The sequence below is a fragment of the Falco punctatus genome (genome assembly GCF_963210335.1).
Source record: "Falco punctatus genome assembly, contig: scaffold_67, whole genome shotgun sequence".
Classification (NCBI taxonomy): domain Eukaryota; kingdom Metazoa; phylum Chordata; class Aves; order Falconiformes; family Falconidae; genus Falco; species Falco punctatus.
In genome coordinates, this window is record NW_027660125.1 from 287,090 (window position 1) to 357,116 (window position 70,027).

Sequence of the window (70,027 nt, forward strand, 5' to 3'; positions counted from 1 at the left end):
GCAAAGCCACCCCCGATTTGTATCCACCTCAGCTGTACAAACACGGTGTAAACAGACGCGCAGCGGCTCTTTACCTCCAGCACTGTATGTCCCTTTCCTTCCCATGTCACCACCACCTGCAAAAGCGCCCATGGAAATGAGCAAACCCCACCCGCCAGAAGGAGGCAGGGCTTTCAAAGGAAAGGAGGGTATTCAATGGAAGCTGCAGATGTGCCCTGCCTGAAGAAGGCACCACTGGCAACCCCTCCTCTGTGAGAGCTGGGGAGATGCAGAGGGGGAGGAAGGCAGGTGTCGGGGAGTAACTAGAAGCCCTGGTTTGCTACTGCTGCAGTAGCCCTGGCTGTGGGGACAATAAAGCTCTCCATGAAATGACGATCAACCAAAACATTTCAGAGGGGCACAGCAGGGAGCACAAGCTGCTGGGCGTCAGCAAAGGGCTGTGCTCAGCTTTTCTGTGGCACGTTGTCATAGGCAAGGTGAACACGAAGCACAGGGAGGATCTGCAGTTCTACCTGCCTGGCAGGGGTTTGGCCTGAGCTCCCCCTTTGCAAACCAACTCACCCTCCCACCACACCGCACAACCTCTGCTTAATGTACGTCCCAGCAACTGGGGTACCACATGCAGAGAAATCTGAGAGGTCCCCCCTGGTCACAGCTCTAGTCATCAGTGGTTCCAACAACTTCTGATGCTCAGGGTGTCCCCTGAGCCAGTGGTCCTCCCTCCAGGCGCCCCTCCTCCTCTCCATTTGCCCTGGAGTAGACAACTCAACATCACACCCATTCTGGGAGATTTAAGCCCCAAAGAGCTCAGAACTGGCTGAAGCCGGCACAAAAGCCGATCTTCTCCCTGAGAGTTGCAGTGTCCTTACACCCTCCCTGTCCTTCCCGCCTAGATCAGGAACCCAACAGGGGAAGCGGTGCACGCAGATACACAGAGAACACTGAATGGGACACACTGGCTCCTCTTCCAACTCCTTTATTGTCTCAAAGGTGTTTTCATTCTGTTGGAGGAAAAAGAGAGAAATATGTAGAGTCCCCAGGTTTACCCCTGGTAAGCACTTTCACATGTTCATTTAGTAAAGCACATTAGATTGATTCCTCAGATATATATATTGGGGGGGGGGGGGGGATTATAATGAACCCATTCAGTTTTTAAATCAGGCTTAGGAGCCATGACTCACTGGCTACGAATACATGTACACACATGTGTGTACAGGACAGCACAGAATACTCTATTTACTCATATGGGTCTAAAAAAGACATATTTTTTTTCCTATCATTTTTTGTTCTGTCTGTGCGTCATTTATGGCTGGACTGCATGGACAAGATGGTTTTCTTAATTCTGTGAAAACACTTGCATCTATTGATGCCTGCACCTCTAAACATAGTGATATGGTCATACAGCCAAATTTGCAAAGCGGATTACTGTTCTTACACCATTCTGGGCATAGCAGACATACCCATAGAAACACCCCTAATGGCCTAATGGTCATGCCTATTTACACATTTATTTCTGCTATTCCTCGACCTGTCTCAGAACAAATCTGAATACTTAAGGAATTAAAACAGATGAGTCCGCCAAAGGAAAATTTAAACATACTTACTTTAACAATGCCAAGGTGTTATTACTAAAATGCAAGCACTTTGACAGCAGGTATCTTATGAGTGCTGTGCAAAGTGACACAGAAAAGCCTCAAGAAACATCTACTAGAGTTTGGGTTAATACACTAAATCCCAGCACAATGGTTCAAGGGTAAGGGCACTTTAAAACAGAGTGTGTCCTGAATCACGTTAGGAAGAAGACAAAGAACATATCCTGCTGGGAAGATCATTAATGATTAGGAAAACTCCATCAGGCTACTATAAATTGGTCCCGGGTTAGAAAAGGCCAAGAATCTTTCAAAGGACACTACAAAAAAATAACATTTAAGACAAAAGGCAGTGTAGGAGCAAATGGAATTAAAAGGAGTCCTAGAAAGTAAATCTTTCAGTAATAAGCAAGCAAGGCTAATAACAATCTAGGGCATAGAAAAGATTAGCTCAGCACCAGGATGCACAACAGATAGGAGAGCAAATTAGTTCTGTCTTACCAAAATGTAAATGGGGGGGGGGGGGGGGAATTCAGTACTTAGTGTTTCTCTTTATTTTTCCTGCATCTAATTTTTAACTGTTAAGAGAAATAACACAAAAGCTTTATTTTTGCTAATGCCAGGCAACCAGAATCTGGAACTTAAATTAATCCTTTACACACTGCCATCAGGGGATCATTTCTACCAGATCCAACAAGGATACAAGGGATAGGACAAGAGGGAATGGCCTCAGGAAAAAATTCTTCACTGAAAGGGTTGTCAAGGACTGGAACCAGCTGCCCAGGGTAGTTTCAGGGTGGCCTCACCATCCCTGGAGGCATTTCAAAGATGTGTAGATGTGGTGCTCAGGGACACAGTTTAGTGATGGACTTGGCAGTGTTAGGTTAATGGCTGGACTCAATGATCTTAAAGGACTTTTTCAACCTAAATGATTCTGATTCTATGCTGTTCAAAACGACCTACAGTCTTCCTCCAAAAAAGAGGGGGTATACTGCTGTTTCAATTGTACTGGTTATCGGGTAATCCAGCCTCATAGCACTCTTTAAATTAAATTTTACAAGCACCGAGATATTCCCCAGTGACTGCACTTTAGCTAGTTTGATATTAAGCTATACATTTTTCTTAACGTGATTAGCAGCATATCTCAAGCTATGTTTGAACGTATTCTTAGGTGAATGGGAGATACTATCAGCTTTTCATTAGACAGAACATATGAATATTTTAAAAAGCCAAACTAACAGAATACACAGCACAAGCATGTGTTTCTGCCAAGATATTTTCTATTAAGCAAATCAAAGGCATATGTTCGTTCTCTCCCTCTTCTGTCCATACTTAAAATCCAGGCAAATTTGCAGAACAGCGCAAAGAGCAAGGTGTTAGAACTTACAGAGAAGTCCCACAACCGCTCTCGCACACGCAAAGCTACGTGCTTACCTTTGCACTCCCATTTGTTACACAACACACTTTGGTGCCTGGGAATTTGACTGATTTAGATTTGCCCTGACAGAAGGAAACCTTTTTTTTTTAACCGTTTGACCTTGTTTCACTTCTAACTGGAAGATCAGTCCTGCCAGGAAGGAGAGGTGAAACCTCATGACAGCTAGAGGGTGAATAATCTCTCTTCAAACTTTAAAACTCTGCGTATGAAGTTTCCTTTACAATTTGTACTCCACCGGGCTATTAAAGATGTACGAAAAGCACAGCAAGAAATCAAGCCGCCCGTCAGTACAGAAGGTGCCAGCAGCTCCTCCTCGTTTCGCGAAAATCCAGCCCTCACACTGAGGCTGCGGGACCAAATCCTGTGCAGCTGGAAGCGGCAGCGAGCCCTGGCCCCGGGGAAGGGCAGCTCAGCACCCTGCAAGGACGAGGCGCATCGCTCCGCTCCCCGCCACCCCGGGATGCCACACAGCCCCGACGCCGGGCAGCGGCGGCAGCACGGGCTCGCTGACGGTAACGGCGACCCTCCTGCCTCCCCCGAACGCGTAACGAGAGGCGAAAGCACCGTCCGGGCCGGCGGGCAAAGCACCTGGAGCCGCATCTCCCACCCCGGCAGGCCCGCCACCCGCCGGGCCGCCACCCCCCTCGCACCCAGACGGGGGGCGAGCCCCGGGAAGGGACATGTCGCACCGGGACGTCGCGCAGCCCCGCCGAGCGCCGAGGCCGGCCGGGGCTGGCAGCGACCGTCTCCTCGGGACCTGATGCTGCCGTCGAACGGCCGGATCCCATCGCCCGCCGTGCAACGGATCGAGCACCTGCACGGCCGAGGGACCAGGCACGCGTCTCTGCGGGGATGGGAGCTGGGGGGCAAACCCACAAAGCTAGCACAGCTCTTCGCGACAGGAAAATACTTTATACACCTGGAAAAACCGTTTACGATGACCTTTAGTCACACTTAATCCTCACTGGGTCTTACGAGCCTCGTCCCCATTTAAAGGCACAGCGGTCTTTAGTTTCACTCAAGTGTTCATGCACGGTTCAAGTCATTTCTGTTTGGTCCCATTAACCAACTGGTTCTCCTTGAGCTTACCTTATGCCCCAGCTTGACCCATGGCGTCTGTTCCCCCTCCCGAGGCCGTGTGCTGCCAAGCGCCTGCAACACGCTCTGTCCTCCGGACCCTCTCCTGTGCTTCGCTGCAGACACATCTTTTCTCTACGTCGCCACTTAAGGCGCAGAGCTGCCTTCTGCTGACCACCGATGTGCAAGCCGTCGGTCCGCAGCGCCTCCCGGGGCGCCGGGGGCTGCCTGCGGCGCGGCGCGGCGCGGGGCCGGGGGCGGCTCTGCGGGGGCTGCCTGCGGCTGAGGCGGAGCCGCGAGTGCGGAGCCGCAGCGCAGCCCCCGGGCTCGCCCCCTGCGGAGGGCTGCCCGCTCCCTTCCCTGCGCGCTCCCCGGCGCTCGCCGCCTCGCTCCGGCCTCTCCCGGAAAAGGGGTCCGGTCTCCGGCTGGCAAACGCCTGCCCCGAGCCGGGCACGGCCAGCGCCGCCGTCGCAGGAGCGTGCCGGGGCGAGGGGCGGCGGCGAAACGTCTCGAACCTCGGCAGCGACAGCCCTGACCGCGCGGAGACCCGGCAGCGAGCCCGGGCCCCCCGCGGGAGGCGGCTCCGGCTGACCGGCACCTTCACGCCGCACTCGCGGCCTCTGCCGCGGCCGTTCCCGTCCTCCGCAACCGCTCGGGGGGCGCCCGTCATCCGCAGCTCCCCCGGCTCGCCCACGCCGCTCCCGCAGCCGCCCCCGGGCAGGGCGGGGGGGGACGGCGGAGCCCTTCCCGGCTGCCGTGCGGGGTCTGCGGCCCGGGCACAGCGGCCCCGCCGGCGCACCCCGCAGCGAGCGCACCGCGGCGCGGGGGGGCGGGGGGCGGCCACCGGGTTCCAGCCGCCGGCTGTCCCCGAGGGAGGGGCGGGCGGGGTCGCTCCAGCCCGCGGCACCGCCTGCCGGACCGCCCGCCGGCCGAGAGGGGTGTCCCCCCGCCCCGGGTGGCCCCCCGCCCCCCGAGCCGCCCCCCTCTCGCAGCCCGGGCTGCTGCCGAGCTCCTCTGCCGAGAGCCCGAGGGAGATCGCTGCCCCCCGGGGCCCGGTGCCCACCCGGGGCTGGAAAAGCGCAGCCCGCTGCAGCGTGCTTACAGGCACCGGGGGCTGGGGGCTGCCTCTGCCTGCCTGTGCGGGTATGCACACCGCATAACCTAGCGCTGACCCGAACTGCATGCACACGTGTGTGCGGTGGGCATGCCCGCTCGGCACGCGTGTGCCCACTGGAACACACTTCCTTGGCCGCAGCCGGGGCGGGGGCTGCAGCAGCCTCCCCTCTCTCCTGGGCTGGTACTGTAATAAGTAACTCAAGGTAATTTGCTGATCGACCAAGGCAAGCAAGAGGAACGAACCCGTTGTGGTGGTCTTAAGAACTTCCTGTTTAACAAGAAGAGACATGTCCACAATGTGATCTTGCTACACCAAACATGGGAACGTCCTGTCTGGCAAGAAACCACCACAACAGAAGCAGCAGAGGGGCTACTGAGGGTGTCAGAAGTGACCTCGGGGAAGAGAAAAAGAGCTGCTCAGCTTGCTTGAATTTGCTCAGCTTGCTTGAATTTGCGCGCCGTTGGTGGAGCAGGAGACTCCCCGGCCGCCCAGCGCTGTTTTGCTTACTTGTCGCTTGCTTTAATAAATCACATTTTCTAATTGGCCAGTCTCTGGCATTTCATTGGACAGCTAAACTATAACAATTTTGGTGCCGTGACTCGGATAAGGGCAATCTGGCCTGAGGTCCGTGGCAGGGGAGGCGCCCCGCTGGATAAGCAGCCCTTGTCGGGGTGCTTCTACGCCAAATCCTTTACCGACGAACCTCAAATGTGACAGTGAGCAAATAAAACCGGTTACCCCGTAATCTTTGTGCACGAAGCCCGAATGAAGACGCAGGACGCGTGAGTATAGGCCGGTGAACCGTTCGGTTGGGGTTGGGTATCCTGAAGCGTGCTTGTGTGAGACGCCCAGGGAGGGCGAAGTGAGTGCGGACCCTCAGTAGTGCGGTTTCCAGACCCCGCGAGGGGCTGCGCCACGAACCAGGGGAAGCGAGTGCGTGAGTGAAAGAAGGCGCCTCGGAAGACGGGACAGAGGAAAAGCAAAGCCCTGTGATCCCATGGGTGGTTCTGGGGTCCAGATTAGGCTCCCACAGATACCACCGGAGAGTCCGCTAGGAGTAACGATAAAATTTTGGGATGCGTACCCTTCTAGGCAGGGTAAGAGTAAAGTAAGATTGATACACTACTGTATGGAAGTTTGAGGTGGGAAACAAATTAGGGGTGACCACCTCTACTGACCGGTCTTCGGGGCATCTGAAGACTGGATATGCCAGGCTTTGAATATATATGTGAATTCAAAAGACCCCTTTTGCCTGGAGGAAAGTGAGTATGCTTCCTTATGGGTAGGGTCTGAAACTAGGGCCCTCGTGTTCCCGTTAAAAGAAAACAAGGGGGGAAAAAGAAGAAGAATAGAAGTGAGGATGAGATCCCTACCTCTCCCCCTCCGTATACACCTCCACCGCCCTCCTCCCCCCCAGCTCTTACCACCTCCCTCACTCCCCTCCCGCTGCTATCTAGACCCTGTGAAAGTGTTAAAGTATTGGGGTGAGTTTGTACAAAGCCCCGTATCCCCTCGAAGGTGCGGCTGAGTCACGCTGGATGCATGGCAGGGTGTTTGCTGTTTGCCTGCGAAGGCTGATATGTAATAACACAGACTTAAAGCAACAAGTAGCAGATTTGCATTCAGGGTAAGAAAGAGTTAAAATAGAAGTGCTGCTGCAGAGGCAGGCTTGTGTAACCTGCAGAGCAGGAACAGCATCTCCTGCCCCGAATCCTCCTGATGGTGGGGAGGAGGGGGTTGCTGTTGCTGACGATTGAGCAGAAGGACCTGACAATGTCACCCCGATTGCTGCAGCATTTGCAGCACAACAGGACCGGTAACGGCCCCTTCTAGGGCAGGCAGTGGGTCTGAGGAGAGTAAAGGTGAATCTCTGATGGGGAAATTTAGATGTTTGAAAGTCAGTTGTGAATAGGACTGGATAAAGGTTCGAGTTGATTTTTACTAAGGTAATCGTGATGTAGAAAAGTTGGTGAATACAAAACCAACTTATTTGGTGTTAAACTTCAGTGAAAAGAATTTGTTACAGTTGTGGGAGCTGCTGGCCACCAGGAAAATATCCTGAAACCTTTAAAGTACAAACTAAGAAAACAAATAAGAATGCCAAATTCACCAAAATCTTTGTTGGGAAGAGATTTATTAGAACATCTAGACGTTTAAAGAAGGGGAAATGAAACCAAAAGTTAAAAATGATCAATTAACTAAGATGTTGAGCTTATCTTTAATTCAACAGAAAAGTGGAAGAGAGGACCTCCCTGAAGTAAAAGAAATCTTTAACCAGGTATATCTGAAAGTAAATTCCAAGTAAAGGGAAAAATGCTTTCCCTGTTACAGTAAAAATGATAAACAGGAGGCCTGCCTAGTTCAGGTAAAACAATATCCCTTGGTCAGCAAGGCTGTGGGGAATATTGCATAAAAACTAAAATAAAATACACTCTGTAGTAGTTCTACTAATGTAAATCTGTGTTTTACCATGACTGTGACTTGTTATGGGATGCGCAGATGAAACTCTGCATTGACAACAAAGTACAAGGAATAAGGTTGGTCAAGTGCCTCCTACCACAATCAAGGGCAAGACTGGGTTGGCCTCTGTGTTTGCCACCAAGAAGGATCTTGAGCTCTGCTGCTGGCTGCAACCCAGTAGGCGTTGAGCGGTGGGGACATATGCCATGCCAGACCTTGATGTGAGGAATGGCCCCCTCTGTTATAAGAGGGTCGTCCAGGAAGGAAGAACATAAGATGGCCCATTAAGGCACGGATTTGGAAATTGGAAACCGCCTGGCCGACCATGAAGCCATACAAGTAGCAGAAGAGGTAGGAAAGAAGGAATTATCCTTAATACCAGATGGTAAAATCCAAACTGTAAGTACAGATCAGGAGCCAAATTATTCTAAAGAAAACTTAAAGGTCATTCAGGACATGAATGATAAAATAAATAAGTGGACTTATTTGAGGGATGGTCGTATAGTGGTACCATCCAATTTAATATGGACCACAGCCGTAATAGAACATAATAGGATGCATTGGGGAGCTGATAATTTATATAAAAGTCTAAATCAGAAATTGATAGGGCAGAACTTGTATACTGTAATAAAACAGGTGACTCAGCGATGTGAAATGTGTTTGAAAATTAGCCAGGGCAACAATGGCAAGTTGATTTTTCCAGACTCCCAAGAATTGAGGGGGTACCAATATTTATTAAATGAATGGACACCCCAACGTATCATACAGTATTATAAACCTGCAACTTGGAATCCTAATGAACTTATTAACGGTGCTCGAGAACCTATCTACAACCTGAATCATATCATTCCTCTACAGGCTGTCTTGGAAATTATTACTAATCAAACAGCTAAAGCTTTTGACGTAAAATGCAACTTATCAACACAGGATGATTCTCGATTACCTGCTAGCTGAAGAAAGAGGTGTTTGTGATAAAGTAAATGTTTCCAATTGTTGTTTGAAAAGTGATGACAATGGTGAGGTAGTTAAACAAATCACATCAGAGACAGGGAAGTTAGCCCATGTTCCCGTCGGAACTTGGAAAGACGAATATTGACTTGTTTGACTTGTTTTCCTGGCTTCTCGGGAGCCCCTGGGTAAAACGAATCCTATTTTATTTGTTATGTGGATTAGCCACCTTATTGTTTTTGCCATGTGCTGTTCCATGTTTTATAAGATTAATTCAACACGTTATAACTAACATGCAATTTGCTATTATGGTTTCACCCAATGGCGTTAAACAAATGCGAGTAGTATGACAAAATGTACACACAAAATAACATTTTAATAGCCAACAAGAATTTGGAAACAATTGACTCTTAACAATTCAGATAACAATGTAAGCTGAGTAAAAAAAAAAAAATAGAATAGCAACAAAAACAAGCGCCAGGAACGCAAAGACGAGGATATGGAAACGCCTTTCCGCCATAAGTTCTTGACGTGAGACAAGAAAAACGCACCCTCTGCCTAAACAGCAACAGGAAAAAAAAAAAATATATATATATAAAATTTTGATCTTCTTTCTAATGAACCATATAGGTTAAACGTTTTGAGAACACTCACCTTACAGAATGTTCAGAGGGCGAAATGTCCACTCTAGACCCTTCTTCTCTGGCAGGTGACGTGGTGGTCTGGTGGTAAGAAAACCTTACATTGAAAACAGGGACCTGTCATTTGGCCATAGTGCCATAAATGTTACCATTAACAGACTTACCGGAGTGGTAAGCTCAGGAAATGGGTTTGGGACTTCATCTGGGCACGCAGTAGCCATTGTTGATCACGCGAATGGTCCGTGTATACCTTTGAACATGCGCATGCGCGATTTTAAAGCCCCACAGAATGTGTTGGAAAAATCTGGGAAGACCGCGCATGCGAAATCCCTATAGTCTAGCCATGATAGTGACACATGTTAAAAAAAAAAAAAAAAAGGGGAATGTGTTAAGAAAAAGTTTTATTTTTAAGTTTTGGTTTTGTATGTTATTATTATATGTATTACCCAACTATGCCTATTGTAATTGTGACGTATTACCTTGTGAGTGTTATGATAAATGTTGGGATTGTGGAAAAAGGTTTACTTGCAGTGCCGAGAATGAAAGTAGCGTCTAATAAACAATAGGATAAAAAGAAAAAGGGGGGATTGTGAGAAACTATGGACTAGGGTATTGTTTATTAAGATTTATGTTAAGCTCAATAGGATAAAAAGAAAAAGGGGGGATTGTGAGAAACTATGGACTAGGGTATTGTTTATTAAGATTTATGTTAAGCTCAATGTAAAGTTTAGGCAACAAAAGATATGAAAACGCTTATGCAAACAGCTACCAGACACTGCTTGTGAAAGATAAGATAACCGCCAGATGTCCAGGAACCGACAGAAACAAGACAGACAACCCCACATAAGGATATATGAGTGAAGGGTCAATACCTCCACTACTTCATGAACACGGGTAAAGATGTATAAAAAGGGACTGTTTGAACTGCTCAGGGCGGCAGTTGGTGGAGCGCAGACTCCCCTGCCGTCCAGCGCTGTTTTTGCTCATATTCTACTTGCTATAATTAATAAAATTTTAATTGGATTATGATCCGTTGTGGTCTCAATTTATAACAACGGGGGGGCTGCCGGGGTCTCCTGCGCCCAGCCTGCTGTGCTCCACAGGGGGCTGGGCGCTGGGTGCCCCATGGCGGGGCTGGGGGCTGTAATCCCCCGGTGCCTGGCCTGGGGCTGGCTCCTTGTGCTCCCGCTGGTGCCCGGGGGTCTCGAAAGGAGGGCTGGCGTTGCTCCTTGTTGGCGCCAATTAACAACAATTAAACACCAGGCCAGGGCGTTAAAGCCCCGCTTTGTGCCAGGGCACGTGCTGGGGGTGGCCGGGGGCACCGCAGCCGCTCTCAGCCCCTCGTGCGGGGGGTGCAGCGCTGGGGGCACCCCCAGCTCCGGGGGCCCGGCGGGGACTACACATCCCATCGTCCCGCGGGGGGGAGGGGCCGGGCCGGGCCGTGCCGTGCCGGGTGAGCCGCGGCCTTCCGGGGGCGGGTGTCCGGCGTGCTACCGGTGCGGGCTGGGGGGCTGCGGGCTCGGGGGGCTGGGGGTGAGGGGGCTGCGGGTTCGGGGGGCTGCGGGCTCGGCCCTGGGGGGCTGCGGGCTCGGGGTCTGGCGGGCGCTGGCGCGGGGCGCCGGGGTCAGGGGGCAGCGGGCGCCATGGCAACGGGATGCGCAGAGGCGGAGCCGGGGAGCGGTTGAGCGGTAAGTGGGGGGCTCCGCGCCTCCGGGCCGCGCACCCCTCGCCTCCAGCAGCGCTTTGCTTGTCCCAGGTCCCCGCGGGTGCCCCGGACCCAAGGGGGGGTGGGTGGGGGGGGTTTCCCTCCCTCTGCCCCTGGCTGCTCCGCAGGCTCTGGGCTAAGCGGGACCCCCCGGGCTGTGCTGGGGTCGGGGGCGGCCGGAACCTTCACCCTCCCTGGTTCCCTGGGGGGGGTGTGATGTCCCCCCCGGGCTGCAGGAGCACGAAGCCGGTTTGGGGAGCGGGGGGGGGTTGTTTTTCAGACTCAAATGGAGCCTTGTTGAGAGGGGCTCGGGGGGTGGGCGCGGCGCGGAGCCAGCCTGGCAGGCTGCAGCCCCCCGAGCCGGAGAGGGACATCTCTGTGGGAGAGGTGCCTCCGGCCGTGGTGGCACATCGGGGAACCCTCCTCTCCCTTCAGGCAGGAGGTGGGTGTGGATGTGACCAGTGGTGCCGGGTCCCCCTGCAACGTGGAAGAAGAATCCGTAAACGGACGCTGATGGTGAGCGTGGCCCTGCGGTGCGGGGCTGAGGCGGGGCTGGGAAATCCGGATCTGATGCTCTGGCAGCTCTGCCTGGAGGCAGAAGTGATCCCAAGGGCTGGAGGGTCCTGCCCAGCTGGCAGTCGGGAGGGGCTGTGCTCACCCGTGTCTCTGAAGTTGGAAATACCTTTGTAGTTCTGCATTTCACGTGTCATTTCCCAAACAGCACGGGCAGGAGGAGGGCCTCGCTGCTGTTTATGGGATGCTCTGGAGAAACCTGCCTCTGGCTTTAGTGTGTTTTGAGAAAGTCCAGGACAGACTTGCTTCATTTTCTAATGAGGGAATTTTTCTTTCTCCCCAGGCTACAAAACCCAAGAAAAGTTTAAGAGGTACGTACATATGCTGCAGGCTTTCCTTTTGCTGTCCGTAGGTGCTTCGATCTGCTGGGAATGCCTGGGGCGGGGGGGGGACGACGACACTCTCAGGTGGCAGTCCTGGCTACTGAAATGTTTCATGATTCTTGTCTGAAAGCTGCAGATGGTTGAGTGCATCATCATGTCGTTCCTGAACCAGAAATTTTCACCTGCCTCTCACATCAAGCGGATTTGTTTATTGAGGTCCCACATTCCTTTCTTGTGGGCTTTCCCAAATTCAGGGGAGAATATAAGCATTTGTTTCAGTTCTTCCCATCACCTTATCCCTGTTTGGAGGGATACTGTTTGGAGGCCTCTTGCAGCCCCTGATACTGAAGCAGTGCTTTTGGGGTTGCCCAGGGACTCGAGATCCTGCGGGGTGAGAGCTCACAGGTTAAGTGCTGCTTGTGGCCAGTGACTAACTGAATACAAAGCAGCTGGTTCATTTGATAAAGATACCCCATTTCTGGCTAAGTGAAGCTAAATTTTTTATCCACAAAATACTGATCAGGTCCTGGCAGTTCTCTCTAGACTGACAAGGAAGGCCTGACGCTGATGATGCTTAAGACCAAAACTTTATTCTAGCAGATTTCCAAAGAGCAAGCCATACTGAAACTGGGAGCTTTCCTATGCCTGCTTGGTGAGCTCACCTGCCTCAACAGCTTAATTTGTCTCATTTCAGGCTCCATCGATGATGTGCTTGGTGACCTCCTGGGCTATGATGGTAAAACGAACCTTCTTCTCAGCTGAAAGGGCAGCGTCCTTCTATTCTTACTCCCCTCCTGGGAGCAGGAGGTGCTGGTGCAACAGCCATTGATCTGCAAGGGGGCTCCAGCTGTGAGGAGGGGATGGAGCAGGGAGCAGGGCTTCTCGGAGTCAGAGGCCATTGAATAGGCTGGACATCAGCTTTTGGGGAGGCAAAGTGAAGTTCACCTCTGATTAAAAGCCTCTGTGGCCCCGGGGTAGACAGCAGATCCCCCTTTGGAGTGCCTAGGTCAGGAATATGCCCGTGTCCATCATCCTCATCTCTCCCTGTCTTGTTTCCAGATGAAACCTCTGTTAAATCTGCCAAAGCTTCCCAGCCGGCTGTGGGCAGCAGTAGGAGAGCCCAGGACACTGGCTTGCAGGCCAGAAAGAAGTGAGTGCCTTTCAGACACAGCCTCTCCTGTGAGAGATCTCACTTGAAGATCTCTTTGTCCTCCCCAAATCCTTCTGATCTGCCCCATCCTTGGCTTTTCCACCTCCCTCCCTGCCCCAACAGTGATTGCCTGCGAAGGCGAGTTGTCTTCTGCGATGCCTTTGGGAACTGGGAGCCCAGAGCCCGAAGCTTTCCAGCAAGAGCTGGGTGTCCCCCAGCCTTGTACATCTTCTGTAAATCTGCTTTGTAACAGTTGCTTAAATAGAGCAGTCCCAGCACTGCCGTCCTTTATCCCAGTGCTATTTTAGCCTCATTTTCTGCGTTGTACGATGCGGCTGGTGTGGCAGCCCTGTGTGGTCTCCTCTGCCTCCCGCTGCCTGGCCTGGCTTGGCTGTCCCTGGACACACTGGCCGAGCTCACGTGTGGTGCTGCTAACCCCCGGGCTTGTGTCATAGGTCCATTTTAGAAGATGATTTCTTCGACAGACTCCCTGCGAAGGACATAAATTCTGCAGAGGTGAGTCCAAGGTTCAGGAAAGAGCCTGGGAGTCCCGAGGGCTGGGGCTGAGCCGGGCCAAGGTTGCGGCGGTATCACCCCGGCCAGGTCAGCAGTGGCGTGCCAGCGATGAGCTGTGATGTCTGGCTGAAGAGGTAACCCCTCTCCAGCATCCCAGTGGGGTGGGGAAGACAGGACAGGGCGGGGGGGGTGGTGGAAGAAGGGCTTCCTGGTGCCTTGGGTGAGATGGAGCAAAGCTGGGGGGCACGTGCTGCTGCAGCCCAGCCTTCCTGCGTGCACTTTGGGTAAAGTGTTGTAGGAAGGACCTTCACCCAGAGCAACGGCCTTGGGTTTTCCTGATGCTTCTCCTAGAGGCAGCAGGATCTCAGCAAAGGAATTGGGGCACAGGGGGTTTCCAGAGAGGAGGACACCAGGAGGAGTTGGGCATGTATTCTTCTATCTCATAAAACGGATATCAAGGGATATGGGGTAAGGGGTGAGGAGTTTCCAAAAATCTCTTCCCCTCTGATGTCTCCCCTCCCTGGCATGCAGGGATCCAGTGTCTCCGACACAGACCCACAAGCTGTGCTGCAGACCCTGAAGGCAAGTCCTTAAATCCCCTCCATCTCCATCCATCCCCTCCATCTCCATCCATCCCCTCCATCTCCATCCATCCCCTCCATCTCCATCCATCCCCTCCATCTCCGCCCCAGCGCGCTGCCATGGCCTCCAGCACCAGCCTCCGAAGGGAGAAGCAGCTCTCACCCTGCTCCCCATCCTTGTCCTCTTGCTTTCCAGGATATGGACGACATGGAAGCTGATCTCCTGGGAATCCCAAAACCCAGTTCTGGGCCAGGGAAGGCAACTGTGAAAGGTCCTGGGAAATGTGACTTCTTGGGAGGAGGAGTAAAAAACACAGGGAAGCTGGTAGCTCCTGAGGAAGGTAAAAAGGAGATTCTGCTATTCTTTTCACACCCTGATTGTAAACGAGCAGGGATATTTTCCTATCCTTATCTGGGATACGGAGCAAAAAGTGGATTTGTTCCCTAAAATGCTTTTCCTGGTTGCTTTTTGCAGGAGTGTTATTCTGGCCATGTGTTATCCCTTAGGAGATCCCTGGACGTCACTCACACCAGCAGCCGCTGCCACCTCCCACCAAACACCACTCGGCTGTTCCCTGGGGCGGTGCAAAGTGTTTCTGGTGGGGAGCCCCCTGCTCTGGGGGCAAGGAGAGCCAGAGGAGCTGCATTTCAGATCTGCCAGCCCCTAAAGTGCCCTGATCTTCCCCTGGCCCTTTTCTCCTCTGCTTGCAAGGAGACCCCTCCGGAGAGATGTGCACCTGGCAGGGCTGTGGGGGGGTCTGTCCATCACAGCGGGTGCTTTTAGGGGGCTGCCACCCAAAAAGCGACCCTTAGCTAGGGTGGGACCGGGGCATTTCTGCAGTACCTTGTCTCTGAGAGCCGTGGCCTCTCTTTCTAGGAGAGAAAGTGCCTGCGATGGAAAAGAAGGCGCTCTCATCCCCTGCCGCTCCCCGACACAACAAGAAATTTAACTTTGAAGGTGGGATCTCACTTCACGCGGCTGCGGGGGGGCACTGGGGGCTCTGCCCGTGCTCTTTGCCTCCTCGGTTAGCTGGAGGCTTGACTGGTTAATAAGATACGGAGTCCTTCACCCCTATGATGCTAGTGCAAATGTAATCCTTCAGAGGTGACCAAAGGGAAAAAAACCTCTGCATTCGAGGCCCTCCCCAGGACAGGACTGGGGGGTGATTCCTGGGGGCATTTGCATTTTTATATGTGCTTTGGTTTTTAATGATTGTAACACTTGGGAGCCCCTGTGTCAGGGGGGATTCTGTCCAGCTTCTGAACAGGGGAGTGGTTTCCTGGCACAGCTGAAATCTGGTTCTCAAAGCCTGTGCTTTAACAAAGATCAGGATCTGTTAAAATCTGTTAAAAAAAAAAAAAACATAAACAAAAACCCTAATGGGCTTTAGGTGATTTAGGTGGCCTTTCTCCCCTTTTTCTTTGCCTAAGCTGTGTTCAGGCATTAAAGCACCCAAATTTTGGAGTTATTTTCTTCCGGGAGGATGAAAACGTGGAAAAACTGAATGGAAATCTAAGTCATTGAGTGTTTGAAGTTCAGGGAGACTCAAGGGTATCCCAGGTCCCTGCAGGACCCGCGCTCATGGCTTTGGGCAGATACACTCTGCTGTCCCCACGTGCACGTTGTGGGGAACAGTGGCTGGCGTAGTGCAGAGCTCTTCTTCTAAATAACGTTGCGTTTGTTTGTTTGTTTTGTTATTCTCTTTTCCTGTACCTGCTGGGTAATTCCCAGATTTAGATGATCCTTTGGCAGGACTTTTGTCTGATGAGGAGCAGGATGCTCCCAAGAAACCAGCTCCAACAGGCGCTAAAAGCAGCTCTGAGGAAAAACCAGAACAGAGCAAAGAGAAAGGTAAGTGGGGTTGCTCAGTGCATCCTCTTTGTATTACATAAATCAGCAGCATGGATTAGTCTGTGTGAGATCCAAAATGATTACATTGAAAGCCACCTAGTCCTACCTCTTATTAGCCAGTAACGTAATTTATAGAGCAGCTTGGTAACAGGGTTAATTGTGCCACAGCTCACCAAGTGCTTGATACTTGCAGTGCGCCGCAGATTATGGAGCTGAGCTTTCCTTTCCAGGAATGGAGGCTCTGATCTTACCTTTGACCTCATCCAGCCCGTTCTGCACGCATTGCCAAATGAGAACAAATTTTCTGGGTCAGGATTTGCGTGTCTGAGAGCAGCACCAGTCCGTGCCACACCACAACTGGGGCACCTCTGGGTGGGATCCAGCTGTGGCTGTGTTACAGGCACTTGTCCCTCTTGTTCCTGCAGCAGGGATGCTAATGGGTCTGAGGGTCCCCTAAAATCACCTTTCACCCTGATAAATCTACTCTGGATGCAAGTAGCAGCTGGTGGGTTAGGGCAAGGTCTAAGGTGTGTTGGTAGAGAGGGACTTTAGGCAAAAGGGGACAGGAATTATCTGACTGGAAACTTTCAAAGCTAAAGAAGCTCCTGGCGTTATCCAGAGCTGGAAACCCCAGTGTCAGTGGCACCCAGCAGTGTCCCAGCAGTGGATGCATGGCTGCAGACCAGGCAGTAGTGCATTGCCGCTGTGTTACTTGCTGTGAGATCTGTTCGCTGATCTTAAAAATTACTTTTTAAATGGTCCTGAGAGATAAGAGCAGGCAGGGATGCTTTGATCTCCTGTTTAAAAAAAAAAAAAGCCCTGATCAAACCTTTACCATGTGTGATCCCATCCACAGAGCCACCTCCACCCCAGACGCCCCTGCACACCGTGGCCCCGGTCCAGAGGAGGGCTGAGCTCACTTTTGAAGATACTGATGACGACCTGATGCATGCGCTGGGACTTGGCAGTGGCTCAAAAGGAGCTGAGAAGCAGGGAAAGAAGGCAGAAAAGTAAGGGCAATGAAGAGGCAGTGAGAGTAAAGCAGGGGATGGCTTGTGCGTTGGGATGGTGCCAGCATGCTGGGGGGGGGGGGATGCTGGAGCTTCTGCCTGTGGGTCCCAGAAAGGGGCAAGAGCAGCCTCGTTTCACAGAGAAGAGCCAGAGCACCCTGGCAAGGCTGTGTGACAAGAAACAGCCCTGCCTCCCAGGGAAACCTATCTGCCACTGTGTCACCAACAGAGAGGTGCTCCGGCCAGCCCGCTCCAAGCTGGATGAGTTGCTGGGACAAAATTCCGTGGCCAAAATCCTGGAACAGCCAGGCACAGGAGAGCGCAGAGAGTTCAAACTGGATAAGAAGTACCAAAAGCAGCCAGGTGAGCGTGGCCAGGGATGCTGGGAAGGTCTGCAGAGGTGATGGCGTTGGCTTGGGAGGGCGAGATTGATTTCTAATGTCCTTGAAGGGGAAATACCCTTTCTGTAGTGGTCAGCAGGGTGGCTAATGGGCTCCCAGTCAGCTCTGGGGCAAAGGTGACTGATGCAAAAGTGTTGTACCCTGCCTTCGAGGCAGCCTGGGGGCATTTGCACAGCAGCTGTAACTCAGTTGCCTTTGGACATGGACTGATTCTCAGCAAAGCAACTTTTCCCAGCCACGTGGAGGAGACACGTTGCTTGCAGGTTTCCAGGGAAGATGTTTCCAGCTGTGTCTTCCCAGAGGCAGCAATCGCAGTGGGAATTGCAGGGGAGGAGGAGGAGGGCTGGTGTCTTTGCAAACAGCCGCTCCTCTAGGCGCTGACTCAAGGCTGCTTGTCTGAACAGAGAAGGAAGACGGCTGGGACAAGGAGGATTTTGTCTTTGGAGCGTACCAGCCGACGGTGGCCTCCATGCCCAAGGGCCAGCCGGCGAGGAGGCAGCCTGTGAGGTATTGTGCTCTGCGTGTGGAGCTCCAGCCAGCAGCCACGCTGCCCCCGCGGCAGAGCGGGCAGGGTCCCCGGGCAGGGTCCCCGGGCAGGGTCCCCGGGCAGGGTCCCCGGGGTCCTCTCACAGGCACGTATGTGACTGCTTCTCCTTGCAGCAGGTTTCCAGCCGAGAACAGCAGCGAACCAAAACCAGAACCCCGCTCCAAATCTCCTCCTTCAGCCAGGCACAGCCCTGTGCGGAGCAGCCGGACTCGAGGTGACTGGCTGGGCTTGAAAGATGAGGATTTTATGGATGCGAAGCCAACATCTGCAGCAAAAGCCAATCCTGCAGTGAGCTACCCCAGCCCTGGCACAGCCCAGCAGCCCGGCCCCACCAGCCAGCTCCCGGCTGCAGAGGCAGCGCTGGCTAAACCTGACCCGCTGGAGGAAGACAACTGGCTGAGCGCTGCCTTGTCTCGCAAGAAAGCCCAAGCACAGGCGAAGGCTCAGGAGCAAAGTGCCAAGCCCTTGGAGTCCCCGGAAGGAGGGCTGGATCCCCACGCTCCTGTCAGGTAAAAGCACAGCTGGTGGCCACAGGGCTCCCATCATGCAGCTGCTCCAACAGGACGTCTCAGAAATCCTCTGCTCGGATTTAAGAAATCCATTTTAAGTGCTCTCTTGCCTCGGGTTGGGTTAATAACGCAGAGGTTTCTCCCACTGGTGCAGCCTGCAGGGCCATCGCACCTCTGGGCTCTCCTTCTAGTGATGGCTGAGATTGCACGTGCTGCCCCAGGTCCTGTGGGATTGTCCTGGATCAGCATACCCCCACGAGCTCCACGCATGCTCCTCATTCCTGCCTTCTTTCCCCTTCGTTCCTCCTAGTTCCAGGAAAACCACCTCCTCCAGCTGAGTTGGCACAGACAGGTTCAGGCTTGTGCCATTGGGATGGGACTCAGAAGTGAATTGCAGAGAAGCAGCCGCGTGTGTCGTGGGCAGGGGCATGTTGCCCAGGGGAAGGGGGTGGATGCAGCAAGGAGGAACTGGTGTTCCTCCAGAGATGGAGGTTCTGAGGTGTCTTTGCTCCCTCTGAAGCCAACAGGTTGAATCCTGCCGCAGCTGAGTGGGATAGGTTTTCACCTGCAAGGCAGGAACTGGTGTTGAGGGAAAGGATCTTGTCTTTCCTTGCCTCCTGGGCTCTCCCCCATGGGATGTTTTTTGCTTGCAGCCAGCCAGCCAGCCCCACAGGAGCACCGCAGCAGGCAGCTGTCCCGCAGGACCAGGCAGCGAGTGCAGATGGCTCCAGGTGAGGCCTCCTTCACCTTTCAGACACCTCCACAAGGGAGAATTCCTGTGGGAAGCGGCTGCATGTGTAGGTGGGGGAGCGGGGAGGGCTGGTAGCCAGCCGTGACCACTTTGGTCTGGGACCTGTGTAACCGGGAAGGAAGGCAGCGCTGAAGGATCGTCGGGCCCTTGCCTGTTCGATCACAGTGCGACAGCCAAGCTTTAAACTTGCAAAAATGCCAAGCGGGATAATGTCTGCGTGCCTCTCCCTGCGCTGTGACACTGCTGTGCGTCACTTGTGTCTCTGTGCCCACGCAGGCAGCCGGTCCCCTGGCTCAGCACCACGAAACAAGCCTCGGTTCAACCATCGGATCCTGCGAAGGGGCATCCCTCCAGAAATGCCGGTGCCTTGGGTGCGTTTCCTGTGGTTGTACGGTTCGGGCAGCAGAGATTTGTACAGTTTGGTATGCGGAGAAGGGTCTCCCTGCCCTGAAAAAAAACCAAAACCAACCCCCCAAAAAAAGGCAGGAACCACAGCACTTCCCTTGGCCACATGAATGCTGCCCAGGCTTTGACCAGCCATTGTCGGAGCAGGTTGCTGAGCTGCAGGATCCCACCATCCCCATGTCAGCTGGTGTGCTGGGGCACACTGAGCTCCGCAGTGCTGCCTTTGGGGTTTCGGAAGGCTGTGAGGGACTCGCTTTGCCGGAGCAATGGGTGTGCATAAGTTCACGCTGCCCCATCTGTCTTCCCTTTGCTGCCCCCACACTTGTCCCACCAGTGCTATGTGCTGGAAAGACCCCCTTCTGCTCTGGGCTGTGGCTGTGCGCCGGTTCAGAGGCCGCTGAAAGTGGCTTAGGGGACCCAGTCTCCTCCCTAGGTGATGGAGATGGAGGAGGAGCTGTGCTTTGTCCCTTGATTTACTCTGCAGAGCAGAGTCCCACCATTGTGTGTGGAGTGGGGATGCAGACACGGACAAGCCTGTCTGACCCTCTGCCCTCATTGCCAGCTCCCAGAGCAGAGCGCGACCCTCATCGCTGTGCCCAGGAGACCCAGGCCCTCATCCTGCTGGGAGGGGATGGTTCCCATTGCTATATTCAAATCATGGACTTGTCCAATTTTCAGCCTCTACAGGCTCATTCCCAGGAAAGCAGGAGGCACCAGGCCCTGCCCCGCTCACTCAGGTAGGTGTGCTGGGTCCGTGCCCCGAGCGGTGCAGGATCAGGGCAGCGATCGCGAGCCCTCCGCTGCCGACTCGCCGCCATCCCGCTCTGTCCGTGCTCCCTCGGCCTGAGGAAGGATGTGCCCCACTTTGCATCTCTGGGAAGCCGTGTCCATGGAGGCAAAGAGTTTGGAGCTCCCCGAGGTGCCACAAGTTGCGTTTATCAGGCCAAAGCATGGGTGCTATGGATGCTTTGTAAATCATGTGTGTTTATAGCCCTGCATGGCCTGAGCAGCATTTACACAGTTCCCCAGGCATATATACATATTATATTAACTAGACAACAGAGGCTCCAGGTGATAAAGGACTTTTTCTTCAGTTGATTTTCCCCAGTATAGTGTTGAAGATGCTCTGAGATTATTTCTAGACAACTGAAGGAGAATTGAAGCCTTTCACAGAGAAGGCAGCTCTTGCTTGGTCTTTGAAGCCTCTCCTTCTCATCCAGCTGGGCTCCTCGCCCTGCCCTGGTGGTGGGACACATGTTGTCTCCCAGAGGGCTTGTGGTCTCAGCCTTGATTCTGCCCCCAGAGAAGGAAGAGCGCAGCATGCTTGTGTCTGGGGTGGGGGCTGCCGAGTGTCACCTGGGGAGAAGGGACCCACGCCAGCACGGGGATTGGGCTGGGGAGGGGGTGGGGGTGGTACTGCAGTAGGCTGGAGATGGATCGCCGTTTCCAGGCTAGGAGGAGATGTTCTCCCCAGGGCTTTACCTCCCTGAGAGCATCCCTGTGTCTCCGCAGGTTCCTGCACCCAGGGCACATGTCCAGGCTGCCCCGCAGCTGCAGGTAAGGCAGGTGCCTTCTTTTGGAGGCTGATGGCCGCACCACAAAGCCACTGATCCTGAAGGGCCTCGATCTTCTCTCTCCATCCTTGTAGGCAGAGTTCTCAGCCCCGGGCTTGCAGCATGAGACGAGGCAGGGGGCTCCCGCAGCCCAGCTCCATGAGGATGCATCAGGCTGCCAGGCAGCGCTGCTGAGCGCCCAGGCCCGTGTGGCAGAGCTGGAGAGCCAGGTGAGCCCCATTGCCTGCTGAATGGGGGACCACGGGTGACCCAGAGGGAGGAGAAGGAGCCATATCCTGTCCCAATAGCATCAGGGTGACAGGGGAGAGAGGTGAAACCTCCCTGTCCAGAGACGCCTATGGCCACCAAGTGCTGCTGTGGGAGTTCTGTCCCCAGGGCAGCACAAGGACTTTCTCTCCGGGTGCCTGGCAGGTCCGAATGCTGGAGCTGGAGCGGACACAGCACAAACTGTTGCTGGAAAATCTCCAGCAGCGGCACCAGGAGGAACTGAATCTCCTTGAGAGCACCCACAGGTACCAGCCTCTCACCTGTGCTTCCCTCCTCGCCTACAGCTCTGTCTCTCCTGGGGTGGGAGTGCTGGGATGCTTCCCAAATCCGCCCCTGGGGCAGGTGGGCGCAGAGCCATGTCGATGTAGACGTGGTGGGGGCAGAGAGCAGCCCCACAGGTGAGCCAACATGGGAGTCCACTCTCACCACCACTGTCCCCTGGGTGACAAGGAGGAGGGGCTGGTCCCATTGCCAGCGCACCCCCAACCAGGCAGCACAGTGGGCAGTAGCAGGAGGGTTCAAGGCTCAGGTCTGCGTGTTTCGCCATGCACACAGCAACACTGATCTGCTCGCAAACCCCTGTGTGCGCTCTGCGGGGGGGGGGGGGGGGGGGGGGGGGTGTGCTGGGTATTGCTGTGGAAGCAACACTTCTTCCTGGCTGTGACCTCTCGGGGCAGGAACCAGGTGAAGGTGGTGGAGGACACCTACGGGCAGCGGGAGGAGAGGCTGCGGCTGGAGAAGGAGCAGCTGATGGCTCAGCTCCTGCTGCAGAGCCAGGATGCGGAGCGGGCACGGGCAGAGCTGCTGGCGCAGCACCAGCAGCGCCTGGCCACGCTGGAGCAGCAGAACAAGCTGGAGATGGAGCGTCTGCAAGAGCTGCAGAGGTGAGAGTGGCACGAGTGGCACACACGTGTGGCTGGTACCCACAGTCTCAGCGAAGGAACCAGGGAGTGGTTTGGGGACATGGTGAAAGGAGAAACCAGACTCCAGAAGCACTGGGTTGTGGGCAGCTTGGTGCCTTTTGGAACGGGGATTTGCTTTGTAGGTGGACACAGGGAGATCTGACTGGAGACATGGTTTCAGAGTGAATGCATTGTATTTTGAAAGATGCTGAACCCAATGTTTTATCTTCCCCCAAATCTCTTTTATTCAGGTCAGTGAGTTCAGTGAGTCACTGATGTCCACATAGTTTGGGTCAATGACAAATCAGTTTTTGGTAGAGGAGCTCATAACCCCAAAATTGGGCCCATCCCAAATGTGGATGCCTGTCGGTGGAATGCCCCAGGACAGACCCCCATGCCAGCTCAGCTCCTGGCACCTGATTCTCAGCCCCACAACCAAGCCTCTCCCACAATGCCTATCATGGGGAGCACTGGTTTGTGCCAGCCTGTGGCAGGCTCCTTCCCCGTGTCCCGCAGGGTGTCTGTCCAGGAGATGCGCAAAGACCACGAAGAGCAGCTCCAGCGGCTGAAGCGGCTGAAAGACCAGGAGATCGATGCAGTGACCAGCGCCACATCGTACACCAGGTACTGACAGTTGTGTTCCCACATTGGTCCCTGGCCACAGCATTCCCTGTCCTACACGAACCAGGCTTGGACCATGGCAACAGGGGCCATCCCCTCTCCCACCCACTGCCTGCGGGGATGCTGAGCTGTGTAATACCCGTCAGTGCCCCCCGGAAGCAGGAGCTGCATCTTCCTACTGCTCTGCTGTGACCCAGAGAGGTTCAGGGCAGGGCTGCCCGGCCTTTGGGCCACCAAATATCCCCCTCTCCATTGCGGTGAGATGAAGTGTGTCCCACAGGGGTGACCCTCCCCTCACTTCTCTCTGCAGGTCTCTGAATGGCATCATCGAGCGGATGGAGAAGTTCTCCAGCAACTTGCATGACCTCTCACGAAAGGTGGAGGCCACACACCACACCACCTCCCAGGAGCTGGCCATGGGGGTACGGCAGCGGGATGAGCAGCTCAAGGGTATGTCTGCTGTTCCTCTGTGCCGGAACGGCTGCGGGGTCTCCACCGGAGCTGGGGGTACCCAGAAAACAAGGAGAAGTTGCTCTGAGTCAGCCAGAGGCTGGGAGCTGAGGCTGGCAAAGCCTTGCCTGCCTTGGTCACTGGACATCTCGGGGTCTTCCCTTTACAAAGCAGTGTCCTGGGGATGTGCCAGGGGTGATGAGCACAAACACACACAGTTTTTCTGTGAACATGGTGTGGATAGAAGGGAAGAACTTCCCGCCTCATGCTGCTCGTGCCTCTCCCCAAGTGCTCCAGGACAGGCTATCGCAGCAGCAGAGGGACATGGAGGAGGAGCGGAGCCGACTCCAGGAGGTGATCGCTAAAATGGAGGCCAGGCTGAGTGAGCAGACTCGGCTGCTGGAGCAGGTGAGCCCACACTGTGTCCTCTGCCCGGGTCGGCCCTCCTGTCTGGGTATGGGGTATGTGTCTCACCAACTGGAGGTTCCTGGCCTGGAGGTTGTGAATAGCATCTGTCACCTCTGTGTCTGAACGCAGGAGCGATGGAGGGCAACGGCAGAGCAATCCAAAGTGGAATTACTGCAGCACTCACTGGAGGAGCAGCGGCGAGTCATGACCCAGCAGCTGTCCATGGAGCGAGCAGAGCTGGAGAGGGCGAAGGTGAGGTGGGGCAGACATCTCCAGGGCTGCACTGCATTGTGTGGTGGAGGCAAGAGCTGGGTGCTGGGCTGCAGCATCCTTCTGCAGCTCTCTGCCTCCTCAGCCTCACACAGGGGGAATCGCAGTCAGGCCAGCCCTCTGGCTCACGGATGCAGGAGGCCGCGGTGTGTGCGCATGGCACGTGCTGGTTCTTGAGGAACACGGGACCAGAGCTCACGGTGACAGGGTTCACACCAGGCACCGTGGGCTTGAACCAGCCCCTAGATGTTGCACGGCAGAGATGGGTTAAAGGAGAAAAATCCTGTGGTGAATGGGACTTAGTGCTTCTTCTCTCCCTCTCTGGCAACGCTCCCCAGAGTGCTCTGCTGGAAGAGCAGAAGTCCGTGATGCAGAAGTGCTCGCAGGAGCAACGGAAGCTGGCAGCCGAGTGGGCTGAATTTCACACCCAGCAGCAGCTGAGGAAGGAGCAGATGGAGCGCAACATGGACCGAGCCCTGAAGATGGACTCACAGAGAGAGGGCACCATCATGAGCCTGGCCAAGGTACCACAGTAGAGCCCCTCTCCATGGCCTCCAGCACCACCTGGCAGCTCACGGATGGGTCCTGCCCACCGGGGAGATGTTCAGCCCTGCCTTCAGGTGTTTAAAACAAGTTTTAAGAGACATCACTGCGGTGGTGAGAATCGGGCTGTTCCAGGAGCAGCCTCCACCAGCCTGTTTTAGATGTTGACTGAAGCATCAGTCACCTCTGTCTCTCCCCTTTGCCTGTGAGGAGTTTGGGCAGCCAGACCAGGCACAGCCGCCTCCATTGTAAGTCTGGTGAGAGGAAACCCCCATGGTGGGTTAAACAGAACCTCCCCATGCCATGGGGACATGTTTGGAGCCAGTTCTCCCCCCTGGAGCTGTCCAGAGGAGATGTGTGGCACAGACTGTGGCAGGGCTGCATTTCTGAGGGCTACCAGGGTGGAAAATAACCATTCAGGCTGGGTGTTTCCACTGCTGACAAACTGCCAAGCCTTGAGCATGTTTTAGAGTGTGTAGCGTGGGTGAGGGGCTCCGTCCTTTCTGGGGAAGGAGTGTGTGTGTGTGTGTGTGCCTGTACAGTCCCAGCTCTGCCAACCCTGGTGCCCAAGGGTGGGTGGATGAGAGCATTGGTTGGGTACCTGGTGGTGTTGCTCTGCACCCCAAACTGGCAAACACAAGAAGGAAAACAGGGGCAGATCTCTCCCATCACTTGGGGGGACATGAGATAGTGGCCAGGATAGGGCAGGTAGTGCATTGATTTTCCCCATGCCCATCCTAGGAGCAGGCAGAGCTGAAGATCTGGAGCCATGAGCTGAAAACCAGGGAGGAGCAGCTGGTGAGGGACAGGGAGCTGCTGGACAAGTCCTGGCAGGAGCTGAGGCTGGAGAAGGAGAAGGTGGACAGGGCCACACTGCGCATCCAGCAGCAGGAGGAGCAGATTAAAAGCACGACCAAGGTAAGTGAAGCATCTGCGCTGCAATTCACAGCTGGGGTTTCACATCCCTCCTTGAGTGCTGAATCCCAGCGCTGTCCTGGGAGGGGAACAGGGGGTGCACAAAGGAGCCCTGCCCCAGGGCAGCGAGGGTCCCTGTCCCCAGCCTCCTCAGCTGCTCTGCCTTGCAGCTCTCATCCCAGAAGTACAAGGAAGGGGAGCAAGCCCTGCAAGAGGCATGCAGGATAGAGTCCGAGCACCAGAGGAGGCTGCAGGTCATGGAGCAGCAGCTGGAGCAGCTGAAGCAGCAGGAACAGCGTCTTCACGAGGCAAAGACTCCCTTGCCTTTCCTTCTTGGCCTGGGGCCGCTGTGCCAAGGGCCTGAACCTTTGCCAACAGTTTCTCTCTCTTTCTCCCGGGGATGGGGCAGGAGCGGCTGAGCATGGCTCGCCAGAGGAGACAGCTCGAACAGATACGTGAGGAACTGCCCACCAACTCTGCGATGCTGCTGAACACAAACCAGGGCCTCAGTGCCCCTAGGAGAGGCCTCTCCAGCACACCGTGTAAGGCTTCCTGCACGCTGCTGGGGGAGGGGGGGACGGGACATGCTGGGGGCCAGTTGCACTTGTATTCCACTTCTCAGGAGGCTTGGGATGTTCCTGGGGGCTCATCACACACTCAGATGTGAGTTGGCCTCCTCACATCCTCTGAAGGAGCTCAGCAGAGACCTCTGAGCCAGGGCAGTGCCAGGAGGGGGCAGAGGGGGCAGGAAGGGAGAGGCAGGTGGATTAAAGGCCGTTTGCAGTGGGAGGTTGGGGAGGACCCTGCTGCAGGGACATGCAGGCAGCAAAAAAAGGGACACTTGTCCGTCTGCTGTTCCTCTAACGGCAGCGGTACCACACGGTTGGGCTCTTGTTCCAGGTTTTCCACTTCCCACCAGCGCGCTCCCTTGGCATAGCCCAGGGGGTAGCAGGGACACTGGGGCTGGCCCCACCGAGCTCTACGCCACATTGTTGCTGCTGAAGCACAGGGCCCAGCAGGTGAGGTGGTGGGAAACCAGGGCTGGAAAGGGCTTCAGACCAGCTGGGTGGGAGCAGGGCTGGGTGAAGCCTGGGTTGAGCCTGACGGCCACAGGGTGGGTGTGAGATCGTTGCTGGGCTGGGTGGGCTCGCAGAAGCCGTGGGCACCTAGAAGAGTGATACCAGCAGCAAGGGTTGGTGCGTCCTCACGGCTTGTTTCAGGCTGGTTGATAACATCCTTGGCTTGATGGCGTTGCCCCATCCCTGGGTGGCAGAAGCCAGCTCTGCTGGGCTCTGGCTTCATGATGTCCCCATCCTCAGCCCCCTCCTTCCCTGCTGGGTCCTTCCCCAGGCAGGGATGCTCTTTGAGCCTTCCTCTGTGGGCCTCACTCGGTGTGAGGTTATGGGCTCTGTGGGGAGCCCATACACCCCGGGGGCTACCACAGATGGGTACCTGCCCGCTGCTCGCCGCACGGAGGAGGGTTTGGGATACTCCCATCACTCGTGAGCAGCACCCTGGCCTGTGACCCCATTTCTGTGGCACTCTGATATCCGTGCCATCTATCCCTCTCTTAGGACCATGATTTCTTAGAGAAGGAGCAGTTCTTCCTGGACACCCTGAAGGAAGCAACCTACAACACTTCATCTCTGTCAGGCTGAGGAGGTGGCATCCCCACGCACCCCAAGGGATGGCTGTGCCTGTCCCCGCAGGAGGCTGCTGTGGAGGAAAACAAACAATAAATAATCCCAGTTCTCTGCTGAGGAAGTGTCCTCTTTAAAAGCAACCTCGGAGTGTTCAGAGCGTGAAATCCATCCCTGGGCTGGGAAGTCTGGCCTCCATCCCTCAGGGCCAGTGTCCCTGGCCACCTGGCAGGCACTGCTGGGAGGCAGTGGCCACCGTGGGTGTGAGAAACTATGGACTAGGGTATTGTTTATTAAGATTTATGTTAAGCTCAATGTAAAGTTTAGGCAACAAAATATATGAAAACGCTTATGCAAACAGCTACCAGACACTGCTTGTGAAAGATAAGATAACCGCCAGATGTCCAGGAACCGACAGAAACAAGACAGACAACCCCACATAAGGATATATGAGTGAAGGGTCAATACCTCCACTACTTCATGAACACGGGTAAAGATGTATAAAAAGGGACTGTTTGAACTGCTCAGGACGGCAGTTGGTGGAGCGCAGACTCCCCTGCCGTCCAGCGCTGTCTTTGCTCATATTCTACTTGCTATAATTAATAAAATTTTAATTGGATTATGATCCGTTGTGGTCTCAATTTATAACAATTTCTGGTGCCGTGACTCGGATAAGGAACAGTGGGCTTTGGTCCTCCGGGGAGGCGCCCCGCGACATTTCGCGGCCCCGCGACCAACAGCTTACTCCAACCTTACCGACGAACCTAAATTCTAGAATAATGAGCAAAGGAGAAACCGGTAAAATCCCATAAAAATTCTGTGCACGGGAGTCCGGACGAAGACGCAGGATGCGTAAGTATATTGCGAAGTTGTTCGCGGGTTTGCCGTTCGGGCGGGATTGGGTTTCCTGGAATATAACGAGTGAGAGGTTCGATATACTGAACCAAGCGAGTGTGGACTCTTAAGTACTGCGTTTCCCATCTCCCGCGAGGGACTGGGCCAGGAACAAGGGGAGCGAGTGAGTGTATGTTTGTGGATATTCCAGAAGATGGGGGCGAAGGGCAGCAAGCCTTCGACTCCCATGGGAAGGGTACCCACTGTACCTAAGAATACCCCTCTGGCATATATCTTGGACAATTGGAGATATTTCCCTGGAACCCTAGGGAAAGATAAGCAGAAAGTGATAGAATATTGTACTAAGATATGGGGAGGGAAGAAGATTTCTAAAAATGTCTTTTGGCCAGTCTATGGGTCAGAAGAAGATTGGGTAAGACAGCAATTAAACCTCTGGGTTAATAATAAAAAAAAACCCTTAACCCGGAGGGGAGTCAATATGCGGAGGTGTGGCTAAAAAACCGGGAGCTAGACTTTACCCGCTGAATGAAATAAAAAAACTAAACAAAAGAAAAAGAAGGGAGAGTTAGACGAAACCCTTCTAACCCCCCCTCCTTACATTTCTCCTCCTGCTCCTGCAGAGGTCCCCAGAGCGCCCACTCCCCCACCAGAGTCGGAACAAGGGTCTCCCCCTCTTCCTAAACGCGTAACTAGAAGTCAAAAAGGGGCAGCTCAAATATACCCCCTAAGAGAAAAGCCCATGGGGGGGGACCTCAACCTGTGATCGGATATATTTCTGTGCCTCTAAATTCGGCTGGCCTACGAGATTTTAAAAGGACCGAGATGGGACACTTAATTGAGGACCCACTCGGAGTGGCAGAAAGATTAGATCAATTTCTGGGACCAAATCTTTATACTTGGGATAAGATGCAATCTATCCTTTGTCAATTATTTACTACCGAGGAAACCCAGGGACCCCAAGCAGATATTAAATGGCCACTCCAAAGACCTAATTGGGATAATCAGGATCCGGCGCATAGAACTCATATGCAGGACCTGAGAACTATAGTAATTCAGGGGATTAGAGAAGCAGTACGCCGTGGCCAGAATATCAATAAAGCATTTAATGAAATGCAAAAGAAAGATGAGAGCCCCACTGAGTGGCTGGAACGACTGAGGAAAGCCCTTCAGCTGTACTCTGGGGTAAATCCAGACAACCCTTTAGGGCAAGCGCTCCTCAAAACTCAGTTTGTGGCAAAATCATGGGAAAAACTTTAGCGGAACACTTCAGCAGGAGAGGACAGATAAGGGTGAAAGAAATAATTAAGCAAGAAAAGCAGATGGCCAGCAAGGGCATAAATTACCTTAGACTGATAAGAACACTGCAAATGAGCAAAAGGTGAAAAGTACACCATGAGGAAGACCTACAGCCTTCCTCCCATAGACCACTGCCCACATTCTAAAGACCCCGGCCCACAATTTTTGGAAGAATCTGCGCAAGCGTGAAAGACTGATAAGCTAATTAGCATACGAAGCGAGGGTAGGCGGGTTCAGGTTATGAATATGTATAGGCGTTAATGGAATATTCATTGTTTCAAGCTTATTTGCTGCAGTGTTGCTTATTTTGGTTACCGGATTTATGGAATGTGGAATTTGACTTTGATAATTGTTACTGTGATTTTGGCTATATTTTTGATAATAATAGTGAGCTCTTGGTGTTGCTGTAGAAAGATACCTGTGTGTTGCATTTTGTAAGTAGTAATTCTGTAAGTGATAAGTGTGTTCTGTGAGTGTAAGCTGGGAAAAATGGGAGGAAAGCAGAGTGGTGGGATTTTAAAGAAAAATCCGCTAGGGTGTGTTTTGAGTCATTGGAAGGATATTGGAGGATCCGCTGGTGGAAATGTGAATAGGAAAACATTGATAAAATATTGTAATCAATGGTGGCCGCTTTATAAGCTGGAATGTGGAGAAAAGTGGCCTTTTAATTAATAATTACAAGGTTATTAATAATTGTTATACTCATTTATGCTGGAAATGTGAGAACATTTCTGTATTCAGTATATTACAAGTGTTGGTATGTGGTTATTGTCTTGAACATCCGAGGGGTGAATGTGAACCTCTGTATGTTTTAAAGTGTATATGGTGTAAAGAATATGTATGGTGGCGACAAGAAATTGAATGCCCTGACTGTAAGGTTTGGACGCCTTGGGATAAGAGAGAGAGCTGTAAGTGAAATTAGAGTCTCTGTGGCTGGGATAGCGATTGAGATAATAGTAAGAAAGGTCACTGGAAGGAAATGGGGGGGCAGCTGGGGGAAGCGTGAATAAGAGAACTTTGGCTAAGTACTGCAATCAGTGGTGGCCCCTGTATAAGTTAGGGGACAGAGAAAATGGCCCTTAAACGGCACACTGAATTATAATGTTTTGCTAAAATTAATGTTATTTTTAAGGCGAGAGGAAAAATGGGATGAAGTAATGTATGCTGGTATGTTTTTCACTCTGAGGAATCACCCAGAGTGGCAAAAGAGTGTGGTATTAACCTAGCTCCACAAGATCCCTTAATATTAGCAATGGAAAAGGACCAGAGGGGAGGTTGTGGTTCCTTCTATGGAGCAACCAGAATGAAACACGTTGTAAGATAAAAAACTTGTGCTAATGTATGTAAGATCTGAAGCCGGGGGGGGGTGGAGAGTCAAAAAACCCTGTGAAAGTGTTAAAGTATTGGGGTGAGTTTGTACAAAGCCCCGTACCCCCTCGAAGGTGCGGCTGAGTCACGCTGGACGCATGGCAGGGTGTTTGCTGTTTGCCTGCGAAGGCTGATATGTAATAACACAGACTTAAAGCAACAAGTAGCAGATGTGCATTCAGGGTAAGAAAGAGTTAAAACAGAAGTGCTGCTGCAGAGGCAGGCTTGTGTAACCTGCAGAGCAGGAAGAGCATCTCCTGCCCCGAATCCTCCTGATGGTGGGGAGGAGGGGGTTGCTGTTGCTGACGATTGAGCAGAAGGACCTGACAATGTCACCCCGATTGCTGCAGCATTTGCAGCACAACAGGACCGGTAACGGCCCCTCTAGGGCAGGCAGCGGGTCTGAGGAGAGTAAAGGTGAATCTCTGATGGGGAAATTTAGATGTTTGAAAGTCAGTTGTGAATAGGACTGGATAAAGGTTCGAGTTGATTTTTACTAAGGTAATCGTGATGTAGAAAAGTTGGTGAATACAAAACCAACTTATTTGGTGTTAAACTTCAGTGAAAAGAATTTGTTACAGTTGTGGGAGCTGCTGGCCACCAGGAAAACATCCTGAAACCTTTAAAGTACAAACTAAGAAAACAAGTAAGAATGCCAAATTCACCAAAATCTTTAAGTGGAAAAGAAATCTTTAACCAGGCATATCTGGAAATAAATTCCAGGTAAGGAAAAAATGCTTTACCTGTTACAGTAAAAATGATAAGGGGAAGGTCTGCCTAGTTCAGGTAAAACAATATCCCTTGCTCAGCAAGGCTATGGGGAATATTGGCAGAAAAACTCAAATAAAATACACTCTGTAGCAGTTCTACTAATGTAAATCTGTGTGTTTTACCATGACGGTGACTTGTTATGGGATGTGCAGATGACACTCTGCAGCAGCAGAGGAGGTAGGAAAGGAGGAATTATCCTTAATACCAGATGGTAAAATCCAAACTGTAAGTACAGATCAGGAGCCAAACTATTCTAATGATTCTCGATTACCTGCTAGCCGAAGAAGGAAGTGTTTGTGGTAAATTAAATGTTTCCAATTGTTATTTGAAAATTGATGGCAATGGTGAGGGAGTTAAACAAATCACATCAGAGACAGGGAAGTTAGCCCATGTTCCGTCCGAACTCGGAAAGACTGGAATATTGACTTGTTTTCCTGGCTTCTCGGGAGCCCCTGGGTAAAACGAATCCTATTTTGTTATGTGGTTTAGCCACCTTATTGTTTTTGCCATGTGCTGTTCCATGTTTTATAAGATTAATTCAACACGTTGTAACTAACATGCAATTTGCTATTATGATTTCACCCAATGGCATTAAACAAATTCTAGTAGTACGCCGAAATGTACAGTCGACAATACAGATTATATAGTTAACACAATAACAATTTAACAGCAAACAGGAATCTGGGAATAATTAACTATTAACAATTCATACAACAATGTAGGCTGATGAAGAATACAAGTAGAATAGCAGAGAAAACAACCATCAGGAACGCACAGACGGGGATGTGGTAACATCTTTTATACTTTTCCACCTCCGCCATAAGTTCTTGACGTGTGACAGCAGAAAAACGCATCCTCTGCCTAAACAACGAGGAAAAAAAAAAAAGGGGGGGGGTTTGATTCCCCTTTATAATGAACCATACAGGTTAGACGTTTAAGAAACACTCACCTTACGGGATGTTCCGAGGGGGAAATGCGCACTCCAGACCCTTCCTCCCTGGCAGGTGACATGGCGGTCTGATGGTGAGAAAACATTGCATTGAAAGCAAGGACCTGTCATTTGGCCATAGTGCCATAAATGTTACCATTAACAAACTTACCGGAGTGGTAAGCTCGGGAAATGGGTCCAAGACTTCATCTGGACACTCAGCAGCCATCTTTTATCGTGTATGCCTTTGAACATGCGCATGCGCAATTTTAAACCCCACAGAATGTACTGGAACAATCTGGAAAGACCGCGCATGCGAAATCCCTGTAGTCTAGCCATGGTAGTGACGCATATATGTATATATATATATATATATATATATATATAAAAAGCTTAAAGAAACTATAGTATTTATAGTTCATTTATTACTTAAGTGGAATGTATAGTTATAAGTGTTGTTTTTAGGTTTTGTTTTTGTAGGTTATTATTATATGTATTACCCAACCCTTTTGATTTATTTTGAAAACCGTGTGTTAGATGTAAAGTAAATTCAATGAATCATTTGACAACCAGTAAACAACAAATAACAATTTCTTAACAAACATGAACTAGAAGTTGAATAACAGAATAACAGTCCAGCAAAGTCTCATGTGAGGTGAAAACAGGCTTCTTCACTCGTGAGTCCAGCACGGTCCTGAATAATGTCGGGGTGGTAACTCCATCTGTTCCCTCCACGATAGTCTGTCTCTGGTCCTTGGTATTTTTCTTCACGAGGTAACGAAAATGAACAGAAACAAATAACAAGTCACATGGTAACTGCTGGAGGTCAACAGTTTTCTTTTGTTTATATAACAGTCTCTCGCACTCTGCTTTGGTATCCCATGGGTTCCACTTCTCGGGGCGGATTGCGAGGAAGAGATCGCACTCTTCTGTACCGGCGTGACCAAAAACACTCACAAAAGCACATACTGATGGGTACTGTAGTCACGATGGGACAAAGGCTGAACAGCAAAACCGTACAGACTGTGTCGTCTCCTGCTCCCATCTTTTCCAAAATGATAAGGATTGTTTGTGGTGAGACAAACAAATTGGTCCGTGACCCTCCTGGTCAAGATTCAGGCTAACGCCCTGACCAAAACTGCACAATGAAAATGCATGCGCAGCCTAACCTTAAAGGGGCATGAAAATTTACCCCTTTAAATGCCCACCTCTTGGCTCTTGATTCTTAACCCCCACAAACAAACCTTATATATGCTAAGAAATGTTTTATTGTGTTTTGTTATGTCATCCTGTTATGATAATGTTTTGAAATTAGCTTATGACATGTTTGAGTTTTGAGTTGTTAGCTAACGTTTGTTAGGGATTTATAGTTCTTGTTAGTCATTTGTAGTTATTGCCTGTTATTGTTTATTGATAATGGTAAATGGGTTTAATGCTTAGATAAAGATTGTTAACCTCCTTTGTATAGTTGGCAGAATCTTTTCTCTGTCTCTATCTATGCCACCCACGGAGCAGCAATGTTGAGCCACGGGACGGTGTGAAGGACGTTATTGGGACATCGCTATCTGTCTCACCATTGCTGGCTGACAGCAAAACAACACAGAGACGGAGATACCCGAATCACCCAGAATAGGAGATCTCCGGGGAATACCCTGCTTAAAACACCCCACTTCCAGACATGTATGTTGGGTTGTTTGCCGATGTCTAAATTGTAATAGAGATTGGTCCTGTGTTTCATTTAAGAGACAACCTTACTGTATGAAATGTCACAATGATTCGATACGTACCAGGGGACCAGAGGATCAAGTGGAAATTTGTAAATTATTTTGTGGATGGGAACTGTCAGTACCTGAACTTTGGGAAGTACATGAAACAGACTGGTACAGAGTTTTAAGAAGTGTACTATAAGATTCGCCTGGAAACGGACACAACAACCAAACAGGTGGAAATATATTTAAGAGATAACTAACTCTTTAGACCTTGGAAATTATTGACAGGATAACAGCAAAATTCCCCTCAAGACTACCTGCTGCTGCCGAGAAGATACTGATATCCCGTTGCTCTCTGCAAAAGAGTAGACGAGGAAGGCAGAGAGGTACTGAACAGTGGGGAAATGAAAGCTAGTATCCTATTAATGGTATTGATTACCATGACTTTAAAAAAAAAACAAAAAAAAATGAGCATTACCCTCCAATTGGACCTTAGGTTGATGGGAAGATTCAATAGAAGTTCGGTACAACGTGACAGCCGGATCCCCAAAATTCCAAGTTAAATTGGAAGATTTAGTCTTTTATGAACTAGACCCACCCGGTCGATGAGAAAGAACAATAAAACCTTTTTATCTCTGCCCCAGTTCGAATCCAGGGAAAAGCTATTGCAATTTCCCTAATCACTATTACTGTGCATACTGGGGATGTGAAACCATAGCTTCAAACTGGGACGTAGCCATTAAAAATAGATTCTTAACTATAACATGGGGACCCAGAGGATGCAATCCGCCAGCTCCTAGCTGGGATAGACACGTAGAGGACCCCCATCTTGGCAACTGTAAGCTTGTTATGTACTAGAAATCCTGCAGCCTAATGACCACGGATGGCTATTAGGACGAACCTGGGGAATAAGATATTGGGAACCTGGAGCTGCTAGAGGGGTCTCTTCTATCTAGTTCCCCCAGTCTCTCCCCAAAAGGCAAGTAGTCCTGCTCCTGGCAAAGTTTGATGGCCCTCCACTGAACTCGCTCACGGATGAAAGACCACTCTCTCTTGCACTGGGGGCTCAAAATTATACCCAGGGAGCTGGACACAACCCAGGGACTGCCAGGTAGCAGCGTACAATCCCCTTCCTCAGTCCCCTGGCTATGCTGCTCTTCATACAGCCCAGGACACCGTTAACCTTCTCAGCCGGCAGGGCACCCTGCTGGCTCATTCTCAGCTCACTTTCTGCCAAGACCCTCTGGCTATTCCCAGCAAAGCAGCTCTCCAGCCAGGCAGCTCCAGCACGTGCTGTAGCAAACGGTTGTTCCTCCTACTCTCCTTCCATGAAGGTACGCTTACCAGACTTCTTCTGTCACTTCACCAATGTTCACTCAGGTCACAAACAGAAAAATGCAGGCAGCTTCCTACCATGCAATTTGATATGCGCCATCACTCCCATCATGTAACATGGGCACCACAATTTTGCTTAGAAGATAAGACTTAGATGTGGATGCAGGAGAGCTGTGATACCTCCCCTGTGCACAGCACAGGCTGAATGACCAGCTTTTCTGGTCAACTGTATCTGCCTGAAAACTGGATATTTACTGCAGGTCGATACTTGAGCGTATTCAGGCGAGGGAACAGCTGGGGAAATGGTAGGTGAAGAACTAATTGCTTAGTGAAAAGGCTGCTTATTCCATCTGACGTGCGGAATTAAACTCTGTAACTCGGGGTAAGTTATAAAGCGGGGTGTTTATTGCGGTGCCGGGTGCAAGGGGGGTCGCTCCTCCTAACTTGCACACGTAGTTTTACTCACGATACTTATTTACACAGTGAAGTTGGTTAGTTCTGCCCAAAGCCTACACCTACGAGATAATTATGGGTTAGTTGCCTTCTCGCTGCAGTTTAAAGGTAGAGTTCATTTTAAATTTCCTCCCCATGCTCCCCGGGCGGGGGGATTCACTCTCTTCGGGGGGCCATTTGAGTAGGAGGTCGGGATCTCCCCCACCACAGTGATTGTACCCCGGTGTCCTTGAGCCTTACCCCTTCAGCAGCCTGTTTTCTTCCAGCAGCTCGCAGGCCCCTGCCAGAGGCTCCGTATTCACAGGCCGGTGGGGCTCAGCTCCCCCTGCCCTGGCTGCCCCCCGAGGCGCTGAGCGGGCGAGCCCCAGCCCCTCTCTGCAGGCAGGGAGGCTCCTGCCCGCCTGCCGGTGGCTGCTGGCCCCGGGGCGGCTCCTGCCTGCAGCCCGGCTTTCGGGGGGCACCGCGCTGTCTGGGGTCGGGGGGGCACAGCCCTGAGCGCTACAGCTTGCCTACCGGCAGGCAGAGCCGCTCGGCGTTAAGGCCAGCGTAGTTTTTGCGTGTGTTTGGTCGTGATTTGGCTTCCGGAGAATAATGCTTTTGAGGTATGATGGCATGAAATCATGATTGAAACAGAGCAGGCATCTGCAGGAGAAATACCAGCTTGGGTGTAAGTCGGTGAACTGTATTGCCTCTCCCCAGCATTACCGTTGTTCGTTGTTGGAGGGAAATCGGTCGTGACAGAGGTATTGTTAGAGTTTACCTGTCCAATGAAATGCCAGAGACTGGCCAATTAGAAAATGTGATTTATTAAAGCAAGCGACAAGTAAGCAAAACAGCGCTGGGCGGCCGGGGAGTCTCCTGCTCCACCAACGGCGCGCAAATTCAAGCAAGCTGAGCAAATTCAAGCAAGCTCTTTCACTCGCTCTTTGTTGCGGATGTCTTCAGTGAGCTGAAGGCTCTCCCTGTCATGGGCACTGTTGTTATGCTCCAAGGACACCGTGATTGTGGTGTTGATTGGTTCCGGCCCAAGCTCAACTATAAAGTGCCGACTCGAGGGAGGAAACTAGCTGTTAACTTGTCCTGCGATGGAGACATCAACAGAAGTGCCTCGGCTCCTCAGCATGTGACCTCTACTTGGGAGGACTATGTCTGGTTTCAAGCACCAGCGGCGCTCAAAGGCTTTCACGAATGACCCACACTCTGTAGAACTTCAATGGAATATCGAATAACCTTTGGTGCCGCTTTAAGCGATAACTTTATCAAATACAACTGTGTATTCTTGTCTGTCTGGATCCTTTATTCAGGGCGTCTACTACCTTCCTGTAGTTGAACCGTGTCCATCTGTTTTCATCTCCTGAATGGCTGTTGAAAGCAATTACCCTTTAAGGCACAGCTGCACAAAGATACAGTGATTCTTTGGGGACCTGAGTTATGGTACAGGAGACTAATTGGCGCGTTGGGAGTAAAACTTTCCTGCTGTGTACTTGCTGAACTGGCAAATACTGGATAAACCTTTTCCCTCCCGAGTTTTAATGCGGCCATTACTAAATTAGCTGATTGCTTGGGACTCTCTCTGGGTAATGTACATGACTAATTAATACACTTGGCCTTTACTAAAAAGGCTATAGCCATTCTTACCCGTAAAAGGAGACCTTTGTAGTCTGATCAGGCTTGAGTGAGTACTCGAGTGTTTGCCTATCTATTTGATAAAATTAGACTTCTCTATAACTCAATTTCAGTTACTTAATAATCCAAACAAAGAGTGGGACTTCTGAGTAATTGGGAGGTCTTGTACTGGTGACAAAAAGAGATTGATTGGCCCTGTGGAAGTGGGGAAGCACGTCTTCCTATTTTTTTACTAACCTTTAGCCCAACAGCCTTGACGGTCAGTTAGATATACAGTTAGAACTAAAAGCAAGCGGTTTCTGCTCTAACCCTCTTCAGAGGAAGTAGGACTGCGGTGAATGAAGAGACGGGACGCAGCTTGATGCAAGCAAATGTCAATTTATTGTACAGAAGCACGAGGTTTTATACACTTTCAGAAGCTGCGCGTTTGAAACAGATTGGTTCTTGAAGCTAAGCCTTGCATACTAGGCAATCCCCGATTGGTGGTTAGCTGCCATCAATTAACAGCAAGCTGTTACTTTTCCTTGGCGCCATCCGTCCCCCACTCCCCTGTGCTCTGTAAACATCTCATCATGTTAATTGTTGTCCAGACAAGCTCGAGCACATTCCCCTCAGCAAACTGACCGCCACGCATGGTCCTAGTTTCCAGCCCGCTCCTGCATCTCCCCCTTCCTGTTGCACAAAAAGAACCTTTGAAACCGAACGAGTAAAAACAAGGTATAAGTAATAGAACAAATAAAAAAGCAACTGAGACATATTATCAGTGTCAAAATAACCCGCTGTCTCTGTTCCGTACAATTTGACAATTGCCCCTTTTTGTTTTTGAACAGCTAGGACCAGGTTTGCCATGTTCTGCAGGGCCCTTGCAAACATGACAGCAACCAAGGTAATAGCAAACAGCCAAGACTGCCAATTGAGTGAATGGATGCCAAAAAAGGCTGAAATTTTCTCAGATTTTGATACCATGTTGCTGCAATGGGGTGCCTAAAATCCCCGCAGCACATACCATCAAAATCCTCACAGCCATGTCCTTGAACCAACAACAAAAAGCAGTGGCAATTTTGACTCACATGCTTAACTGCCTACCAAACAAGGTGATTTAACTCTTTAATGCTTTCCCTGCTGTTATTCCGGATAAGAGAAGAACCGCTGCGACACGTTCCCATCATAGCCTCCTACTACATTAGCATCTACAGAAAGACAATGATCGACATTCAAAGTGTAAACAGTATCATCTTCTTTTGGATTAACATTATACATAGGTGGAAGGGCACACCAAACAAGAACTGGTTCAGTCAAAAAGTTCGAAACATAGTGTGCCTTCTCTGAACATACCTCTGGGGTCATTCCCTTCAGTTCCCTCTTTTTTTATGCAAAGAGAAACACTTTTACCATAACAGAGAAGCCCCTATTTACATCTCTGAGCCCGGACACAAACCCGCAGCTGTATGCACCACCAGGCTCAGGGCAGGAATCATTCATGCCGTTGCACAGCTATATATCTCTACAAGCGTGCAGACACCTATTAAACACTAGATAACCATGTTTATCTTTCCTATTCTCCTTCACAATACCTAGCTGTTTCTCCCATTAGTTTCCAGCCCGCTCCTGCATAGGACTCCTGCCCCAATATGCTAGCTTGTTCTCACTTAAGACAACAACAATAAAAGTTAGTTTCTTGCTTGCTTTTACTTCTAAGTCTTAGACTCTTCAATGTTTATGAAATGTGAAGAGGCGGTGAGGCGAGTGTGATCAAGTTCAGCACTATCTTTACTTGTCAAACTCCTGTTCAAAGTCAGAAGGTATTACTTGGGAGCAGAACTTGAGCCCTTTCTTCTGGCCTGGTGTCTAGTGCAGAATGGGAGAAGGAGGGAGGGTGAGAAACACTTGAGAGCTTTGAACAGTGTGTCAAAACTAGGTGTCTGCTGGACTTAACCTTCAGTCAGCTACTTAGAAGTGTCTGTAATGTAGTGAGCTTAACAGCTCCAAACAGCCCTATCCCATTTGAAGAGAAACTCGAGCCTACTGGTAGCAAGGTTGCTTGCAGCTTCTTGCTAGCAAAAATTGCACGATGGTGTGATAAGAATCGTTTGAAATGAGGGTAAAGGTTGAAGTAACCTGCTACGCTTGGTGCATATTTTAACTTTACCATTTGGAATGGAATGATAAAGAACGAAGAGGAAATTAAGTTGGTATTTTTGAGCTTGGAGCACACTAGGAACGCTGTCTCTGCCTTGTTATCCATTAAACATCTGTTTACATAGTGTAGTAGCTGCTAAAGCTAGCCGTAGGGGGAAAACCTGTTAGAATGAAGAAAGCTGCCTTGTGTGCAGCTGCCCACTTGAATATGTAATTCCTGGTCTCTTGAATGAAACATAACTTGAACGTAGGAGTGTTTGTGCTCAGGAGATCAAAACCCTTTACACTTCCACCAAAGCTGCTTGTGATGCATATTTCAGACGCTAGCACTCGAGTGTTTAAAGAAGCTTTTAAACAGAAGCCTTCGTTCTAAGGATCAAGGGGCTGGTTTCTTTCTACTCTCTTCCCCAGATGAGTGCAGTGTTACTGCAGTAAACCGTTCATGTATTCTGTTACACTTGAACTATGAGTGCAGCAATGATACGGTGCCGGGAGTGAAAGAAGACAAGTTGCTTATTTTGGGGTTTTTTCTTTTATTCTTTAGAAAAGCTTTAGAGCTTCATTAACAATTTTAGTACTGTAATGATTATCAAAATGAAATGTTGTTTTCTCTATGTGATTACATTGGATTTATTTGATCCCTCAAAGTAAAGGTTCTGCTGGTGGCAGAACAACTTGCTTCTGTTCTATATATGTATCTAAAGTGCATGTTCACAGCTGTTCCACCTTTCTGACAAAGTGCATGATGTCTTGTGCCAGAAGCTTTGGTTCCTCAAAGGCAGCAAAATGCCCTCCACGTGGCATGTAAGAGTAAGTGATGATGTTCTTGAAGACCTCCTTTGCCCAGACCCGTGGTGTATGTACTAGCTCCTGAGGAAAAAGCTGCAGTCCCTGTGGGAACATACACTGCAAACCTAGAGGACATTAACTAAGTGCCTTTTTGAAAAAAGTCCTGGGGAAATTCTATAAAAACCTCCTGACTCTAGTAATTGCCACAGTCAGCTGGCAGAGCTTCACCGCAGCGACACATTTTGTGGTTTGTACTCTGCTGAAAAGCTTTGCTTGTATTTGAGTCTCCTTGAGTATGAGAATATTATACCCAAAAACGTAAAGTAGAGCCAACTTCGCACACGGTTCAATCTTGAAACGTTTCCTATTTTTAAACTTACCTTGTTTTACAGTTTTGCGATAAATGGCAAGACGCATCACCTCTTTGTGACAGTCAGAAATGAGCCTGCTCAAGTTTACTTTAGAATTTATAGTACCAGCGTAACGAATGAGTTGAGGAAAGGTAAGCTGGCTCGGTCTACAAAGGAAAAGACTCTTCTATTTGTTTGTGTGATCAATCACATGGAATTCCGTTCTGCAGCATTTTCTGGTCAGCCTCTCTTATAGTCATCTTAAAGTCAGTGGCTATTAGAAGGTGCTTGGTTTGTTAGAAGGTACTGCTCTCCAGATTGCTTCCCCAAGTTTGTGCTTAACACTTGCAGTCGTTAGTTTTATCCACCACTAAGCCGTATGCTTCCTAATTCAGTTTAAACGTCTCTCTTGGAAATGCTCCTGATTTTCTGTTTTGTTTTAACTGAACTGAGCCAGAGATCACATTTGTTTGGTGACTAAGTATATAGACCTGTAGTTTGAACACAAGACTGAATATAGTTTGATATGTCCGCTGCATTGTCTTGGCTACAAGCTACTTTGTGTGAATTACAGGTTCAAAAGAAAAATGACTCAACTATTTTTATCAAAAGAAAATAAGAACTTAGATTATTTTTTTTAACAACTTAAGTTTGCTGTTTTAAAGTAATCTAAATGTTTATACAGGCAAACGTGGTTCAATCTCATTTGCAAATCTTTCTTACACCTACCACTTCATTACCTGGCATCACCTGTTAGACCAGGGTCCTTGGAGATGTTCTCCTTGTAGAATCGCATTGAGGACACAATGGAGGATGTCACCCAATAAATCATCACATTGGCCAAAAGCTCATCAAGAGTGTATTTGCTATTGATAGAAAAAGATGAAGACGTTTCATTGGAAGCTGTTTCTCAATACGCTATATTGGGCTCATGCCCTGAAGAACAGTTGTTCTTGTTCTCCACTTGTTTTCAAGCAGCAAATTAATTGGCACCCATGTGCCCAGAGCAAAACTGCCCGGTGCTGAAGCAGTAGTTTGCAGGCGGTCTGCTGTAAGTTTACACTACTACTTGTCATGTGTAACCTTTCATGCTCAAAATTCAGCTTTGGCCAGTCTTTTACCTATCTCCTCATTAGTTACCATTGCTCATTCTTTTAATGAGTCCTCTCATGGAAGAGCACCTGTTTTCTTACCTTTCCAAGCCTCCATCATCTTTATGCAGAAATGATTTATCTCTCCAGGTAGAGAATTTTTCCAATATATATGCAGCAAGCCCCCCAGGGGAGTCATTCAGTCCACAACCTAATTCAAGAGAAGAAGAGAACCATTGCAGTTGCCTGGCATTGCAAATACTTCAGTGGGAGTTAAACTGGACTTACATCAATTCTTCAGAGTTTTCTATGAGAATTCAGTAAAGAGTGCGTTTTACTAGCCCTGGTAGTACTTTATTCTTGAAAAGTTCACCCCAATGGAATTTTGGCTATAACTGACAGCACTATAAAGTTGAGCAATTCCTATACAAAAGAAAATAGGAGTTAAGAAAATCCTCTGGGCTTCTTGGTAATGTGTGGCAGAAAGAGCAAATTCAGATGTAAAGGGATTACACTCTGAAAAGAAATTTCAGATAAACTGTTTGGGAGCACTGTCCTGCTTAGGATGGCTAACTGGGACCCTGAGTGCTGTTCACTTTCTATGTAATTTAAACAACAGTGGAGTGTTGTGTATCTGCTATCTGCTCCTGCCTTTGGGGAATGCTAACAAACATTATAAACACAGCATATTATATCTGTGTTTTAACCTGTAAAACGGGTGGGGATTACTTCAGCAGTGGTAGAGCTTGCCTTGGGAAAATTCCTGTACCACACTCTAGGCTGTAGTTTTACAGTATCCATAGAATTGCCTACTCTCAAGTGTATTTTAGTGTGACTTTAGCACTGAATGACTGCGTAGAAGATGATGCACAATGTGATTTCAATTTAATAGTGGACATAGTTAATGCAAAGTAAGTTTGTGCATTGGCACAACAGTTTCCCTGTGCTGTCAGGCCTAAAGTGATTTGCTACACATCAAAGTCATGTAAATGCTTTGACCAGCAAAGGTAGGGCAGGCTAAAATGTGCCAGCTAACATATGACCCGTCTGGAGGTGAGCATTTTCTGAGCTGAAAGCTGTCTCCGAATCACTGTATTCAACTTTCATGGACTGGATGCTCAGAAATACCAGTCTTGTTTGCAGCTTACTAATGATTCAACCTGTACACATCTTAGGTACCACAGCTTCTGGTGAGTGAAAATACTGTAGCTTTGCTTTAAACCTGCCTAATGAGAACTAAACTGATAATATAGATATTTTTTGAGACTAAGCAGGGAATATGTATTTTTTCCCCCTATTTATTTTCTGCCTTTCACAGTGTGCTACAAAATCCCTGCTCTTCTTTTTTTCCAGGTTAAAGAGTCCTAGACTACGTACAGTGCTTGTAGGGAAGCTGCTTGGTCACTTTAGGGTTCTTTTTCTCCCCTTCTTGTATTCTTTTGATTATAAAATATATTAATGAAACAGGGGTGGAACAGATTCTAAATATCATGGATTTAGTGTTTTGTCTTACTCTCTTTTTGCTTTCTTTAAGAGTTTGTAAGATTCTCTTAAAGTCTGAGCTGGCTGACGTTTCAAAGCACTGTCCTTGACTCTTGGATTCTCTCACATAGCAGCAACCAAACTAGAGCCCATTGTGATTTTCTTCCTCTGCTTAAATTGCTTTGGTCTTTGTTGACATCAGTTTTTATTGGCCAGTTTAATCAACCAGTCACTTAACTGCAGAGAGTTACCAAACCATTTATCTTTAGATTAAACCAAACCCTGGATAGGTGTCAGATTTTCACTTAACCATTAACTTTTATCTGTAGAGAAATTAAGATCATATTGAAAGGTACGGGTGCCAGCACAGATTTTTGTGATACTCTCTCTCCCCTGGAACTTGCTTACTTATTTATATTCATGAATTCTCATGTTAACTAGTTATTAACCCATGAACTTAATCTTTTTCTTAAGGCAGTTTAATGTCTTTAAGAACACTGGGGGAAGGAACCTCAACAAAACTTTTTTTGGAAATTAAATATGTTCCATTACTAGATCCACAGCTTCTTGATCCTGCCAGAGCTCTGATATTTGAAGCATGATTTCCCTGTGATATTATCACCTGTAAATGAATTCTCCTTTTAAAAACATTTCTGCTAGTTTTCTGATCAGACACTAGACATACTGGTCTTTGTTTTTCTGGGGGCTGTCTTCATTGTTTGGCTTTTGAAAAGAAAACCCCAAAAACCCCAACCTGGTATCTGGTTTGTCTCCTTTTATTTCTCTGATATTGCAATCAGTTCAAGCAACAGACTAGGCATTAGCTGACGTTTCACTTTGAGTTTCCTCTTTTCCAGTTAAATGCCAGGATGGGGTGCTATTCCTTCTATGGTCTCCGTACCTGATGCCAGTCTGAGACAGCTCTGCTGTCTTTCCTGATGAGGGTTTATTTCAATAAAGGAATACCCCATAATCTTTGATAATATTATACAAATAAATCATGTAACTTTTCTGAGATGGCCATACCTTTCTTCAGACTCCTTATCTACTGGTCCCACTACATCATGCTTCTGGCTTCAGGTATTATGGCTGTGTCTACCTTTCTGCAAGTTTCACATTGCACTTGCTTATGGTATTTTTCTTGTTTTCACCCACATTTATTTCTAGAAGCTTCAATGTCAGGGTCCTGTGCTTTACTTTAAGAGGCTTTTTGCAAAGGGTTTCTTTGCCATAGAGAAGTGGTATGCCATTTAACAGACCTTGAAAAGTGATATTTGTAGTCTCCGTCTTTCTTTAAGCGGTTCCTTTTCACTTCCTTTTACACAGCTCTTGTCCCCATGTCTTGCATTCAGTCACCAGAATTCATTGCTTCTCAGACATGGTTGGCTTTTGTTCAACTATGTGTTTATACGCCTTAAGCAGTCAGTATACAAAGTTCATAGTGATATAGAGAAGGTTCATTACCTGCAGTGTCTGGTTTGGTGGCTTGGATGTGTAAGTATCCAGACTCTTGCAATAGTTCATGTATATTCTTCTGGATGAAAGGATACATACGTCGAACATCTTCCCTAGTAAAGCCTATGAGCCATGGTATATAAGCCCCAAGCATCACGGAAATCATCCTTCTCAAACCTTCTCTGCCAGCGAAGATAAGATTCACAGATCTGAAATCAAGTTAATGAATAGAAGGTTAAATCAAGCCATTTTCTGTTTCCAAATTTTCTAGAAAATAAGTCTGACGGGAGCTGTAATAGAAGCATTTCACTAAGCCAAATACATAAGCCCTTCACATTTATCGTGATTTCCAAAAAAAATTTGGGAGAGTTAAAAATGGTACAGCTGGTGCCATCTCCATCCAGGAAAGTCCTATACTTCGTGGTACTGATCAGCTGCTGAAAGGCTGAGCTCCTTCCTTTTCTCCCTGCCAATTTTAAATTTATCTCCTTCCTGATTTAGAATGATGATCCTTGAGGTCTCAAATCAAAATGCAGCAGAGCTTACTTCCATGCCTAGTGAAAGAGAAGCCAAACAGCACTCCATTTTTCTCTGTACAACTCTTCCCTAGATAAGGGAGGCCAACAGCATCCTGGCTTGTGTCAGAAATTGCGTGGCCAGCAGGACAAGGGCAGTGATGCTGTACCCAGCACTGGTGTGGCTGCACCTCGAATACTGTGTTCGGTTTTGGGCCTCTCACTACAAGAAAGATGTGTCCAAAGAAGAGCAACGGAGCTGGTGAAGGGTCTAGAGAACAAGTCCTATGAGAAACAGCTGAGGCAACTGGGCTTGTTTAGTCTGGAGGAAAGGGGGCTTGGGGGAGACCTTCTTGCTCTCTAAAACTACAGGAAAGGAGGTTGTAACAAGGTGGGTGTTGGTCACTTTTTCCCAGGTAACAAGTGAGAGGATGAGAGGAAATGGCCTCAAGTCGTGCCAGGGGAGGTTCAGATGGGATATCAGGAAAAATTTCTTCACTAAAAGGTTTGTCAAGCATTGGAACAGGCTGCCCAGGGAGGTGGTTGAGGTATTTAAAAGGTGTGTAGATGTGGCACTTAGGGACCTGGTTTAGCAGTGTTAGGTTTATGGTTGGACTCAATGATCTTCAAGGTCTTTTCCAACCTAAATGCTTCTATGATTCTATGAAATTTAGAAAGCGTGAGAATGCAAATACCACTGTCAATGCAAAGCACGTGAATATGACTGAATGCACAGGGGTGGGGATACCCCTGGAGAAAACAAAGCAGAAGGCGATGAGAGGCAGGGCAAACAGAAGGCAGGACCCGGACCGTGGAGCCAGAAGGTAGGGTAAGAACTGGAGAAACCTTCTCTGCACTGATTCCCTTTGCTACTCACTGTGGCAGCATCTGGGCCATGTTTGTGGTAATAAGAGATCCCCAGTCTTCTCCCTGTAGGTAGTATTCTTTGGAGCCCAATCTATTCATCAGCTTATGAAATTTCCGAGCAGTTGCTTTGCTGTCAAAGCCTGTAGGTAAAGAGAAACAGAGGAAACCTGTTTGTCTTGGTGTATCATCCCCTGGCCAAAGATCATGGTCTGACAGAGGCACATGAGTATGCTGCTGTGTAAAGGCACAGTGTGCTATGCTGCTCTGCCTTGCTCCTTGGCAATACAGTGAACACAAGATGGAAATTCAGTGGAAAGTGGATAAAGTGGAAAGCAGACCTGGTTTCCAGCTACCATTACCTTCCAGATCTCCACAGCCAGCCCCAGAGCCTCAGCCACATGGGTGTTAGTGCAGAGCCAAGCATCTGCATTCACAAACTGCATTCCCTGGTGAGGGCCAGGGATGACTGAGGCTCCAAGAACCTGGCAATTCCAACAGCGCCTTTTCATCGCTCACCTTTCTGTTGTGGTGCCTCAGAGAAGCCATATCCTGGGATGGATGGGCAGATGACCTCAAACACCATGTCACCCTCATTCAGGCCATGCTCAGCTGGCTCTGTGAGTAGAGCGATGGTCTTGTAGAACTCGTAGAAGGAGCCAGGCCAGCCGTGGACCATCAGCAGAGGTTGAGCAGCTCAACTGTGAGGGACATAGGAGGGCTTCACGTGGATAAAATGGATATCAATCCCTGCCACACATCCAGACAGATAAATTAAAGCCTTAGTTCCATCACAGTTTCTGTTCCAAACTCTGAAGAAGGAGGGTGGCAAAACTGTGATTAGCATTCACAGCAGAAGGTACACAATCAACCCATGGCAAGAAGATGCCTAGCTGAAAGGACATGCCTGGTATTTTACCTGTGTCTCATCTTTTACTTACAGACAGAGGTATTGATCCCAGTCCCAGTTACTGGGGTCACAGGAGACTGAGCATCCACCTCCTGAGAAATTGGTCTTACAGTATATAAGTACAGCTGCACTTCAATGAATAGCATAATGCAACTAAGACACGTGCAAAAACATGACTAAATTACAAAATGTGTGGGTGATAAAAAGAGAAACATGGAAAAAGTAAGCGCAGGATATAAGTTTAACCTGCAGATCACTTATCTAAAGTCTGGCTAACCTCACCTGGCTAAACTGGGTGGTGGTGGTGGATATTCCAACCTCAGGGCCTGGGTAAATTTTACAGTTTTCAAAGGTGGCTTCAAGGCAATAGCAGAAGAAAACCTCGTTGTTATTTAGTGCAGGTTCAGAGCCAGATGAAGCCCATCTTCAAGCAGATCTAATCTTATCACCACTGTGCAATGATCTTAATCTATAGAGGGTTACTAATAACATAGCCTCCACTACTGATCCTTCATTAAGCTGTTATGCACACTGTTGTCTTAATAGAGTAACCTCTTAAAGCCCCCCATTCTCTCTGTGCATTTCAGAGTGAGACCTGCTCAAGCCACAGAGACCCCCTCACCTTCAATGGTGGTTCGGAAATGGGGATATTTGTTCAGGATTTCCACTTGCTTGCGTCGGTCAAACGGGTTCCTCCAGTAGGCCACCACCTTCTGCAGGTAGCTGGAGGTGAAGCCGTAGCGGAAGGCAGCCCCTTCCAGCTGCGGTGTGTAGCGGGCCTGCTCCAGGCGGCGATGCAGGTCCTGCGGACAGGAGCTCTTGCAAGGCTGGCCAGATGCCTGCATGTGCCCTATGCTAAGGCAGGCATGAACAGGCTCTCCTGGCTCCACCGGCTTCTGTGTCTCTCTCTGGGACACCACAAGCCCTCCTGAAGCAGTGCCATACTCTGTATAACTTCCTGAATCATTTATATGGAGAATATATTTTTCTACAGGTTAGCAGTTCCCCTAGGGCACCCAGGAGTAGTGGGTTCTACGCTTGCCTTACTGCTAACTCGCTTTAGGGTTTTGGGCACTAGGAACTTGCCAGCACTGCCAGCTGAGAGAAGAATAAGCAGCTCAGCCTGTGCTACCGACTGCTAGTTGGCCAGATAATTAGTGACAGGCTTGTAGGGACAGAAGGAAGGACCCCATCCTTCTTCACCCTTCCAACCCTGTCCTCTGCGGAAGCCCCTCAGTCCTGCCCTACTGGTGCCTTTGCTATCCCGGTGCCCTCCCACCCCATTCCACCACTGCAGACCTGCTGTCAAATTCTGCTGCTCAAAGCATGGCCTTTCTGCAGGAGCAGCCCCAGGTTGCATTGAGAGTCTGTGGTCTCAGAAAGCGTAAAGACATTGCAGTGAATCTGAGCTCAAATCCCATTCATAAAGGGCAGTGAGCCAGAGCATCATCTAACGGACCTGCGCTGGCTATTGCCCCCAAGGCATCACCTCAAAGCAGTAAGGTGGGTGATGAACTGGCTCCACCTCGCAGCTTTCTGCCCCTCCTTACCTCCCAGGCACGGGCACCTCAATTTCTTTGTCAGATGTTTCAGTCTTGAAGGGACAGATACTTTCATCTTCTTTCCCTTTTAGAGGTCTTTCATCTGAGCCCCACCATCCATTGCCCATTTCAATAGTCTTGATCTTGTGTCTAGACCTCAGCCAGTAAACCAGCATCCCTCCAATGCCCAGAGCGGCCACAGGGACCAGGACTGCATTCCTCTGAGAACATTCAAATGACCTGGGGAGGCATAAAATTGTTTGCGCCCAACAGAAGTGTCAAGGGTAAAGGGACTATGCTGAGGCTTGTAGTCACATTGGTTGGACGTGAGTAACAAACCCCATGCAGTCAGCAGGGGCTGGGTGTTTCTGTTATTTTTGAAGATCGCAGGCAGGATTTGTGGCAGGGTTACATCTACCAGTGTTTCTTAGGGACCTTAAGCCTTTGCTGATCAGGACTTGTTAATCACAAGGCTTCTCTGTCCCTCTCCTTATGTACCAGGTGTGCCCTGGGAGACAAGGATCAGTAGGATCTGGATCTATCTGTTTTAAGGCAGGTACTGAAGTGAATGGGATAGTAGCACCTGGACAGCTTCAGGAATAAAAACTGCACAGAGTGGGCTGAGGAGCAGAGACAAGAGTTTTCAGCTGCTGGAGACAGCTGGATGTGCTAGACATGCCCCTTGACTGTGCTACATACATAGCTCCCCTACAGATTCAGTCATCTTTTAGGGCAACGCTAGCCCTCCACCATAGCTGTCCATAGGTAAAGGTCTCAACTTGTCTGTCTGGTGCCTCTTTTTCTTACCTAGACAGCAAAGTTTCAGACTTTCTTGAGGTGTGGGAGCTAAGGCGCCAGAGCTGGATTTAACAGACAGACAGCAATGTTTTAAAACCGTTCAAACCCTTCAGCAATCAGTCCTAAATGTAGTGTCCCTTCCCATCCCCCTGACCTGTGCCTCAAGCTCTCCAGCTTCCCTTGGGGATTAGCAGAGCTGTCTGGGGCTATTGCAGGGGGCTCAAAGAAGACTGTGAATGAAGATTTTTTGTCATACAGGGTATGGAAGGGACTATGCTGTGCCCCAGCCCAGGTGCTAATAAAAAGTGAACTCCTCAGCACAGAGCAGCTATTTCACTTACCTGATCCGGGACAAGGTGCCATCCCTAGAAAATGGGGGTGGGGGTGGGGTGGGAAAGATTCTTGGTCTGATAGTGTTGTCTGAATGGTACCATCCCTTGGGGATGGTGTAAGGAACATCCCCTGCCAGCACCATTTACCGCGCAGCCATGGGATCACAAGCTGTTCAGCTGGCTGGCAACAGAGACAGTGTTTCTGGGCTGTGTTTTAGCTAGATAGTTTGTCACCATAATATTCCCGCCTTCAGCACAATTTAGATAAAAGGCACTGAACAACTGGGTAGGTGTCCTTGCGGTGTTTCATCCTACAGAGGGCTGTGTTACTTCAGCCAAGTAAATAGTTTATTTTGGCAGCTGTGTAGCGATAGGTGCCCAGCCTTGGCAGGGGACTTCCAAGCTCAAGGGTTACTCTGCTGCCAGCCACGTGGTACTCATCCTGCCCAGGGCTGGCATGAGGAGCAGCTTGTGGGACCCTTCCCTGTTCAGGTTCAGTGAGCTGCTGTACCTTTGCTACTTCCAACTACTCCTGACTGGATACCAAGCTTTTAGGTCTCATCTGCCCGCAAGAAAAAGGAAACATCCTCTTTGGTTCTCTTTTAGCCTGGTAGATTCTCTTGCAAGAAAAGCAGAATCTAAAATCTACCAAAAAGTTAGAAGCAACAGAGAAAGTCTTGTTACTCTGCAGCTAGATGAGGGAGCTGTTTGGTGTCATAATTACGATGCCTTGAGACAAAAAAAAAATTAAAAAGGACAGGAAACTCCATGAAAAACCAAGTCCACTGGGTGTTTCCTGTTGCCTGGTACCCTTTCCCACTGCTACCTGTGATGCAGAACACAGTGCCTGTACTGGACACCCCAGCAGTAGTGAAGGCAATTGGGTAATTGATCTCTGAGACAGTCTATGTGATTTTTAAGGAAGTATCTCCTGAAACCACTCCCAGACAAAGAAGACCAAGAGCTCCTAAGAGCAAACAGTGTCAGCCTCCACCTCCCTGGAGGCTGAGTAGCTTATGCAACAAGTAATAACAACCCCCTGCACTTACATCCTGGAGTTTAGTGAGTCAGAGGCACGAAACCAGTTATCACGGCAACAGCACAAACTCGGCACTGCTAACAAAGCAAGCATGTCCCAGAAACAGCTCTCTGAGTGGCACAGAACAAGGCTCAGTCTTATAAAACCTCCTCCCTACCCATGCTCAGGAAAGCTCAGCTGCATGCTCCCACCCACCGATGGCCTGGTGGACCCCACCGGGCCTTTCTCCTGCCCCAACCCTGGGGACCCCTGTTTAGAGTCCCTCCTCCCTGTGCCAAAGAGATCTCACCAGGCGTTTGGAAGCATCTCCTGCCACATGTCCGCTCCTCCTCGCCTAGCCACAGCTCCCAGCGAAACAACCCAGGTGTCTCCTCTGCTGGCTTTCTCTTCCGCAGCGACACTCTCCTGGTGACAATGCAAGCTACATCAACCGTCAGTGCCACCTATTGCCTAAACGTGCGCTTGCAAATCAAGTTCAGCAAGAGACAAATGCCAGGTCCTGCACGGGGAGGGAACAGCTCCGTGCATCAGCACAGGCTGGACGCCAGATGCATAGAAAGCAGCTCTGCAGAGCCTGGCCTGAGGTCCTCAGCTGAGCCTGAGTCAACAAGGTGCAGCAAAGGCCGGTGCGTACAGGGCTAGATAGCAAGCGTGTTAGCCAGCAGGCTGAGCGAGGTGATCCTTCGCTCTCTTCAGCACTTGTGGGGCCACATCTGGAGTGCCATGTCCAGTGCTGGCCTTGCTGGCAGAGGAAGGGCTGGAGTGAGGCTGCCCACCCTCGGTGGTCAGGGCCACCAGGCTGCTGGGGGGCTGGAGCCATGTGGTGTACCAGGAGAGACAGAGAGACCTGGGCTTGTTCAGCCTGGAGGAGAGAAGGCAAACGGTGGGGTCTTACTGCTGTCTGCATCTACCTAGTGGAGAGTGTAGGAAAAATGGACCAAGAACAAAAGGCAATGGACGCAAATTGCAAGAAGGGAAATTCTGGTTAGATGTGAGGAAAAATTAGTTCACCATGGAGGTATTCAGACACTGGGACAGGGGCCCAGAGAGGATGTGGGATCTCCATCCTTAGAGGCAATCAAAATTTGACAGGAACAAGGCACTGAGCAACCTGATCTACCTGAACCTGCTCTGAGCAGAAGCTGCGATGAGCTGACCTCCATGTGTCCCTTCTGACCTGTGCATTGTGTGGCTCTATTCCATGTGCACCTGTGATCTGCAGCAGCCCAAACAAAAAAGGAAAAGTTGCTTTTCATTTTCCACAGAAATCAATGCTTTGTTTTAGCTCATTTTTAGACTTCATTTCCTTCATGGTTAGTAAAATCTTACTAGGTAAAGGCTTCTCTTTCCTAAATTGTGTCCTTGCTGTGCTTCAGTCCAGGAATAACTACATCTTACTGTGAGAGAAAATGATTCCTATCTCCATGCAACGCTCTAAGCGAAGTACCATCACCAGTGAGCTCTGTGATGGTTAGGTCTCATACCGTGACTTCATATGCAGCCACTGTGCCATCAAAAAAGAGTCATCAGGAAGAAAAGCTTGTAAATCCTTCATTTGGTCAAAGTTCAGTTTATTGCTACACCACAGCTATTTCTGGTTACATCCGTCTGGGATTACTTAGCTTTAAGGTTCTATTTCCCAAACAAAACCAGCTCTTTTGAGGCCTCTTGGAAGATGACATCCCTGATTGCAGAGGGACTATAGTCAGCAGACAAGGGAATTATTAGCAACAAGGGGAAAGAACTACAACCCATGTGGAAGGTAGCTGAGGACCCTGTAAAGAGCCAGGTTGAGGTACCGCAGGCTGTGATGTCGTCGGTAGACAAAAGAGACCTCGAGGAAATTCTGTTTCTTACTTAGCACTGGGAAAAAGCATAAAGGCTGGTGGAGGAAGGACTGGCTTAAACAGCTGTGAGTGAATTTATCTATACCAGGAATGTGGGAGAAGAGCCAGCAGAGCTAGTTACAGCTACAAAGAAAAGACAGAAGTTGCTGCTTTCTGTATAAAAAGCTTGGGAAAGTCAGAATGGCTTTTACTTAAGATACAAGGTGACACACCAAGGCCACTAATACCCTGAGGCTAAAAGGCAACACCTCACCGCCACCTTCACCCCCGATAAATCTGGAACAGCTGGGATGCCAGGATCCCATCTACTGAAATGCAGGGGATGTGCAGGAGTTTTGTGTGAGTGCTGGTGAGCAGAGATCAAAGGGTTCCCAGAGGAAATTCCGTCCTGGGATGCAGCAGCAGTGGAAAGCAAGGGGTTTTTCCCCTCCTCTCTTACAACCTCTCGAGGCCAAAATGCACAAATTCAGGCAGAAACTGCTTGCTGGAGACAGCAAGGCTGCCTCCCACGAGATTTTGATGCATGTCTCATAAATGGAAAGGGGAATCCCACAGGAAAGGACCTGCAAAAATGTCTCAGAGCATCTCCCTGCATTGGGGCAGGATCCCTTATTCTTAATGACAGACGTCTTAGCAAACCCATTTTTAAAAAGCCCCCTTCGGAGCACTATTAGAAAAAATTCTGCCTCTGTCCCAGTGCTGTGCTTTTGCTGGTTCAGCTGCTACTCTGGCATGGGAAAAAAAAAAAAACCAAACCAACCCAAAAGGAGAGAGAATAAAATTTGATACACTGAATCTCACTATTGCACCTCTGTCTAAACTTCCAAATGTCTAAACTTCCCACAGTCCCTGTGCGACAGGCATCATTTTATAAAGGGATTTCATATGTTCCCATTGCACAAATCACATACTAACAGAAAGCTTGTTTCCTATGCTTTTCTCTTGCTCTTGTCACTGATCTGCAGGATCACCCCTGCAGCAATGATAGAAAATACAGACATGGAAATGTTACCGTAATGTATTTTTTCAGCTGGTTTAACAGCTGGATACAAGCAGGAGGAGCCAAACACAACACAACCTGCCAGCTCTCCCAGACCCGTTCGCTACTGCTGGTACAGTGTGACCTGCTGCTGGAGAAAGCACCCAAAGGCCAAGTAGTAGTTCTGCAAACACTGGGTGCCCTCTTGTGGGAAAGAGGAGCTCGCAGCACCAGTAATAACACTTTTTTTGTGTGTATTTGGGCTTTTTTCTATTTTGGACTTTATGTGTTTCTCGTTGCCAGTTTCACGTAATCACAATCCAAGCCTCATCAATGCCATTAATACTGAAACCTGAAACACAGGGAGGAAAGCTGGTGACTTCTCATTATGAAATGGGCTATTGAACAGGGGTAAGAATGGAGCACAAAACCTTTGAACGCAGCTCTTTTATAGCTTGAGATGCTGTGGCAACTTGGAAATGATTATTCTGACCTTTGGAGCCGTTGCAAGGCCCTTGCTGGGATTTATGGCCCCAACTGTAATGCACTGCCCTTCACAGAATCATAGATTCATGGAATTGTTGAGGTTGGAAAAGACCTTTTAAGATCATCAAGCCATCATCTTACAGCATGAAGGCATTGCTGCGTAATTTTCCTTTTGCATGCACAAGATCAGGTTCACTGTCTTAAGCATTACTAGAAAGCAAATGGTGCTCATTAACAGGGGATCTTTGTGAATATGGTCTCCTGACTTATACCAGGGACCAGCTCTCTTCTTTTTTTCTGGTCGGTGGCCACTACCAGTGAGCTGCTGGCCAGTGATGTTGCAGGGCAGGACAACTGGAAGCTTCAGATCTCTCCTGTGCTCTTCCAGGTTCCCAAAACCCTGCTTGCCCCATGGCATCACTCTGTCTTTGAACGTTATGTTCTTCCTTTGCTTTTAAGGAAGGTCCTAAGGCTAACAAGGATTTCATGTGTTATGCCGGATCTTTGCTCCTACAGGCCAAAGACACTGAATGCTGTATTTCCCTGCATGACTTCTGAAGGAAAATGGTCCCCATGGTCCAACAGGTCCAAGCTGGGACTGTCCATGCACATGCAACTCTTTCCAACTGGTATTGTATGAAAAAAGCCATGCCCAGAGATGGGATTAGATGGGAAAAATTGGAGCTCTTACCACGTGTGGCTGTGTCCTTGGGGTTAAGGGAAAGCCCCCAGCACATCACCCTACTTGCAATGGACAAGCAAAGTTTTCACCTTTCCAGTGAGGTCTCAGGACATTCAGCTGGTTGGTGGGAGATTTGTTTGGTACCAAAGTCTACTCTGGCACTGAATGGCAGGCTCTGTGCTCAGCCTCAGTGATCCCGTCCCTGGAGGAAACACTGAGCTCCTAAGCACCTCCAAGCTGTTAATTCCTCAATCTTACTAACAAGAGCCAGCTCAAACATCTGAGAGCAGACGGCAGCAACACCTTGCTCCTGCCCTCACCGGTAGCCAGTCCATGAGGCCTCTGTGCTGCTCCATGGTATATTACATAAAAGTCGGATTGCAGGAGCAATGAACAGCTTGGGAGAGCCCAGGACAATCTCTCCAACCTCTTCCTCCCCCTCCACAAATGCTCCTTTCTTGCGCAGAAAGCCCATTCTCATTTCTGAATATACCTTCCCCCTAACATCTCTTTAGTCCTCTGCTCTGCACTGTATGCTGAAGAGAAGTTACTGTTTTCCCAGCTGGAAATGGCCCCTTCTCTGTCTCCCTTATTGTCGGAAGACCTCACAAATGTTTCACTGCTACCTCCGGCAAGGACTGGCCCCTTCTGTTGCTAATTAGGGAGCTAAGAGGTTCCTCCAGGCACTTCCCAGTGAAACTGAGCCCATGAAATGAATGGCAGGCAACGTCTCTGGGGGTGGGGAGCAAAATTACACAACCGCTGCTTGGAAATAGGCAGTTTGTTACGCGTGCTGGTTTTAGAGACTCAGCAACATTAAAAACAAAAGCAACTTTCAAATCCAAACCAGTGTATTTAGGTCACTGATACCCCAGGGATAATCTTGGGGATATTGGTGATGGGAGGCAGGCAGCAGGCTCTGGAAGCTTGTGCTCAGAGCCTGGATGCACAAAATGTGATAGCTCCTGCATGTGTGCCAGGCCATGGACTGAAAGTCGGGTGTACAAGACCTTTCTGTGCTCTAGGATATGGGTACTGCTGTGCTGCGTGCTAGGAGTGTTAATCCTGGAACGTAATGTGAAGGATAGCCCTTTTGGGCTTGGACACACTGTGGAGTTTTGGTAGGTGAGTGTGGTGGAGGCTTGCAGGCTTGGCTTAGCTAACCCAGGTGCCCAGCAGACATGAGGAATTTCTTATACAGAAGGGAGCTGCATACAATCAGTACAGATAGAACTTTCAACTCTGCTCAGTTATCCCATTTTTGTTGTTTTACAATCTTAGGATTGCATTGCATATCTCCTGCAACCATTGCTCCAAGCCATGTAAAATTATCATCTTGCAAAGAAAGCAAGAATCATTTTTTTAAAAAAAGGATGCAGCTGACCAAAGGTACTTGAGAGAGGGACTAGTCTTAAGATTTGTAGGACAATATAGATATAAATGTCTTATGGAAAAGAATATGCTGGGTGATTTGTCATTAATGTAGTGAAGAAGCATTGGTGGCAGAAACAAAGGCCTTACCTTCAACAAAGGGCTGCATATAAATTAGTATGTGTAGAGGGTCTATACTCAATGATGTATTTAGTTTAACAAAAAATCTCTAAAAAAGCAGTTAACAGCAAGTATTTGGCTGAGGCAGAAAGAAATGCTAGAGAACGATCTCCATCCTTCTCAATAACAATGATTGCTGCTGAGGATCCTGTAACAGCAGCTATTACGACAGGCCAGATCCCAAGCTGCTTTTCTCCATCCTTACCCTGGAAAACTCCTGTTCTTGCTTTCGGTGGGCATGAGTGCGCAGTGGCTGCGAGGGGTAGCTGTGTTGCAGAGTGGGGCGGGTTGTCTCTGTCCCACCGCTCTGCTGGAGCTCTGCACAGCCACCTTCCTGAAACTAGCTCTTACAACGAAGGGCTTCAGAGGGAAAGGGCGAAGCCCAAATCTAAGCATGGGTTTTGCAGTGCCATCAGCTGAGCATTAGGCGCTCACGGAGCTCCCACAGTCGGTATGGCAGGCAGCTGAAGGGCTGCTGGAGTGTGTGAGCTCCCCTTTGCAGGCCTGAAGAAACATGCAAGAAGAGATCTGTTTTTGAGACGTTGGTCTCATGATGTATTCAGTTCACTGGAAATTTTGGAGAGTTTTCTGCAATGATCCTGTGCGTTATTACCTCCCTTTTGGGGAACTGTGTTAGCTGTTTGGAAGTATTTGTGGCCTTCTTCCCAAATTATTTATTTCTCTATGGTTTTTCCTACTGTCCATTATTAGTTGTTATGCCTACATTGTATAACAACAACAACAACAGTAATATGAGGAGACTCATCAGGTCCAGAGGCATTAAGAGAATGAAGACTGAATCAGCTGAACTTCTGACATAAGGATATGATTTTCATTTTTCATTAAAAACATCTAGTCTGGAAAACGAGGGACGTTTGAGTATAATGTAGTAACAGCACTGCAGATATCTCACCTAAAGAAAGCAGCACTATGGACCTTGAGCATTATATCAGGACCCACAAATACAATTGGGAAAATAATTAGGTATTGTATTTTAAGATATTGGTCTGAATATGGTAAACAAGATTCTATCAACAAATCTGTAAGTGTAATTTTTTTTTCTCCTCCAGCTTTTCAGCATTCTTGGAAAGACTTCTCTAAGCAAAATCCCAGATACGTAACTGACTGGCCCTTCCCAAAGGTACAAGGATAAAGCCCTTTGCAAGTGGCTGTTAAGAAAACTGGGCAGCAACAGCTGCAGGATTAATCCTTGCCTAAGATTAATAAGCAGTTCCGCAAGCAGTGTAACTAATGAAGCCTTGTTTCCTACATGTATTTGCAAAATACAGCTACTATTTGCAAATACAAAGAATTTGTATTTTGCAAGTACAAACACAAAAACTTTCTAACAATTGAATTGTTCTAAGATTTTGTTTCCTTTAGGTATGTTTATAAAATCACTCCTGCACTTCCAAAGAAATCACTTTTCGTGAAATGTGTAGAAACACCTTTCAGAACTAATTTTGAAATGTCTGCTTGCCGAAGTTGGTGAAATCAGCAAACAGATCAAAAAGGTACTGAGAGGACACATCTATAGACATACCCAGTGATTGCACCAGCACTGGTTCTGCAGGAAGCAAGGAACAAAAATGAAGTTGTGAAAGAAAACATAGGAGAAAGCACCTATTTTTTAGCAGTGTTGCAGTGAGAGGAGTTGCAAGGCTCGCAGAAGGAACGTCCCCCATGATCAGTGCTGAGACATATGGTAGCCAAGAATGATCGAGTCCAGCTCATTTGGTTTTAATGGTGAAATCTTCAGCGCCATTGACGAGACCACCGCTTGCTTTTGCACCGCATCCAGAGGATGAAGTGTTTAGTGAGGCAGCCAAATCTATGTAAGATAGAGAACAACTGGGAAAAACTTCAAAAGGCCCTAGTAAAGGCTGCTGCTCTGAAATCTAATTCATGTTTTGGCATTTGCCTTCAGTGGGAGCAGGAATGAACCAAAAGTTGGGTAAGTGGCACAAAGTGATTGCAGATGGAGCTCTCTGTATGCCAATAGAAGTTAAGGGAAGCTGGAAAAAATATTTCACTGACCTAATATTTAAATGAAATATTCTGAGTTAGAGCTGATTTCAGGGAAAAACTCCAGGCACCTCTGTGGACAGCACAGTGCTGAGAGAGAAAACTCAGTGCAGAGCAAAGCAAAGCCAAAATAAGATGTCGTGTATTAAATAGGTCAGGAATGTATATATCACCGTAACAATTCCAAAATAAATCAGCTATGCATCCCCACTTTGAAATCAGTGTTAAGTAGGGTCACTTCCATAACAAAAGGGCAGAGAGGAATAGAAAAGGCAGAAAAAACCTGGCACCATAATCACTGGGACAGTGGAGGCTGTAACAGGAGAAGGGAATGAGTGAGCAGGACAGTTTAGCTTTATGAAGAGTTGAGTCAGGGGAGAGACTAACATAATGAATATCTAATTTGACCTTTAATAAAGTCTCTTGTCACCTGCTGAACACCCTTCATGACTTGACATGGATTATAATCTGGGAGTTACACAACACCTGATGTAATAAAGAAAGGAAATGTAATTTTATGGTGCATAGAATTCTGAGATAAAAAGAATGGCTGAAAAATGTCACCAAGGCAAGTAGCTGTAATCATAAAATTAGTATTAATAAAGTTGGTGATGGTGAAAATCCATCAGTTCTTGTGCCTCTTGTTTTAGGATTTCCATTCAGGTTTGTGTGGCTCACTGAAGCTGAGATTATTCCTGCTGCTCTTTAAGCACAGCAGCATCCACATGGTGAAACACACTTTAAACACGGAGAGTTAGAGCTCAGGATGGAGAGCCAGAAAAAGCCAGTGTAATCCTGGTTTCTGGCGCAAAGGCATCACTTAAAAGAGTGCAGAGTTATCCATTCCACAGCTCTCATGCGGTTGCAAATCTCTGTCCTGAAGACACTGGATGGTTTCTTTAAAGCTGCATCTTCTCTCTGGAGTAACCACCTGAGGGCAACATCACAGACGCAACGGGACACACAGGGTTCCTGTGCCTGGAATATTGCGCTCACTTTGAGTAACCCCATTACCAGAAAAATTGTGATGACTGGGAAACAGCTCAAAGAACAGCAACAAAGATGATTAGGAGGCTGGAGCTACTATACAGAAAAAACGTTACAAAAGCAAAATCTAGTTTGCCTAAGGGATGACTGACTAGGAGCAGGATCCTGGCCTTCAAATGTTTGAGGAGTGAAGAGAAATTATGTAGCGTAATAAAGGGAGATAGAACTACCAGTAACTGGTGGAAATGAGGCAAGGAAAATGTGCCTGCTCTTCCTCTTACATTTTTCCTACGGGTGAGATACTGGGTTGTGAATTGGAAGTATTCATATTCTGACTCTCTAATGAAAGATCAGGGTGAGGACAGTGCGGGCCAGGAGCACAGACCCTTGGTCATGGAGATCAGCTCACAGTCTACGTGACAGGCAGGAGATGACTAGTGAGTAAAGCAGACCACTGTTGGGTGGGCAGGAAGATAGGGATACCACGAAGTAAGAAATGATTTACAAAAGAGAAGTCATTCCTTCAAGAAAGTCCAAGAAATCCAAGCTGTTCTCCCCCATCCACAACTTTCAAAATACATATGGCCCCAAGAAGGATCTTTCTTCTTTGCCAGCCTGCGACGTATTTGTGGGGGTGCTCTAGAGCAATACTGATTTCAGGACAGGGATACTTCACCTTCTCATGCCTTTCCAAGGAGGCAGGTGTTGGGGCCGTTGATCAGGCATGACAGTGGTTGGAGGCAGCCAGTGGGACACATCACCATATGCTCTGATTCTGGACAATTATTTTTCTGGTGGAGAGGGTAGTGGAGGCATCCTGCCCTGTGCAAACGCTGAGCTGGTGCTTAGAACACGGAGTGGAAGGGAGTGCTGAATTTATAGTACCGATGTGAAATGCCACCTACGTGTGCAGAGAGGTCTAGAGAGGAGACAGGAGTCCTGCCTGCCCTGCAGTCCGGGTTTGGCTTCTTCACTGCATGGGTCTGTGTACCATAGCACAGCACTGGCAGAGCCTCATGGCAGTGGCTGATGAGGTGTCCAGGTGAACCAGGAGCAAGCTGTGGGCTGGAAGGGCTTTGCTGGAGGGACCCAAGGGGACTGGGAACTGGGCACTGTGCAGCGTGCACACAGCTGAGCACCTCCAATGGTCCACAGGATGGCCATGATGGAAGTCGTCCAGCCTGGTCCCTCCTCGGGGCAAGCAGCCCTCCCCAGCTGCCTGACCAGGTGGGAGGGAGGCACAAGGAGTCACAGTAAGGGGCTGAGAGGGATAAGGCAGGGTGAGCTGGATGCACTGGGCAAGCTAGCAGAGCTGTGACACTGCAAGCCCTGGTGCTGCCTGAGCCTCTTCAAAGAGCGGCTTTAGCAACCTGAGAACATACATAGTCGGCAGGATCATGCTGTGCCAGGGCTGAAGGCAGAGCTGAGCTGCAGAGCTAAAGCTGTGGCACTTGGGCATAGGTTAGTATCCGTTCTTTGCTCGGGAAGGGAAAAGCTTAACGCGGTGTTCAGGGGGAGGGGAGGCTCTGGGTGTTCCTGTAAGCACAACGCGAGGAAATGGTGCTAAGACAGAGGCATGACCCATCATTTGGTAGGAGGTGCCAGCCTGCCCAGGTTAGCAGTGCTCAGTAAAGCAAGTGTGACAAACCAGGGCAGTACAGGGGTGGCACCTCCTGTCTGCTCGTCCAAGCCCAGCCCGTACTTCTGCCATATCCTTCTCCCGTGTGGCACCAAGTGGGTGTTTTTGTGCAGGTTTTGCAGTTGCTAACTCTTACCGCACCAGCTTTCCTGCTCTGTTCCCCTCTCAGTATCCCTTGCTGGTGAGGTCTGAGGGACACTGATATAGCTGAGAGACATCTCTTCCCCTACTTTTCCCTCTGCCAGCTGTCAATCACCCACCTGGCACTCAAATTCAAACCTCCCCATATCAGGCTCTCCTTTTCTTCCCTTTCTGTCCCTCCATCTACCTCCTTTAGCCAGTGATGGGACCACACCAGGCCCTGGAACATGCCAGCATGAAAATGAGCTTTTTGTGCAGAGCTCCCTGCGTGGGTTTGGGTTTCATTTGCTTAAAAAGCACAGAGCCAAAAACTTCAGGGTGATCTGGGGCCACTGGAGAGCCCTGGAAAAGGAGCAGTTCTGGACCTGTCCAGCATGTGGAGTGCCCTGTTATACATCAGGACTTTGCAGAAGGATCCACAAGATGTTTCTTATTTAAAATGCAATTGGAGAAGGGAATGCTACACCAGCAGACTCATCGAGCTCCAAGTCATTGGGATGCCAGCTGCAGTGTGGTCTAACAAGCTTGCTCAAGCCCCTGACTAGACTTGACTGGCCTTCCTGAAGTCTGTCTTGCTGTTACTTCATCCTTGTTAAGAGTTTAAATACAGTTGCTACGCTGCAGTTAAACACTGATGCTGTGGTAGGCATGCCCTAAGTGTGATGGAGCCTGAAAATTTGGGAAGCAAACCAAGCTCAAGTAACTACTCCAAACGGAAAGCAATAAAAGACAGCAACTCCTCCTTCCCTTCACAGATCCCCTACTTAAGAAAGAAAATCCTAATTCTTCTAACAGTCCCATTATAGGACTGAACTGCACCAATGATGACAGGCCTTTAAAAAAAAAAAAAAAAAAAAGATTGGCAAATCTATTGTCTCCTCTTAGAAGGCTTATTTGTAAATATGGCTAACCAGATCCTTTTCCTACAGTCTGCAGCAATATTTTTCCCTGAGATCGAGGAGTTAACACTCAAATACATCAGCCTATCTCAGACCCTGGAGGCAGACTAATGCACCATCTCTGCTAGAGCATTATCCCTACCATCCACTGTTTTCAGGTTCCTGTTAAAGATTAAGGATCAAAGAGCAAACAGCTTTTGCTTTGACTAATTCTGATTCAAGCCTGGATCTCTGTTTAAGCAAAAGCAAACCAAGCAAGTGTTCATTTGTTTTGAGAACCACTGGTTCCCAGGAAAGAGGACAAATTTCTCTTTCTGTCTTCTGGGTAGTTGGTGCGGGCAGCTCTGTGCCTCAAAGGCTTTCCTGCCTCCATGGCACAGCAGCTGGGAGCCGGCGGAGCACATAAACCCGTAAGACAGGTCCCTATCCTGCAAAGTGAGAAGATGTTAGGAAAAAAAAAAAAGTGATTTTCCAATAGAGGGCACTAACTCATGGCTTTTGTGGCAACATAAAGCCCTATCTGTTCTTTACCAGCACCCTCTGCAGGCTCCCAAACGGGGTATGTCTGAGTTGAGGATGAGAAGGGGAAAGGAGACCAGTACTGAAGTGCTTATGGCGCCGTGTTGGTTTCTAGTATCTTCTACTCATAGGTTCCACTGTTGCAAAGCAACATACAAAGGGTATCTGGCAATGCATTCAAGTACCTGACCTGTGCAGTGACATGAAGAGGGAGATACAAACTATTTTGTTATGGAAGACATGGCAGAGGCTTCCCTAGCTGGAGGGGAAGTCACTGCTAGGAGACTGTTTTGTTTTTTCCTGGCAGTTCCTTCCTGGCTTTGTAGGGTCCTTGCCCATAGGCTGTTTTCCTGGGAGAAGCAGTCAGTGAGGTTCGTTTGATTTCATCACATCCTGTTTTCAGGGCTTCTGGAAAATAAAGCTGTTGTGAGGCTGAAAGAAAAAAAAGGAAAAACAAGCTGTCTTTTTCATTCCCCAGCAGCTTCCAGATGGGATTTCTTCAAGAGGATATTCAGGACAATCTCCATTGAAAATAGATAGGATAGCACAAACCAGATTTTTGTTCCAAGTCTTTAGTTCTCTGGTTTTCCTGTTCCAAAACAATGTCCTTAGCATTTAGGTGGTTATTGCACCTCCTGTAAGTTGTTAGATTTAGGCAAGTCACAGCAGACTTCTGCCGAACCAGTTCTTACAGGGTAGGAATGTGTGCCTTGATGTTCTTACTACTGAGGGACCAGGGGGGCTGCCTTGGTGGGTACGAAGTCTACGGATGTTTACAAGGTAGGATTTCTACAGCATACAAGGGAGCTAGTCATCAGCCAAGGTTACTTCTGGCTTAAGCAATCAGTTCAATGGACTTTAGCACTGTTATAGAACTGTAACCTGAAGTCCTCTGGGAGTTTGAACCATGCTGTTGTGCTCTCACAACAAGTAATTTGTGAGGCATCTCTCCCCTTAGGAGTCCGTATTAGTCAGTAACGTGAAGCAGCTGTGAGCTCTCTGTGGGAGAGAGGTACTCCCAATGGCCAGAACCTAGGTCATACTCTCATCAACTCCCATGATGTTATCTCACAGCTTTTCAACAAAGCATGTAGCCACCTCTTGACCACTTTAACTTTCTCATCAAGTTCATATTGTAGATTTATAATTTTGTTTCTCCACACAAAACATCCAGCATCATACCCAAATTTACCACAACTCTTTTACTGCCATTTATGCTACTGCCGTCCCATTGGCTCCTCATTTGCACTCCACAGATGAAATCCTGTTCCAGCAAAATCAATGAAAGCTTTGCTACTGACTTCTGCCAGACCTAGCTTTCAACTGGTAGCCTCTGGCTGTCACAAAACCTGTATCTTAACCCAGATACTGTTTCTGATTTCAGATATTTTCACAGCACAATTCTTCTAACCATTCAGCAATACACACATCTAACAGCCCACTTGAGCTCCTATTTCTGCTTACATCAAGTAGATAATGTTTTGAAATAGGCTGCAGCTTTCACCTACCCTCAGCCAAGTTCATACAGCTGTGGCCCATCAGTTCAAAGATAAATGAACTCAAGCTGCCAAGATGTGATTCTGGGTTAACAGGGGCAAAAATAAAGCTATGGCCAAATGAGAAGGAAACATTAAGTCGTTTCGTATTTTGAAACTGATTAGGCTTTTGTACAGAGAGACCCACTTAAGTCCTAGAACTAGGCATCCAGATCAGTCAGTACTGGCCCAAACAGCTCTCTCTCTCTCGCCAAATAATTACACCTTAACTCATCCCTGCTGGTAGTGCAAAAGTAGCTGTAAAACAAATGGTGCTTGAAGTTGCCTCGTGGTGGTTCTCTGGGAAAGGAAATTTGGTTCACAAGCACCACCGTAGCCCAAGTCTGCATGTCCCAGGTGCTCAGAAGTTGGCAACAGCCCATCCCACAGCGATTCTACTGTGTCAGGCCAAGCTTTGCAATGTGTTGTTATTAGTCTGAGGTGAACTGTAAGACACACTATGGCTGTCTAAACCAGTAGTCCACCACAACACCCACTCCCCTGCCCTCAGTCCCAGTTTTCTTTTGAATGGAAAGCTGGAAGCATGGCAGGGAAGAGAAGGCAGACCATTACACATCCAGGCTGCATCCTGTCAAGCAACCAGGATGTGACTGCAGTGCGCATCTGGGCCTCTGAGCTGGAAAACAGTCCCACGACTCACAGTTCCGGTGTGCCTCTGTGCCTCAAAGGTTGCTGTGAGCGTGAAATTGCCCTGTGGCTGGCTATAAAGCCCGAACAGCTGACTGTGTGAGACCCACCCCATTTTCCATTGGCACAGTGCTGTGCTGCTGCATTGACAAACTCACGGTGGGGGCTTGGGCATGTGATTTCTCCTATTGTTGTTGAGGAAACTTCCCTAGTTCAGACCTACAATGACCTCCAGCCCTTGCTGGCCAAGCTCAAGGTTACTGTGTTGCAGGAAATTCAGAGGTAGAGGCCAGCAGAACTAAAGGCACATCTAACAGCAGGAAAGCAAGCTGGTAGTCATTATGATGTGTGACACCACTTGTATTCTCATACAGACTGAAGGCCACAAGTGAGACTGGGGGGAGGATTAATTCTCCTAGGTGCTGAACAAACCCGGAGTGACCCTCCACCCTTGCAGTTTACAGGTGTAAACCAGGCTTATGTAAAGGAAAATTTCTAAAGTTGCAGCATTTACTTGCTCGCATTTTTTGCTCTGAATACTTTCACTTACTTAAAGACCAGAAAACTTGAAAAGAGATCAAACCAAGAAAGGCTGGAGTCTGCAAGGAGCTGTGTGGCTCAAGCCTACAAATTATGATTTTATAGAGTTAATCTGGTTTTGGGAGTGATGCAGACAATTATAAACAAATCAAGGCAAGAAGGAGAGAGGTAGGAAATAAATGTCAAAAGATCGTAACTTATTAAGAGAAGTCTTCATGCATGCCCATGAAACCACAGACTGCATTCTCTCTTTAGATCAAGTAGGAGTCTCTAAGCAGACAAGAAAGAAAAATTTCTCCTACCGGAGCTCTGTCAATAAAGGTTCAGCTGATTAAAACAATTGCCCAACACAGAGGATAAAATAAATTTGACAGGGTGGTCTATTACTTCTTTCAGTGACAACCCTTCTCCTCTCAGTTACAAATAATTACTTAGCTTTTCATTAGCTATGTTGGAGGCACGCATCCATTTAGTATTTGGAATTTTTCACATATAATTCCCTTCTGAATGATCAGTGTGTGTTTAAGATTTTACTAAAGGAATAGGGACAAATTCTGCTCTTTGAAAATTTGATGTAAATCTGAAGTATCTGCCCTAATATAGACTTACACTTGTCGTTAAATCAGAGTAAATGAGAGGACACTTTGGCCTCGTGATACCTAGCACAGGGCCAGGAAGATAATACAAGAAAGGGTTACTTTCTAACTGCTTGTAAGATTTAAGTCAGACAAATACATGATAATAGTAAGTCTTTGTTTCTGAAAGGAGATATTCAGTCTACCCAAAGCACCATCCGAGTCATTAAAGGATTCCCAGGTGCCAGTATTTGGAAAGGGTATTAGCTATTCAAACAGTTTAGGCAGAGGTCTCTGCTGTTCTCTCTCCTGGGTCATCTCAGATGTCCTCAATCTCTGCCCAGAACTGAGTACAGGCAGCAAAGAAAGGCTGGAAATTTCAGAGGAGTAACATTTTCTCCAGAACTAGACAGAACATATTTTTCAGTCTTGCGGTAAAAAGGAGGAAACCCCTCCTTTATTAGCGCTAAGCAACTCCAAGGCTGGCAGGGTGAGGGCCATACAGTGCATGTGGAGGGACAGACTCTGCAGCAGATGCTGTGCAGGGAGCCCTCTTTTCCTCCCCTTTTCAGATATAATTTACCTGGTTCCACTCCATTACTGGGAAAAGAAACCACATGAAAGTATCAGCATGATGCAGCTGGGTTGCTCAAACAAAGCAATTCAGCAGCAGATTGGAGGAGTGAATCCACACAAAGGCAAAAGGCTTGCTGAGGAGATGAGTGAGCTCCGCTGACAAAAGTCAGTGCCTCAGAGACAGGGATGCAAACACAGCAGAGGTCTCTGCGTGTTTGATGCTTGGAGGGTGCAGACAGACATCTGAAGCCACCCACCCCACCTCAGCTGGTGTCTGGCTCCTGCACATTTTTAAAGATTAATAGTTCTAAGCAGGTGCCTGAGACTGAGCAGAAATTTCAGACTGGGAACTATTTTCCTGAGGAGGAAAAAAAAAAAGGTGTTGGAAATGGCAATTGCTATAGAAAGTGACATGAAAAAAGGCCAGTGGTCTCTGACTATCTGGCAAAGGGAGGGATGCAGATATCTCCAACGGGAATAACCTCTGCCTAGATAAAAGCAAAGCTAACTAGAAGGAGCATGTTTTCTGAAAACGTCATCTTTAATTAATGAGATCTGCCTTGTTGATTACTCTGATCCCAGAGCTCCCCTGGATTCGCTTCCTTACTTCTGCTCTGGGCTCTCAGGCAGTAGGCCAGAAACACTTATCCCATCATCAGCTTGCTGCATGCTTTTCTCACGCATCACCCAGGTCTTTGTTGCCCCTGTGCTTAAATGGTTTACAGAGGTTCTGCCTGGAGCCATCTGCAAGCTGCAAACTTGTTGGGCTTTCTTCCAAGGACAAGTTGACTCAACCTTGTTATACCAAGACTGTGCTTACTGATGGCTGCCGATTCATTCCTCTCTGTCATATGTAATCTTGGTCATGGCTCTGAAAAACCTAAATCGTTCAGGTCCCTGCCACTATAAGACATGCTCTTCCACCATTTTGCCGTAGCAACTTCAGCTTGTAGAGACAAGATGAGTGTCAGCCATAAAAACTGAACTTGCAAAGACCAGGGATCATTGTCAGCAAGCTGCTTCCAGGGAATCACTAAAACAATTTGGCAGTATTTCATGCAGTGCCTGTCCTTGCTTAGGCTGTCTAAGAACCCCTTTATTATATTGGAGTATATATTTGTGTATATATTAACTGCTAGTGCCAAGACACTAGGATGATGGGCAGCCTGAAATGCGGCTAATACCTATACCAATGCATTAAATCCTCCTGAAGCCTAATCACAGCCAGGACTACACTTACATAGCAGTTTCTCACCGTCCTGTTTTGTCTTTCCCAGGGTTCCTCAACAGCATCCTCCTACTCAGACTGCTGGCAGTTTGACTGGCAGTATGGTGGCTGCAAGGTCAGAGGGCTGCATCTCACCCCTCTGGGTACCTGAAAAACACAAAGACAGACGTGTGTGTTCAGCTGCCAGCTGGAAGAATCACAGCTGCTCATGTGATGCCTGGGCAAGATGATATAATCAGCACATTAGTACTTCTTACCCCAGTAAACTCTTTGCCTGTCCCCTGTGCCAAGAGCAGTCAGGAAGACAGAGGCTATTAGGGGAGTGATGAAAAATACAAAATGAACCTTAAAGACATAGAAAACTTCATGTCACAAAATGACAAAGCTCTTTGGCTCTTGTGCCTTCTTCCTGAGTAGGGCAGTATAACACATAATGTCTGCCCCGGATTACGCCAAAGAGAATCTCCAGGGAAGACTTGTCACAGTCATCCCACAGATTCCTCTTTTATCTCAGCACAGCTGTTCCCATCCTGACCTACTAGCCTGATTTCTTGCTGCCTTCTTACTGAGAATGCTACTGCAGGGATTCGATTCCAGATGTGGAGGAACCCAGCCCACAGCACACGTTGTACCTTCACCCCTTCCTTTCCGAGTCTCCCAGTGACTGCACACAGCTAGCTCCGGTCTCAGTAATGGAGACACTGGCACTGGTCCCAGACAAGCCAAAAGACCCACATTCTTTGGACAGCTTGCAGTAAAGTATTCCCAGAGTTTTGCTGTATTCAGTACGATCTCCAAACCAGAGGAAAGCGTCTATATTATACCAGGTAGGGACACCCCTGGTCCCTTCCATTCCTGTTAAACTGTTACTTGGCTGCAGTTCCTTACTTCATGCTCAGCACAGCTCAAGGCTTCATTTTGCAGCTCTTGAAGTTTGTCCAACTGTTCGTCACCCACAACCTCCTCCCCTTCTGTCAAGCAGCCACCTATCATGCCTTTCTTATTGAGAAAAACTGTACTTTTCTTTCTTGTTTCCTATCTTTTACTATCCTTACACAGTAATGACTTACACGCAGGAAAATGATTCAAAACCACACTGTTTCTGAAGCCAGACAGTCCGAACTTTTGAGATAACTGGAAGGAAAACCAGACCTTATATTCAACACACCTGGGAGGAATAACCCCAATCTATTTCTTGGTGCATCAGAACCAACTGCAGCCTGTCCCCACCACACTGAAGTGACCTGGATGATGGATACCAGTATAACTCGTGAGCAGTGTCAGTCTAATGGGTGCCCAGGACAGTGAAACAGTTTGTCCTGCAAGAGTATTTTGAGGGTAGCCTTCTTAATCTGTACCAGCAGAAATGCTGACATGGATTAATAACTATTTTTCTTTCTCTTGAGATCAGTATACTACAGAATGCAAAGGAAGGTGAGCTAGCTTCCTCCTAAATCACTGAAAGTTTTTTCAAATGTTTTATAAAGCTGTGCAAGCATGCAGGAGTCACTGTGCACTCAGCATTAACTTACAGGTACTTCAGGATTTTTAACTCTGATGCTGTAAACAGTTCTGTGAGCTTCATTCAGTACCTTGCTCAAGACGAGCGGAAGGGAACCTGAGTTTGATTTCTCACCCAAAATGATGCCAGCTCTAAATGAGTGGAGCTGGGAGGAGCTAAAGCTGTTTGGCACACAGGTACACACACGTTCTGTGCAAAGGCAGGAGAGCTCAGTCCTCTGACTGGAGCTGCTGGGCATTGCTGGAGCATGGCACCTTCCCTCCCTGAAGCAGGTGTCCACGCAAAGCCGCCTAGCCAGCAGCCGGCTGAATGATGCCTGGTGCCTCTCTCCCCTCCTGGCTGCCCGAGTGCTGCTCCAGCCTGGGATGGCAACGGATGGGAGAAACTGCTTTCAAACTGTTTAATAGCAGTGATGGTAACCTCTGACCTTAGTGAAAAGCAGCGCTTTTGACCTTTCATTTGTTAAATAATGCAACCACTTACTTCCCGATCCTTATCAGTGTTCAGTAATTGGGGTCAAGACAAAGCAAAGCAGAGTACAGTTACCCACCAGACTTCACTGAACCAGGAAGAATTTCCTTAAGCTATAGATTTCCTTTTTGATAATCTTCAATCAGGACTGGCAAAAACTAGACACTGGGTGGCTTAGAAGATCCATAACAGGCTAAAGAGCCTCTCAGCTGTTAGCATCTGGTTTGAATCCAGCTGTGGTTGACAGTGGCAGAAATTCACTTCAGATCTCAGGTTGACTCTGACTGGTTTGCAGTTCTGTTTACTAGCCAGAGAGCCATAGCATATTAACATGTGATTCTAGAGACA

The 70,027-nt window shown here is 48.8% G+C and overlaps 2 protein-coding genes and 1 long non-coding RNA gene across 3 annotated transcripts; 1 reads left to right on the forward strand and 2 right to left on the reverse strand.

Moving 5' to 3' along the window:
- The first annotated feature begins 11,410 nt into the window (after positions 1–11,410).
- Positions 11,411–27,303, forward strand: LOC308057912 (fas-binding factor 1 homolog). The gene is made up of 30 exons (XM_080411927.1): positions 11,411–11,491; positions 11,832–11,859; positions 12,566–12,607; positions 12,931–13,021; positions 13,477–13,537; positions 14,069–14,119; positions 14,315–14,459; positions 14,996–15,076; positions 15,851–15,970; positions 16,827–16,980; positions 17,210–17,343; positions 17,786–17,888; positions 18,042–18,437; positions 19,091–19,168; positions 19,465–19,559; positions 20,272–20,330; positions 21,106–21,150; positions 21,242–21,376; positions 21,579–21,679; positions 22,112–22,318; positions 22,853–22,960; positions 23,268–23,407; positions 23,697–23,815; positions 23,945–24,067; positions 24,424–24,609; positions 25,370–25,546; positions 25,714–25,851; positions 25,953–26,085; positions 26,444–26,562; positions 27,118–27,303. Exons 1-30 carry the CDS (start codon positions 11,489–11,491, stop codon positions 27,199–27,201), a joined length of 3,456 nt encoding a protein of 1,151 aa, XP_080268053.1. The 5' UTR covers positions 11,411–11,488; the 3' UTR covers positions 27,202–27,303.
- A 12,700-nt stretch (positions 27,304–40,003) lies between these two features.
- LOC308057915 lies at positions 40,004–42,088 on the reverse strand. The gene is made up of 3 exons (XR_013925516.1): positions 41,996–42,088; positions 41,543–41,668; positions 40,004–40,577 (listed from the first exon to the last, which is right to left on the reverse strand). It is a non-coding gene; the product is annotated as an uncharacterized lncRNA (long non-coding RNA).
- Positions 42,089–47,259: 5,171 nt separating this feature from the next.
- On the reverse strand, positions 47,260–51,310 carry LOC308057914 (epoxide hydrolase 1-like). The gene is made up of 3 exons (XM_080411928.1): positions 49,800–51,310; positions 48,687–48,900; positions 47,260–47,922 (listed from the first exon to the last, which is right to left on the reverse strand). The coding sequence occupies exons 1-3, from the start codon at positions 49,931–49,933 to the stop codon at positions 47,719–47,721; spliced, it is 552 nt and encodes a 183-aa protein (XP_080268054.1). The 5' UTR covers positions 49,934–51,310; the 3' UTR covers positions 47,260–47,718.
- Positions 51,311–70,027: the final 18,717 nt, after the last annotated feature.

Coding starts and splice junctions, on each gene's coding strand:
- LOC308057914 (XM_080411928.1), bottom strand. CDS start 49,933: ATGGTGCTGGCAGGGGATGTTCCTTACACCATCCCCAAGGGATGGTAC. Junction 48,901..49,799: donor GGCACCTTGTCCCGGATCAG/GTAAGTGAAATA, acceptor ATGCCTCCCCAG/GTCATTTGAATGTTCTCAGA. Junction 47,923..48,686: donor CATCTGACAAAGAAATTGAG/GTGCCCGTGCCT, acceptor TCCTGTCCGCAG/GACCTGCATCGCCGCCTGGA.
- LOC308057912 (XM_080411927.1), top strand. Junction 18,438..19,090: donor GATCCCCACGCTCCTGTCAG/GTAAAAGCACAG, acceptor TTTTGCTTGCAG/CCAGCCAGCCAGCCCCACAG. Junction 24,068..24,423: donor CAGAGCTGGAGAGGGCGAAG/GTGAGGTGGGGC, acceptor AACGCTCCCCAG/AGTGCTCTGCTGGAAGAGCA.